Source organism: Lepus europaeus, chromosome 7, assembly GCF_033115175.1.
Source record: "Lepus europaeus isolate LE1 chromosome 7, mLepTim1.pri, whole genome shotgun sequence".
Taxonomy (NCBI): domain Eukaryota; kingdom Metazoa; phylum Chordata; class Mammalia; order Lagomorpha; family Leporidae; genus Lepus; species Lepus europaeus.
The window spans coordinates 126,624,933-126,697,021 of NC_084833.1; the positions used below are offsets into that span (position 1 = coordinate 126,624,933).

Consider the following 72,089-nt stretch of genomic DNA (forward strand, 5'->3'; position numbering starts at 1 on the left):
TCCCAAATGGGTTCAGGGGCCCAAGGACTTGGGCCATCTTTCTACTGATTTCCCAGGCCAGAGCAGAGAGCTGGGTCAGAAGTGGAGCAGCTGGAAATTGAACTGGAGCACATATGAGATGCCAGCACTGAAGGCCAGGGCATTAACCTGCTGCAACATAGTGCCAGCCCCCCAACTGTTTCTTTTTTTTTTAACAGGCAGAGTGGACAGTGAGAGAGAGAGACAGAGAGAAAGGTCTTCCTTTTGCCATTGGTTCACCCACCAATGGCCGCCGTGGCTGGCGTGCTGCGGCTGGCGCACTGCCTGATCCAATGGCAGGAGCCAGGTACTTCTCCTGGTCTCCTATGGGGTGCAGGGCCCAAGCACTTGGGCCATACTCCACTGCACTCCCTGGCCACAGCAGAGAGCTGGCCTGGAAGAGGGGCAACCGGTATAGAATCTGGCGCCCCGACCGGGACTAGAACCCAGTGTGCCAGTGCCACAAGGTGGAGGATTAGCCTACCGAGCCACGGCGCCAGCCCAACTGTTTCTTAAGAGCTTCTAACAGACCCATTAATTTTTTTATTTATTTTTATTTTTTTGACAGGCAGAGTGGATAGTGAGAGAGAGACAGAGAGAAAGGTCTTCCTTTTGCCATTGGTTCACCCTCCAATGGCCGCCGCGGTAGCGCGCTGCGGCCGGCGCACCGCACTGATCCAATGGCAGGAGCCAGGTGCTTCTCCTGGTCTCCCATGGGGTGCAGGGCCCAAGGACTTGGGCCATCCTCCACTGCACTCCCTGGCCACAGCAGAGAGCTGGCCTGGAAGAGGGGCAACCGGGACAGGATCAGTGCCCCAACCGGGACTAGAACCCGGTGTGCCGGCGCCGCAAGGCGGAGGATTAGCCTAGTGAGCCGTGGTGCCGGCCTGACCCATTAATTTTGATAAAAATTTATGACATTCAGTTTTATTATCAATCTTCATTCTAGTTTGTGTGGCATATAAATGACTTTCTTGGTGAAATAAATAATGATCAAACAATGGCTGCCAACAACTTCTCAGAGCAATTCTTGAGCAACTATTCAGTAATTGGCCACCACAGAGTCCTGTTTGTCATGCTCCTGAACCATCAGGTGATGCTGAATGTTCTTAAACTGTGGGGAGAGTGGGGGCAGTGGAGCGAGCTCTGGCATCTCCACTCTAGCATACACCACTTCCTCAAGCCTATACTTTTTTGAAGTATAAATCCTTGCATTCACAGAAAAACAGTTTAAACCAGACTATTGTAAAAATAATTCAATGGTTGTAGATATCTGCTCATACAACATTTAAAATTGTTCAACAAAATACTCTGTGATTTAAAAATGATTTATTTACTTATTTATTTGAAGTGTAGATTTACAGAGAGAGAGAGAGATCTCTTCTGGTTCACTCCCCAAATGACCACAATGGCCAAGGCAGTTCTAGATTGAAGCCAGGAGCCAGGAACTTCTTCCAGGCTAATGAGCCATCCTCCACTGCTTTCTCAGGCTCATTAGCAGAAAGTTGGATCAAAAGTGGAGCAGCCAGGACTCAAACCAGCAGTCATAGGGGATGCCAGTACTGCAGGCAGTGGCTTAACCCACTAAGCCTCAGTGCCTGACCCAAAATGATTTTTGGTTTCTGTATGATAGCCACACTAACTGGGGTGAGGAGAAATCTCATTATGGTGTCTATTAGCATTTCCCTGATGGCTAGTGGCCCTGAACATTTTTTCATGTGTCTGTTGGCCATTTGAATTTCTTCCTTGGAGAAATGCTTAATAAAACTGCCTGTTAATATAACAGGAAAAATGGCTATTGCCCATTTCTTGAACTGGATTGTTTGTTTTGTTGTTGAGTTTGTTCAGCTCAGTAGAGATTTTGGAGATTTTTACAAATAGTTTGTGAATATTTTCTCCCATTCTGTCAGTTGCTTCCTTTGTTGCAGTTCAGAAGCTTCTTAGCTTGATATAATCTCCTTTGACTATTTTTCCTTTTATTGTCTGTGTTTCATGGGGTCTTTTTCCAAAAGTATTTGACTATGACAATGTCTTGCGGAGTTTCCCTGATATTTTGCCCTAGATTTAGATGAATGATCCAATTACAGTTAATTTTTATACAAGTTACAATGTGGGGATCTTGTTTCCTACTACATTGTGAAGAACAAATTTTCTCAGCACTATTTTTGAAGAGATTGTCCTTTCTCCAGAGATTGCTTTAAATTTTTTTGTCACAAACTAACTGGTTTTAGATGTGTGGATTAATTTTCAGAGGTTCTATTGTGTTTCATAGGTCTACATGTCTTTTGGCATGCCAATAACAAGCTATTTTGATTATAACTGCCCTGTAGTAGATCTTGAATTATGCAAGTGTGTTGCCTCCAGCTTTGCTTTTATTAAGATTCCCTTGGCATTTCATCCCAATTTTAACATCATTTTTTCCTAACTCTGAGAAGAATGTTGTTGATATTTTGATTGAGATCACATTGAAGCTGTAAATTGCTATTGGGGGACTGGCACTGTGGAATAGCAAGTTGAGCCACTGTCTGTGGCAATGACATCTCATGGATGCCAGTTTGGGTTCCAGCTGCTCCTCTGATCCAGCTCTCTGCTCATGGCCTGGGAAGGCAGTGGAAGATGGCCCAAGTGCTTGGGCTCCTGTATCCACATAGCCGATGAGGAGGAAGCTTCTAGCTCCTGGGTTCAGATGAGCCCAAAACCAGCCATTACAGCCATTTGGAGAATTAACCAGCAGTTAGAAGACATCACCTTCTGTCTCTCCCTTTCTCTGCCTATAACTTCCCCTCAAATAAATAAATGCTTGTAAAAATAAAATTTAAAAACATTTCTTTAGGTAGTATGAGAATTCTGATATTAGTTCTTTCAATTTATGAACATGTATTTCTTTAATGTTTTGTAATTTTTCTTATAGAGATCTTTCACACCCTTGACTAGATTTATTGCAAGGTAATAAACATTTTTATGGTTATTGTGAATAGCACTGATCTGATAAGTGATTTTTCAGCCATCACATTTTTTTGTATGTAATGGTTATTGATTTTTGTGTGTTGATTTTATATCTTACAACTTTACCAAACTCTCATGAGTTTTAATAATCTCTTGGTGGAGTCTTTTGGTTTCCCAATATATAGGATCATGTCATCTGCAAACAGGTTATTTGGCTTTCTCCTTACTAATTTTTTTTAGTTTCTTTGGCTTGAATTATTTCTATGGCTAAAACTGCTAGTAGTGATGGAAAGCAACTTTGGTTTCAGATCTTAATGGAAATGCTTCCAAGATTTCCCATTCAATATGATGTTGGTTGAAGATTTGTCATTTATTGCCTTGATTGTGATAAGGAACGTTCCTTCTATACCCAACTTGCTTAAGGTTTTTATAATGAAAGCTTGTTTTTTATAAAATACTTTCTCTTCAGCTATTGAGATCATCATGTGGTTTTTATTCTTTTGTTTCTAGTGTCATGTATCACATTTATTGATTTGCATATGTTGAACCATCCCTGCATACCAGGTGTATACATTCCACTTGGTCCAGGTAAATTATATTTATGATCTGTTGTTGGATTTTATTACCTAGTATTTTGCTGAGAATTTTTGCATGGGTGCTTATTGGAGATATTGTTCTTTAATTCTCTTTCTATATTGTATCATTTTCTGGTTTAGAAAATAAGGTGACACTGGCCACATAGAATGGCTTTGCGAATACTCTTCTCTTTCAATTGTTTTGAATAGCTGAAGAAGAATTGGAATTGGTTCTGTTTTGAAAGTCTGGTAGAATTTCGCAGTGAAGCTATCTGGTCTTGGGCTTTTCTTTGTTTGGAGGGTTTTTGTTACTGATTCAATCTCTGTCTTGAGTTTTGGTTTGTTTAGGTTTTCTATATGTCTTCATGACTCAATTTTGTTATCTAGCATGTGTCTTGATTTCTTCTAGGTTTTCTAATTTGTTGGCCATTGCATGTGATGCCCACATTCTATATTGCAGTGCCAATCTAAGTTTTCAGTGCTCCACTTCCAAACCAGTTTCCTGCTTAATATTTGTGGGAATCATGGGGTAGTGGCTCAAATTCTTCAGTTCCTTTCACCTATGTGCAAGATCTAGTACTTATTAGGGGACCTGGGACCCTGGTCCAGCGACAGCTGTTGCAGACATTTAGAGAGTGAACTAACATATGGAAGACCTCCCTGCCTCTCTCTCCCCATCCACTTTTTGTATGTTTTTCTGCCCCTTTTAAAATCATTTTAAAAGTTATTTACTTATTTATTTGAAAGTCACAGTCACCAAGAGAGAGAGAGACATAGAGAAATCTTCCATCATCTGGTTCACTCCCTTGGTGGCTCCAATGGCCAGTGTTGGGCCAGGTTGAAACTGGGAGCTTCTTCTGAGTCACCCATGGGGGTTGCAGGAGCCCAAGTACTTGGGACATCTTCCACTCTTTATCAGACCATTAGCATGAAGCTAAATCAGAAGTCGAACAAGTGGGACTTGAACCGGTGCCTATATGGGATGCCAGTATAACAGATGGCAGCTTTGCATAATGCAGCACAACACCATTGCTTTCTCTACCTTTCAAATAAACAAATATTTAAAAAAGAAAGGAAAATGTCCTTAAGATAGCAAAAGTCATCATGATTGAGCACTGAGGAATCTATTCAAATGATTTACATTTTAAAAGATTTATATATATATATATATATATATATATATATATATATATATATGGAAGTGTTAGAATGAGAAAGGGAGAGACTGATCTTCCTTCTGGGTTGTTCTCCTCCAAAATGGCTACAATGACTAGGGCTTCACCAGGCTGATCTCATAAGATAGGAGCTTCTTCCAGATATCACATGAGTTCAGGGGCCCAAGCATTTGGGCAAGCCTTTGCTGCTTTCCCAGACACATTAGCAGGGAGCTAGATAAGTTTGGAGCATCAATATTTATGACATCTTCCTTGCAGTATAAGAATATAGAACATATCTGGCACAATTAATGTCCTATTTATGGGTGGGCCAAGTATAACAGCTTCCAACTCTCAAGATTTGAACTAGATGGGTTCTGAGAAATTGTGTTATAATAGATATTAATCCATAACTCTTGGTTTAAGCTTTTGTTAGCAGATAATGGTTGTGACAACTTTGGGTCTCTGGATTGTCACCAGTGAAGTCCTCCAGATTAACAGGAACAAAATCAACAGTCAGCAGAATGGTGTCCAGCTGAAGTTAAATGGTTTTTCTTTTTTATTGTTAGAATAGTGACCTCCTGCAGTACCCTGGCATCTGGACATAGACAGTAGACATTGGAAGCCATCCCCTTTGCCAAATGTTGTATGCCAAGTTTTGGGTCCATCATTTATTAAGGAGGCCTTAGTAGCCATTCTCATGTTTTGTTGTTATATATTGATGGCCAAAGTCCTACTAGACAACAAGGTTTGGAGCATCATAGCTCAAGGTGTGTAGATGACTGTTTTTCCAGTATAGCACAGTTAATAGCCACCTAATTTAATTTTACTGGCACATAGCAAGGTTCCAAGAGAGGTTATTTCTTGCATCACAGCCCTTGAGAACTAATGGATATCATAAATGATACAAAGAATTTAGAAGGCATATGAGCTCCACAAGTGAAGAAGTCACTGAGAGCACTAATGATAGTGCTACAGAATTTAATTGGACTGATTTTAGCACTTTTCATTGGAAGGGGGGCCATGTAAGCTGGGCTGATTTGTAGCATCCATGATAATTAATTTTTTAAATGAGACATGCATTGCACCAAAACCCAGGAAGGACTAAAAGGTATTAGCATTGTATGTTCTTCACAAGTGTGTCAAATAGTCTCATTCAGGGAGGTTGTCATCAATGTGATATATTCTGGTGCTCCTGATAATAGCTAGGTACAGTTAAATTCTTTGCAAAAATTATGCTTGATGGCCAAGTGAATGAATTGCTCATGTATACCCTAGAAAAAGTGTCTTTTCAAAGCGAAGGCAAACTAGACTGAGGAGCTGTTGGAAAATATTTGTACAAAACACATTTGCCAATTTTGTAATACTTAAGACAGGTCATTTATCTATTAAGAGTGTTCATATATGTTAATATTAGATATAAAGTGTGGTGGACATAACAGATGGCATATAGCATTAAGATTTTAGTAATCTACCATGAGATTCCGTTTGCTTTTTCCAGATTCAACAGGTAAAATTGGGCTGCCAAGTGGGAAACAGCTGGAATAATCACCTTTTTGTTAATTAAGTTTAATGTAATAAATTTTAATGCATGAAGACATTGAGTTTCCTTTTATTATGTCATCTTAATTATTTTAGTTTGGGACCTGTGGATTATTATTTTCCCTAGTTAAATTGGAGCTTAAAATTTTTATTTTAATAATTACTTGCTGTGTTAGGCCATCTCTTCCACCTGTGGGATTTTTTAGGACATCTGACTAGTGGAAATTTAGGTAATACTATAGTTAAAATGGTGTTGAGTACCCTGTTTAAATTTAGGGGGATACCCTGGGTAAGACTGTTATTTGAGTCACATTATGGATTACACCTATGAAACTCCGTGAATAAGTGCATCTAGAACCTGGAAATGTTGATATCTTATGCTGATGAGACATAAGAATCAATGTCTTTTTATCTTTTTTAATTATATAATTTATAAATAAATTTTAGATGTCTAAAAGGATGAAATTATGTACATTTCAGAAATTTACACCTATATACAACTATACTTTATACATTTTACATTTTCCTTCTTTAGATTTTTAAGATTTGTTGGGCTGGCACTTAGGCCATCATTTGCTGATATTTTCCCAGGTTCAATAGCAAGGAGCTGGATCAGGAGTGGAGAGATTGGGACACACACTGGCACAAATATGGGATGCCATTCCCATCTAGTAAAAGTTGATCAGATAACATTGGTTGTTTCTATTAGTGACATTTCTATTAGTGATAAGTAGCTCAAGCTTGACCTCAAATTTAGTACTTGTAGGATCCTGAATTAGTTTCAGTCTGTGATTATCACTCTCTTTATATTTTAGGGACTATATTTTTCATTATTAATTCAGTAAAATCAAGTGTTACAGTTCCTATTTCGAAGTGCTTGAAATTATAAATGATGGTCAGAAGGTGTATTTAGGGGTCTGTGCTGTGGCTCACTTGGTTAATCCTCCACCTCTGGTGCTAGCATCCCATATGGGCACCGGGTTCTAGTCCCAGTTGCTCCTCTTCCAGTCCAGCTCTCTTCTGTGGCCTGGGAGGGCAGTGGTGGATGGCCCAAGTGCTTGGATCCCTGCACCTGCATGGGAGACCAGGAAGAAGCACTTGGTTTCTGGTTTCAGATTGAAACAGTGCTGGCCATAGCAGCCATTTGGGGAGTGAACCAATGGAAGAAAGACCTTTCTGTCTTTCACTGTCTATGACTTTACTTGTGAAATAAGTGTATTTAAAACCAGTAAGAGGCTGGTGCCATGGCTCACTAGGCTAATCCTACACCATGCGGCACTGGCACACTGGGTTCTAGTCCCGGTCAGGGTGCCAGATTCTGTCCTGGTTGCCCCTCTTCCAGGCCAGCTCTCTGCTGTGGCCCAGGAGTGTAGTGGAGGATGGCCCAAGTGCTTGTGCTCTGCACCTCATGGGAGACCAGGATAAGCACCTGGCTACTGCCTTCGGTTCAGAATGTTGTGCTGGCCATGGTGGTGATTGGAGGGTGAACCAACAGCAAAGTAAGACCTTTCTCTCTGTCTCTCTCTCTCTCACTGTCCACTCTGCCTCTCAAAAAAAAAAGAAAAAAAAACAGTGAGAGAAAATCAGTTGTAAAAGATCAACAACAATTGAGTGTTGTGTGCTGCCTTCCCACTTTCTTCTAAGAAATCCCCACAGTAATTCCAACCATAACTCTAAAATCAGTAACTCCTGCTGTGTGTGGCTACCACTATAGGGAGCAATAATTTTTAGAAATGACAAGGGAATCCACTATTTCATGGTAGTATTCTTGTTTGATGCCTACAACTTCATTTTCTGTTTACATTGTATGATGTTGGGAACTAAGTAATAATTTTCTTCTGGGTCTGAGATGAAGTTATTTAAGATAGAAGTTCAGGACTGAGGTCCATCAATTTGTAGAATGAAGTCACTAAAAGGTAATTACCAGATCAGTGATGATATAGGCATTTGAATAGCACAATTCATACAGTATACATAGATACAATGACCAATAGCTGTGGACCAACAGTCAAGGCCCATTAGATCATCAGTCAAATACTCAAGAGTTTTACTATAATTTCACACCAATTCTCATTTAGACAAGAGGAGGAGTAAAATCAGGAGCTCCATGACACCCTAATATTTGTCTCTTTGCCTTATTTGTGGCAGAAACTGCAAGTTAAGTGCAGTTTTTTTTAATATAGCTTTGTTAAGATCAATTTAGTGTACATTTAGTATATATTAAGTAAAGATTTCAACGGTTCACACCCACACAGAAACACAAAGTGTAAAGTACTGTTTGAGTACTAATTATATTGTTAATTCACATTGAACAACATATTAAGGAAAGAAATCCTGCATCGGGAGTAAGTGCATAATGAATCCTGTTGTTGATTTAACAATTGACACTCTTGTTTATGGCATCAGGAATCACCCTAGGCTCTTGTCATGTGTTGCCAAGGCTATGGAAGCCTTTTGAGTTCACCAACTCTGATCTTATTTAGGCAAGGTCATAGTCAAAGTGTAAGTTCTCTCCTCCCTTCAGAGAAAGGTACCTCCTTCTTTGATGGCCCCGTTCTTTCCACTGGGATCACACTTGCAGACATTTTTCAGTTAGGGATTTTTTTTCTTTTGATCAGAGTGTCTTGGCTTTCCATGCCTAAAATATTCTCATGGGCTCTTCAGCCAGATCCAAATGCCTTAAGGGCTGATTCTGAGGCCAGAGTGTTGTTTAGGACATCTGCCATTCTATGAGTCTGCTGTGTATCCCGCTTCCCATGATGGATAGTTCTCTCCCTTTTTGATTCTATCAGTTAGTATTAGCAGACACTAGTCTTGTTTGTGTGATCCCTTGTGACTCTTATACATATCAGTGTGATAAATTGTTAACTAAAATTGATCACATGGATTAGTGAGATGGCATTGGTACATGCCACCTTGATGGGATTGAATTGCAATATCCCGGCACATTTCTAACTCTACCATTTGGGGAAAGTCAGCTTGAGCATGTCCCAAATTGTACACCTCCTCCCTGTCTTATTCCTATGCTTATATTTAACAAGGACCACTTTTCTGTTAAATTTAAACACCTAAGAATATTTGTGTGTTAATTAAAGAGTTCAACCAATAGTATTAAGTAGAAAAAAATACTAAAAGAGATAAAGTATTAACTTGATCATCAACAGTCAGGACAAGGGCTGATCAAGTCACTGTTTCTCATAGTGTCCATTTCACTTCAACAGGCTTCCTTTTAGGTGCTTGGTTAGTTGTCACCGATCAGGGAGAACATATGATATTTTTCCCTTGCGAATGGCTTATTTCACTCAGCATGATGATTTCCAGATTCCTCCATTTTGTTGCTAATGGACGGATTTCATTATTTTTGACTGCTTTATAGTATTCTATAGAGTATGTATCCCATAATTTCTTTATCCAGTCTACTGTGGATGGGCATTTAAGTTGATTCTAGGTCTTAGCTATTGTGAAGTGAGCTGCAATAAACTTTAAGCTGCGACAGCATTATTATTTGCCAATTTAATTTCCTTTGGGTAAATCCCAAGGAGTGGGATGGCTGAGTTATATGGTATGGTTATATTCAGGTTTCTGAGGAATCTCCAAACTGACTTCCATAGTGGCTTTATCAGTTTGCATTCTCACCAACAGTGGGTTAGTGTCCCTTTTTCCCCACATCCTCACCAGCATCTGTTGTTGGTAGATTTCTGTATGTGAGCCATTCTAAGCAGGGTGAGGTGAAAAGTCATTGTGGTTTTGATTTGCATTTCGCTGATTGCTAGCACTCCTGAACATTTTTTCTTGTTTCTGTTTGCCATTTGGATTTCCTCTTTTTAATAATGTCTATTGAAGTTCAGGCCACCGAAGATTAGAGATGGGACTTGGGCACTCCCTTGACTTGCATCCTCTGGTCTGCTTTAACACAAACCAGGAGGAAAAGAAAGCTTGGCATCAGAAGCAAGGGGTGGCAGGCCTATTACTGGCTGATCTGTACAGTGATCTGCCCTCAAGGAGACCCAACAGGCCAGTCCACTGCAGTGGCTTTCAATGTGGTAAGCCTGGGCTTCAGCAGAAGTCAGCTTGTGAAGAGCCCTGGCAGCTCTGCCAAGAGTTGGATCACTGGAAATGGACCTGCCCTGGAGTCGAAGGATGCCCAGGTCAGAGCCACAGATCTTACTGGCTCTAAGCTGAAAAGCCCTTCACTCAGCCCAACTTCCAAAGTGACCACTGCAGCTGAGGGGATGGTCAAGTAGGGTCAGCAACATTGCAGGCAGAACTGTAAATTTCTTGTTAGAGATGCCACCTGCCTTTACCAGGCCAGCTCTCCTCCCAGGCCAGCCAAGTAATGAAAGTCAACAGAGTGCCTTCCCCTAGGAGGTTCACACCTCCCTTAGGATATACCCCATGTGAAGAGATAGATAGGTCTGGGCCTCTGAATTTACAAGGCCTAAAGCCCACCAGATTATTATCAAGCCCCTTCTATCAGGTTCTATTTGCCTCTCAATCAGAAAACTTAATTGTAGCTTAGACAGCACCTTTCTTAGCTCCTTTAATAATGACGCTGTCCTTGTCCTAGGCCCTGTCTAGTGCACTTGGGCCTCATTCCTTTGTAATCATAACCTCTACTCTACAACCAATGGCTCTACTCCCAACCTGTGTGTACTGATGGTCCTCTTCCCCACTTAATGCTGTATAATTGTTCAAACCTGGTAAATGCCACTCTTAGGATCATTGGTTACTATCCTCACCCTGTCTTTTATGACCTTGTCTAAATATGATCAGAGTCGGGGAACTTGGAAGGCTTCCATAGCCTTGGCAACTCATGACGACAGCCTAGGATGGTTACTGGCGCCATAAACTAGAGTGTCAATTTGTTGGGTCAACAACAGGAGCCACTGTGCACTTGCTCCTCATGTGGGATCTCTGTCCTTAATGTGCTGTATATTGTGATTTAATGCTATAACTAGTACTCAAACAGTATGTTTCACTTTGTGTTTCTATGTGGGTGCAAACTGTTGAAATCTTTATACTAAATTGATCTTCTGTATATAAAGAGAATTGACAATGAATCTTGATGCAAATGGAAGGGGAGAGGGAGCGGGAGAGGGGAGGGTTGCGGGTGAGAGGGAAGTTATGGGAGGGGGAAGCCATTGTAATCCATAAGCTGTACACTGGAAATTTATATTCATTAAATAAAAGTTAAAAAAAATGTCTATTGAGGTCCTTGGCCCATCTCTTGAGTGGGTTGTTGTTTTTGTTGTTTCGGAGAATCGTAATCTCTTTGTAGATTCTGGTTATCAGCCCTTTATGTGTTGCATAGTTTGCAAATATTTTTTATGATTCTGTCAGTTGCCTCTTCACTTTCCTGACTGTTTCTTTTGTATTACAGAAACCTCTCTATTTGATGCAATCCCAATAGTTTATTTTGGCTTTGACTGCCTGTGCCTCTGAGGTATTTTCCAAGAAGTCCTTGCTTGTGCTTTTATCTTTCAGGTTTTCTCCAAAGTTCCCTAACAATTTGAAGGTATTAGGTCATAGATTTTTATCTTTAATCCAGGTTGAGTGAATTTTTGTGTAAGGTGTATAGTAGTTGCCTTCCTTCATGCTTCTGAATGTGGAAATCCAATTTTCCCAGAACTATTTATTGAATAGACTGTTCTTACTCCAGGAATTGGTTTCAGATCCTTGATCAAATATATGTTGGCTGTAGATGTTTGGATTGATTTCTGGTGTTTCTATTGTGTTCCATTGGTCTATCCATCTGTATCTGTACCAGTACCATGCTGTTTTGATTACAACTGCCCTGTAGTTTGTCATGAAATCTGGTATTGTGATGCCTCCGGCTTTGTTTTGGTGGTACAAGGTTGTTTTAGCTATTTGAGGTCTCCTGTGCCTCCAAAAGAATTTCAGCATCATTTTTTCCAGATCTGAGAAGAATGTCTTTGGTATTTTGATTGGTATCACATTGAATCATAAATTGCTTTTGGGAGAATGGACATTTTGATGATGTTGATTCTTCCAATCCATGAGCATGGAAGATTTTTCCATTTATTGGTATCCTATTTCTTTCCTTAAGATTTTGTAATTCTCATCTTAGAGATCTTAAATGTCCTTGGTTAAGTTTATTCCAAGGCATTTGATTGTTTTAGGGCTATTGCAAATGGGATTGATCTTAGAAATTCCTTCTCAGCACTGGCATTGCCTGTGTATACAAAGGCTGTTGATTTTTGTGCATTGATTTATATCCTGCTGCTTTGCCAAACTCCTCTATGAGTACCAATAGTCTCTCAGTAGAGTTCTTTGGATCCTCAAAATAAAGAATCATATCATCTGTAAAGAGGGATAGTTTGACTTCTTCCTTCCTAATTTGTATCCATTACTTTCTTTTTCTTGCCTAATGGCTCTGGCTAAAACTTCCAGAACTATATTGAATAGCAGTGGTGAAAGTGTGTTCATTAATTTGGTGCCTTTCCAATGTCTTGATGTAGGCACCTATTACTATAAACTTGACTCTTAACTCTGCTTTTGCTGTATCCCACAATTTTTAGTATATTGTGTTGTTATTCTCATTTACTTCCAGAAAGTTTTTGATTTCTCTTTTGATTTCTTCTATGACCCATTGTTCATTCAGGAGCATGTATTTCAGTCTCCATGTGTTTGCATATGCTCTAGGAATTCCTGAGTTGCTAATTTCCAACTTCATTCTTCTGTGCTCTGAGAAGTTGTATGGTATGATTCTAATTCTTTTTAATTTGCTGAGACTTGCTTTATGGCCTACTATGTGGCCAATTCTGTAGTAGGTTCCATGCACTGCTTAGAAGAATGTAAATTCTATAAGTGTAGGATTGAAAGTTCTGTAGATATCTGTTAGATCCATTTGGGGAATAGTGTCATTTAAACCTGCTGTTTCCTTGTTGATCTTCTGTCCGGTTGATCTATTTCTGAGAGTGGAATATTGAAGTCCTCCAGTACTATTGTCTTGGAGCTTATGTCTCCCTGTTAGGTCCCTTAACATATATGTTAAATAAACTGGTGCCCTGTAATTAGGTGCATATACATTGATAATAGTTACATCTTCCTGTTGAATTGATCCCTTAGTCATTATATAGTGCCCCTCTCTGTCTGTCTTAACAGTTTTTGTGTTAAAGTTTATTTTGTCTGATATTAAGATGGCTACACCAGCTCTTTTTCATTTCTGATGGCATGGAATATATTTTTCCAACCTTTCACATTCAGTCGCTTGCATCTTTGTTGGAAAGATGTGTTTCTTATAAGCAAAAAATAGATGGGTTTTGTTCCTTAATCCATCCTTTTAACTGCCTTTTAACTGGAGATTTGAGGCCATTAACATTCAATGTGGCTATTGGTACATAGTAAGTTTGCCATGCCATTTCCCAAAGATATTTTCTAATATATGCTTTGAACTTCCTGTGATCTATTGCTGTGAGGTTTCCTTCCTTTACCTTCTTTCATACTGATGGCCGTGTTTCTGTGTTTCTGTGTGTAACACATCTTTAAGCATCTTTTGCAGGGCTGGATGAGTGGCGACAAATTCTTTCAATTTCTGTTTGCTATGAAAGGTCTTTATTTCACCTTCATTCACAAATGAGAGCTTTGCAGGACATAATATTCTGGACTGGCAGTTTTTCTCTCTTAGTACCTGGGCTATGTCTCACCATTCCCTCCTAGCCTGTAGGGTTTCTGATGAGAAGTCAGCTATGAGTCTAATTGGAGATCCTCTGAGAGTAATCTGACATTTCTCTCTTGCACATTTTAAGATCTTTTCTTTATGTTTCACAGTAGTGACTTTGTTTATAGCATGTCATGGTGAGGATCTCTTTTGGTCATGTTTACTAGGGATTCTGCTAGTGTCTCATTAAAAAGACCTTTCTCTCTATCCATGCCTTCAAGAATTTCTAGATCCCGAATGTTGGGGTTTTTAATAGTATCCTGTAGATTCTCAACAATATTTTTTAGATTTTTAATTTTCTTTTCTTTGGTTTGTATAATTTCCTGTGCTCTGTCTTCTAAGTCCATTATTCTCTCTTCTGCTTCACTGATTATGTTTTTAAGGCTCTCAAATGCATTTGTCATGTGATCTATTGAATTCTTCATTTCTTTTTTATTTCTCTTCACTATCAAAATTTCATGTCCTACTAGTTTCTTCATATAATTTTGATGCCTCCTTAAGAATTCATATTCATGAGAGAGATTTTCTACCCTGCCCAGTAAGGATTTTGTAGTTCAAGAATTTGTTTTTGAGGACTTCTAACTGTTCTCATAAATTTTTTGAAATCCATATCTTGCATTTCTTTTATCTCATCACCTTTATAATCTTGAATTGGGGTGTCTTGTTCATTTAGGGGCATCATAATGTCTCCCTTTTTCTTGTTTCCTCAGTTTCTGCATTTGTTGCTTGGCATTGTAGAGATATTCTTTGGATTCTTTTTTTTTTTGCTGTAGTGGTTTTTCTTGTTATACTATGACTCTATTAAGTGGACTGTCTGCTTTTGGTGGATCCTTAGAGGCTTGTGATGGGTGTGGTCAGAGAGCTCTGTTTGATTCTTCAGGGGTAAGGGTGACATACCCAGGTTACACATATTAAATTTTCTCTTTCTCTCTTTTTTTTGTTTTTTTGATTCAGAAGGCAGTGGGCCAGCACCGTGGCTTGATGCGGGCCAGCCGCACCTGTCGAACAGAACCTGAAGGAGGGAGTGGGAATGAAAAGAGGGACAAGGGCGCAGAGAATGGAGCCAAGACAAAAGTCTGATCAAGGCTCACTTTATTGGAGAAGGAAGCAGCTTATATAATACAAGGCAAGGATTGTAACAGTCGAGGGCAAGCAGGTGTCATCTCACAACATAGTTCAAAGGAATAATTTCACAGGAATCAGTATCAATTTGAGAAAGGGAGTTACAGCGAGGTCTCACAGCTAGCAGACATGCTTATCAAGGTACAAGAAAGAGAGCACTGAAGCCAGATGGCCAGGCGCTAACCATATCAGTGAGCTGTACACATGGACTTTCTAGTGACTCCTCCTTACAGGAACACAGTTGAAGATTAGTCTAAACAAAGGCCTACACAGGGAACCCAGCACAGTGGCTCCCAACAGTGGCTCAATAGGCTAATTCTCAATCTTGCAGCACTGGCACATCAGGTTCTAGTCCCAGTCAGGTTGCCGGATTCTGTCCTGGTTGCCCCTCTTTCAGGCCAGCTCTCTGCTATGGCCTGGGAAGGCAGTGGAGGATGGCCCAAGTGCTTGGGCCCTGCACCCCATGGGAGACCAGGATAAGCACCTGGCTCCTGACTTTGGATCAGCATGGTGCGCCAGCTGCAGCACACCGGCCACAGTGGCCATTGGAGGGTGAACCAATGGCAAAAAGGAAGACCTTTCTCTCTGTTTCTCTCTCTCACTTTCCACTCTGCCTGTCAAAAATAAAAAAAAGAAGGAAAGCAATTCCACACAGCTAAGCAGAATTGAAGGCAGTCAGTGTCTGAGCTCTGGCCCGTGTGGGTATAATATTTGTCTACTCTGTCCCAAGTACCACAAAGGATCTGTACAGTCCTCAGTGTAAGCTCAGATTCCCTGCAATCTCCCAATGGGTTGCCAAGATTACCAAGCTTGAGGCATCTCCCCAGAGTACTCACATCTCAGGCACTCCATGAGTTCTCCTACACACCCTCAGTTTTTTTTCAGTCACAGTTCATAAGCTCCACACATTCACTAGGTCCTATGCTCCTGTTATCTCTACCCACCATAGTTAGGTTCTTCTGCATAGCTGAGGGCAGGCACAGCCCTGAGGTGGCGCAGCTTTTACGTATGTCCAAAATGGTTCCTACTCTTTGTCTTGCTCACCTTTGTAAGGTGAGTGGAGAGAATTATGTCCATACTGGTCCCTTTTATTTTATTTTATTTTTTTCTCTCTTTTAGAGTGCCTGGTGGACTTTCCCCCACAGGCCTTCAAGTCTGGTTCCCTCTAGGCTCTTCCTGCCACTTTCCCACCAGTGTCTTGGGCTACTGAGGGTTTGCCTCACTTCCCTTTCGAGTGCTGGTGTGTAGACTCGGCAGCTGGGTTCTCGATCCGTGGGCACCTGTGCCCTCCACGTAGATCCACCATATCCCACTAGAGGCAGAAGAGTTTCCTCTGCAGTTTTTTTCCCTAACTCTTCCCTGAAACTACAGTATCTCCACTTTTATTAAACTATCTTTTCCCAGACTATCAGTGAGCTCCCTACCTATTCCGCCATCTTGGAGGACTCTTGTCCCCTGTATTCTAGTAGATCTTCATGGTAGCTCAAGGAAGTTTTACCAGGATCTTTGTAAAAAAAAGATGAAACAAATTGTATTTCAGGAGAAAAGTGCTTTGTGTAGTGTCGCATGATTTGTAAATACCCAGCACCCTAACTTCTGTCTAATGTTCTCTATTTTGCCACACTTAATTAAAAAACATTTATTTTTCCGATCCATTTCAGAAATTGTCAACAGTTCCAATAGTACTGCTTTAGAAAACTTTCATGAGCATGTCTTCCCTTTTGCTACTAATGCTATGTTTGGAGTGTGTGACTTTAAAAAGCATATCATGAGGCTAGTGCTGTGGCACAGCGGGTTAATGCCTTGGCCTGAAGCACCCACATCTCATATCAGCATGGGTTCAAAACTCGGCTGCTCCACTTCTGATCCAGCTCTCTGCTATGACCTGGGAAAGCAGTAGAAGATGGCTGAAGCCCTTGGGTCCCTGCACTCATGTGAGAGACCTGGAAGAAGCTCCTGGGTCCTGGTTTTGGTTGGTGCAGCTCTGGCCATTGCAGCCATTTGCAGAGTGGGCCATCAGCTGGAGACCTCTCTCTCTCTATCTCTGCCTCTCCTCTCTCTGTGTAACTTTGACTTTCAAATAAATAAATAAATCATTAAAATAAACTAAAAGCATATCATAAAAATTTCCCCCTTTCAGTAATTTCTTCTTGAACAATATGCAGTACACATGCAGCTACAGAAAATTACTGTGAATGTTTATCCTGCTTTCTGAGATAGTAAAATTACATTAAATTAGATTTCATGTGATAATAAGCTTCTTAAAATATAAACCAAAAGAACACAATGACTGTATATAAGCCGGAATGTGAAGAACAACCTTATGGTCTCCAGATAATTTATTTGTTTGAATCCCAGGACTTTTTTTTTTAGTATCAGCAGCATTTCTAAGGTCTAATTGATAGGCAAAGATTGTGTTTGTAGGAGCCTTTTTCTAAGTTTTTAAAAAATTTATTTCAAAATATTGTATATAGAGGAGAGACCCAGAGAGATCTTCCTTCTGCTTGTTCACATCACAGATGGCTGCATTGAGCAGGGCCAGGACAGAATGAGGCCAGGAACCAAGACCTTCATCTGGATCTCCCACATTGATAGCATTTGCCCAAGTATTTGGATCATCTTCCATTGCTTTTCTCAGGCCCTCAGCAGGAAGCTGGATCAAAAACAGAACAGCCAGAACATGAACCAGTGCTTGTATGGGGTGCTTGTGTTGCAGACGGCAGGTTTACTTGCTATGTGACAATGCTGGCCTATTTTATCGGAACTTCTAAATGAAATTTTGAAGTTGTATGCATTGTAGTTTGCATGTAATTCAACTTTCTGCCATACTTACTGATATACATCTGCCTTTGAAGTAGGACAACTCAGAAAACACAATGGCTTAACAAATAGCCATTTGATTTGCAGCTCTGACTCTGTGTTATGGGCTGCACTCAGCTGGGCAGTTCCTATGATCAGTCCAGGAGCAGAAATGAGAGTTTTGTCATTTGGGGAACTGATTGAGGCTTCACTTTAGTGCCTGGGGTTTGTGGTGAATCTTGGCTACATAATATCCTTTTTTTTTTTGACAGGCAGAGTTAGTGAGAGAGAGAGAGAGACCGAGAAAGGTCTTCCTTCCATTGGTTCACCTCCTAAATGGTTGCTATGGCCGGCATGCTGTGCTGATCCAAAGCTAGGAGCCAGACGCTTCCTCCTGGTCTCCCATGTGGGAGCAGGGCCCAAGCTCTTGGGCCATCCTCCACTGCCTTCCCAGGCCACAGCCGAGAGCTGAACTGGAATATGAGCAACTGGGTCAGAACCAGTCCCCAACCAGGACTAGAACCTGGGGTACCAGCATTGCAGGTGGAGAATTAGCCTAGTGAGCCATGGCGCCTGCCTACATACTGCTTCTTCAACAGGCAGGCCCCAGGATTTTTCAGAAGATAACTGTCAGAAAAAGAAAATCTGAGAAGGCAAATACTTTACAAATTGTCTATTTCTAGGGCTGGTTTTGTGGCATAGCAGGTAAAGACACCACCTGCAGTGCCAGCATCCCATATGGGTGTTAGCTTACGACTCGGCTGCTCCACTTCTGCTCCAGCTCTTTGCTATGGCCTGGGAAAACAGTAGAAGATGGCCCAAGTCCTTTGGCCCCTGATCCCTTGTGGGAGACCTGGAAGAAGCTCCTGGCTCATATCTTTGGATCTACACAGCTCCAGCTATTGCAGCCATCTGGGGAGTGAACCTGCAGTTTGAAGACCTCTCTTTCTCCCTCCCTCATTCCCTCCCTCTCTCTCTTTTTCTCTGCCTCTCCTTCTCTCTTTGTGTAACTCTTTCAAATAAATAAATATTTTAACAAATTGTCTATTTCTATCACATTTACTGGTATCTCATGGAGTAAATCAAGTGAAATGGTGAAATTCAGGGTCTTTTAAAAAATATTTATTTATTTATTTGAAAGTGTTACACACAGAGAGGGAGAGGCAGAGAGAGAGAGAGCTCTTTCATCTGCTGGTTCACTTCCCAGTTGGCTGCAATGGCTAGAGTTGTGCCAATCCAAAGCCAGGTCCAGGAGCTTCTTCTCGGTCTCCTACATGGGTACAGGGGCCCAAGGACTTGGGCCATCTTCTACTACTTTCCCAGGCAATAGCAGAAAGCTGGATCAGAAGTGGAGCATCTGGTAATCAATCCAGTGCCCATATGGGATGTTAGTCTGCAGGCAGCAATTTTACCCGCTAGGCCACAGTGCCAGCCCCAATCCAGGGTTTTGTGAAGGGATGAATACAGGGAAAGGGTCTATTTAGAATCATTACTGGTAAAGTGCACTGCATTAAATATACATTATGTGTATGTGTTAACTTTCTTTAGTATAAACTTTAATAACAACATAATGTTTATCTCTGACAACCTCAATTATTTGAACACTGTTAACATTTCTTTTTACTTTTACACTATTATTTTACAAAATTTGTAGATAATGCTTTCATTAAACAAATGATAACGTCTGTTTAATCTCTGCCATTTAATATAGGTGGGTGCATTTTCCTAGGTGTTTCCATTTTTAGAGGCTTATTCCTCCACAGTGAAGCTGATGTTTTCTTGGTTAATGTATTTATTATTCTTTATTAATTCTATCATATTCTTTTTTTCCATTGTTCAGTGCAGAAGGAAACTAGAGGTTTTTTTTTAAGATTTCTTTTTTTTCTTTTTTTTTATTAAACTTTTATTTAATGAATATAAATTTCCAAAGTATAGCTTATGGGTTACAATGGCTTCCCCCCTCCCATAACTTCCCTCCCGCCCGCAACCCTCCCCTTTCCCGCTCCCTTTCCCCTTCCATTCATGTAAAGATTCATTTTCAATTCTCTTTGTATACAGAAGATCAGTTTAGTATACATTAGGTAAAGATTTCAACATTTTGCCCATATAGCAACATCAAGTGAAAAAACTACCATTGGATTACTAATTATAGCATTAAATAGCAATGTACAGCACATTAAAGACAGAGATCCTACATAATTTTTTTTTCAAATTAATTAATTTTCTATGCCATTTCCATTTTAACACCAGGTTGTTTTTTTTTTTTTTCATTTCCAATTCTCTTTATATACAGAAGATCACTTCAGTATATAATTAGCAAAGACCTCATCAGTCTGCGCCCACACAGAAACGCAAAGTATAAAAATACTGTTTCAGTACCAGTCATAGCATCACTTGGCTTTAGATGACACATTAGGGACAGATCCCACATGGGGTGTAAGTACACAGTGACTCCTGTTGCTGACTTAACAATTTGACACTCCTGTTCATGGCGTCAGTAATCTCCCTAGGCTCTAGTCATGAGTTGCCAGGGCTATGGAAGCCTTTAGAGACCTTCTTCTCAGATCTAGAAAAAATGATGCTGAAATTCATATGGAGACACAGAAGACCTCGAATAGCCAAAGCAATCCTGTACAACAAAAACAAAGCCGGAGGCATCACAATACCAGATTTCAGGGCATACTACAGGGCAGTTGTTATCAAAACAGCATGGTACTGGTACAGAAACAGATGGATAGACCAGTGGAACAGAATAGAAACACCAGAAATCAATCCAAACATCTACAGCCAACTTATATTTGACCAAAGATCCAAATCTAATCCCTGGAATAAGGACAGTCTATTCAATAAATGGTGCTGGGAAAATTGGATTTCCACATGCAGAAGCTTGAAGCAAGACCCATACCTATCACCTTACACAAAAATTCACTCAACATGGATTAAAGACTTAAATCTACGACCCGAAACCATCAAATTATTAGAGAGCATTGGAGAAACCCTGCAAGATATAGGCACAGGCAAAGACTTTTTAAGATTTCATTTATTTATTGAAAGAGTTTCAGAGAGAGAGAGAGAGAAAGTCTTCTATCTGCTGGCTCACCCTCCAAATTACTGCAAAGGCCAGAGCTGAGCTGAACCAAAGCCAAGACCCAAGAGCTTCTGGGTCTCCCATGCAGGTGCAGTGGCCCAAGGACTTGGACCATGTTCCACTGCTTTCTCCGGACATAGCAGAAAGCTAGATTGTACGTTGAGTAGGCAGTATTCGAGCTAGCACCCATATGGAATGCTGGAACTGAAGGCAGCAGCTTTACCCATTATGCCACAGCATTGGCCTCTGGAGTTTTCTTTGAACTCCTGCCATTCACCTTCTCTCCCAGGTATGATTCTCAGTCCTCCGCATGTTTCTAAGAGGAAAAAAAATTAATATATCACCGCTAAGTGGTTTTTTTTTTTAAATTATTCTCCAGCTTTTCAGTACTTATTTTAGGTGTTTAATGCTAGTTTATTTATTTACTTTTTTTTTGACAGGCAGAGTGGACAGTGAAAGAGAGAGACAGAGAGAAAGGTCTTCCTTTTTGCTGTTGGTTCACCCTCCAATGGCTGCTGCAGCTGGTGCACTGCAGCCGGCGCACCACGCTGATCCAATGGCAGGAGCCAGGTGCTTATCCTGGTCTCCCATGGGGTGCAGGGCCCAAGCACTTGGACCATCCTCCACTGCCTTCCCGGGCCACAGCAGAGAGCTGGCCTGGAAGAGGGGCAACCGGGACAGACTCTGGCACCCCGACCGGGACTAGAACCCAGTGTGCCGGTGCTGCAAGGTGGAGGATTAGCCTGTTGAGCCACGGTGCTGGCTTTATTTCCTTTTTTAGATTTTTAAAATTTATTTGAAAGTCAGAGTTACAGAGAGGCAGAGGGAGGGAGAGACAGTCTTCCATCTGCTGGTTCACTCCCCAGTTTGCCACAATGGCCGGAGTTGCATTGATCCAAAGCTAGAAGTGAAGAGCTTCCTCTGGGTCTCCCACATGGGTTCAGGAGGCCAAGGACTTAGGCCTTCTTCTACTGAATTCCCAGGCCATAGCAGAGAACTGGATTGGAAGCGAAGCCACTGGGACTTGAACTAGCACCAACATGGGACGCCAGCACTGAAGGCAGTGGCTTTATCTGCTATGCCACAGTGCCAGTCCCAGTATACTAGTTAATTAAATGGAAAATATGGGGCCGGCTCTTTGGCTCAGTGGGTTAATGTCCTGGTCTAAAGCATCAGCATTCCATATGGGCACCGGTTTGAGAACTGGCTGCTCTACTTCTACTCCAGCTCTCTACTATGGCCTGGGAAAGCAGTGGAAGAAGGCCTAGGTCCTTGGGCCCCTTCACCCATGTGGGAGACCCAGAACTCCTGGTTCCTGGATTCAGATTGGTGCAGTTCCAGCCATTGCAGCCAATTGGGGACTGGACCAGCAGATGGAAAATTCTCTCTGTCTCTCTGCCTCTCCTCTCTCTGTGTAACTCTGACTTTCAAATAAATAAATAAATCATTAAAAATTTTAAAATAGAAAAATAAACATAAAATTTGTTCTCATGGAATATACAGAAATGAATTATGAATTTGACATGATTATGAAACATTACTGTCATCTATAATAATGCACTTTGGTCTCTTGTCTTTCTGTTGCTATAGCACAATATATATTTGTTACATGAATTGAGTTGAAACTAAGCACAATATGCTACATTTTTGGGCTCATGTTGTCTGAAACAGTCTACACATAGATGAGCAGTGTTTTAGTGCTACCTATGAAGTAAACACTTAGCATTCTGCAAGAGGAAGAGTTGCTTAGTGCTAATTCACAAATCAGTTAAGTTTGTTTTTGAATTGTTAGAGTAATGGAGGCATTAATACATTTGAGAAGCTGAATTGGATTCTGGAATAGGATAAGGAATGTGTGGAGAAAAGAATCTATTGGAGACTCATTTATTTTTTAAGATTATTTATCTGAAAGACTTACAGAGATTGGGAGAGACAGGGAGACAAAAGGAGATATCTTCATATATATATATATATATATATATATATATATATATATATATTCAGAAGATCAATTCAGTATACATTAAGTAAAGATTTCAACAGTTTGCACCCACATAGAAACACAAAGTGAAACATACTGTTTGAGTATTAGTTATAGCATTAAATCAAAATGTACAGCACATTAAGGACAGAGATCCCACATGAGGAGCAAATGCACAGTGACTCCTGTTCTTGACCCAACAAATTGACACTCTAGTTTATGGTGCCAGTAACCACCCAAGGCTCTCATCATGAGTTGCCAAGGCTAAGCAAGCCTTCCCAGTCCACCGATTCTGATCATATTTAGACAAGTTCATAAAAGACAGGGTGAGGATAGTAACCAATGATCCTAAGAGTGGCATTAACCAGGTCTAAACAATTATACAGCATTAAGTGGGGAAGAGGACCATCAGTACACACAGGTTGGGAGAAGAGCCATTGGTGGTAGAGGTTATGATTACAAAGGAATGAGGCCCAAGTGCACTAGACAGGGCCTAGGACAAAGGACAGAGTCATTATTAGAGGAGCTAAGAGAGGTGCTGTGTAAGCTACAATTAAGTTTTCTGATTGAGAGGCAAATAGAACCTGGCAGAAGGGGCTTGATAATAATCTGGTGGGCTTTAGGCCTTGTAAGTTAAGAGGCCCAGACCTATCTATCTCTTCACATGAGGTACATCCTAAGGGAGGTGTGAACCTCCTAGGGGAAGGCACTCTGTTGACTTTCATTACTTGGCTGGCCTGGTAGGAGAGCTGGCCAGGTAAAGGCAGGGGGCATCTCTAACAAGAAATTTACAGTTCTGCCTGCAGTGTTGCTGACCATACTTGGCCATCCCCTCAGCTGCAGTGGTCACTTTGGAAGTTGGGCTGAGTGAAGGGCTTTTCAGCTTAGAGCCAATAAGATCTGTGGCTCTGACCTGGGCATCCTTCGACTCCAGGGCAGGTCCATTTCCAGTGATCCAACTCTTGGCAGGGCTGCCACGGCTCTTCACAAGCTGACTGAAGCCCAGGCTTACCACATCGAAAGCCACTGCAGTGGACTTGCCTGTTGGGTCTCCTTGAGGGCAGATCACTGTACAGATCAGCCAGTAATAGGCCAGCCACCCCTTGCTTCTGATGCCTAGCTTTCTTTTCCTCCTTGTTTTTGTTCAAGCAGACCAGAGGATGCAAGTCAAGGGAGTGCCCAAGTCCCATCTCTAAACTTCGGTGGCCTGAACTACAAGTCTATAGTCACAGGCATGTTCTGTAGTAGTTTTTCTAAGGTAGACAATGCCCATGAGGAAAATTATACTCCCACTTAAAAACTTTCTTTCCCTTTGGTCTGAAAGGGAGGTTTTTTCTACTTACTGTTTACTTCGCTAATGGCAAAGTAAATCCAGCTATGAGATTATTATTTAAGCTCTTATTTTTGCTATGCTATTACAGAAAAATGTTAGTCATCTCTTTTATAAGGTTTAAAGATTAAATTGTAGGCCGGTGCCTTAGCTCAGTAGGCTAATCCTCCGCCTTGCGGAGTGAACCAGAAGATGGAAGATCTCTCTCCCTTCTGTGTCCCTCCTTTCCCACCCCTGTGTAACCTTTCAACTAAATAAATAAATCTTTTTTAAAAACTGTATCTCATGTCAAATTATAAACTGTGATTTTTTTTACCATTAGTGTTATTAAAAAGGATGCGAAAGTCCTTAGCCACCACCTTAAGATGATAGTACCTACCCTCAGATGAATGGGTTCTTACATCATACATACCTGTGGCAATATTCGGGATTAAAAGCAGTGTCTAGCAGACTTGTTTTTACTTCACTGCATTTTCTTCAGTTCAAGAAAATCTTGGTCCGGTGCCGCGGCTCACTTGGCTAATCCTCTGCCTGCGGCGCCGGCACCCCGGGTTCTAGTCCCAGTCGGGGCGCTGGATTCTGTCCCGGTTGCCCCTCTTCCAGGCCAGCTCTCTTCTGTGGCCCAGGAGTGCAGTGGTGGATGGCCCAAGTGCTTGGGCCCTGCACCCGCATAGGTGACCAGGAGAAGCACCTGGCTTCTGGCTTCGGATCAGCATGGTGGCCATTTGGGGAGTGAACCAAAGGATAAAGGAAGACCTTTGTCTCTCTCACTCTCTCTCACTGTCTAACTCTGCCTGTCCAAAAAAAAAAAAAGAAAGAAAGAAAGAAAATTTTACAAAAAAAGAAATGAATGCAACATGTAAAATATTGACTCTTCTCTAGGTTACCAAAAACAGAAAAACAAAGTAAAGCATTTTGAGGTCATTGACACTTCAGTAGTTGGTAATAAAGTTTTAGCTACACACCTCAAAACTGATGCCACCTCCATACAGATGTGTTCAAAGCTATTGCTGTAGAGACTGCACATGATGAATCCAGCCTTTGAGACTATGCCTGCTCTTAATAAGTTTTATTTTTAGGGAACAAGTAGATAGAGTGATATGGGTAAGGCCAGATGGATATGAATTCATTTTTCAATCCTTATAAAGTAAAAGATATTTACAGTTCTCTTTTGTTTTTTATTTGACAGAGTTAGACAGTGAGAGAGACAGAGAAAGGTCTTGCTTCTGTTGGTTCATCCCAAAAATGGCCACTACAGCCAGAGCTATGCCAATCCGAAGCCAGGAGCCAGGTGCTTCCTCCTGGTCTCCCATGCAGGTGCAGGGCCCAAGGACCTGGGCCATCCTCCACTGCCTTCCAGGCCACAGCAGAGAGCTGGACTGGAAGAGGAGCAGCCAGGACTAGAACCAGGTGCCTATATGAGATGCTGGCACCACAGGCAGAGAATTAACCACGTGAGCCATGTCGGTGGCCCCTACAGTTGTCTTTTTGAGTCTGTATTTGCCAGTTTCAAGAACACAATTCGGGAACCTTCGCTGTTACATAGTAGGTTAAGCCTCCCCCTGTAGCACCAGCATTCCATATGGATGCCGGTTCTAGTCCTGGCTGCTCCACTTCCAGTCCAGCTTCCTGATAATAGCCTCGGAAAGCAATGGAAATGGCCTAAGTCCTTGGTCCTTGGACCCCTGTACCCACATGGGAGACACAGAAGAAGCTCCTGGTTCCTGGCTTTGGATCAGCCCAGCTCCAGCCATTGTGGCCATTTAGGGAGTGAACCAGAGGAAGACATTCTCTCTCTCTCTCTCTCCCCTCCCCCATCTGTAACTCTGCCTCTATAATAAATAAATAAATCTTAAAACATGCACACACACACACAGAGTTCATGAGGAAATAAAGGAGTTTTATTTTTGTTTATGTTGACAGTCTATACTAATGTAAAAATATGTACATATATAAAAATGTGGACACGGGCATATTTGCATATGTAGGAATGTATTTGTCATTTATATACCATGTCATCAGATCCAACAGCCAGCTGACGAGGTACATCTGACTATGAAATATAATCAAAACCATTTGGTTATCACACACACACACACACACACACAAAGTGTTTCCATGCACTGCCTAATGTACTCTGTGGAGCAGAATCACACCCAATTATTTGATAATATATCAGTGAGGAAGAAAAATACAATACAAACTGTAAGGATAATAAGCCATTAAAATTTCTTGTAATTTATTGCACACATTAGTAAATTCTTAGTGGTTTAAAACTGAACTAATATTGTATGTATATTCTATTCTGAAATTTGTTCCTTCTTCTTCCTTTAATTTTAGCTAACTTAATTCCTCTGTGACTTTTATGCCTATACTCATGTTTGTATTTTTTTAATCATCATTTCTTTTTAATTTTCTTTTAGGAAGAAGAAGAATGCAATTTGTATGTGGATGATTCTTATACTTGCTTTTTGTGGTATTTTAGAGTTAGGTAAGTAATGCAGGATTGAATACAAAGTTAATTAATGCTTTTAAAGAGTATTTAGCTTAGATTATCTACATAAAGGTTCCCATACAAGCTTTCATTTCCCAGCCAAGAAATTCTCAAATATACTGCAATATATATCAATAATAATAATTAATATAATAGCAACATAAACAAAATTATTAATATTGGTGATTATTAGTAAATTAATATTAATAATTATTAATATTGGTAATAATAAATATATAGTACTGAACATAGACTGGATAAAGAAATTATGGGACATGTACTCTATAGAATACTATACAGCAGTAAAAAGCAATGAAAACTGGTCATTTACAACAAAATGGAGGAATCTGGAGGAATCACATCATGCTGAGTGAAATAAGCCAGTCCCAAAGGGATAAATATCATATGGTCTCCCTGATCGGTGACAACTGACCAAGCACCAAAAAGGAAACCTGTTGAAGTGAAATGGACAATATGAGAAACAGTGACTTGATCAGCCCTTGTCCTGACTGTTGATGAACAACTTAATACTTTATTCGTTTTAGTATTTTTTGGTCCTACTTAGTACTATTGGTTGAACTCTGTAATTAACACACAATTATTCTTAAGTATTTAAATTTAACTGAAAAGTGATCTCTGTTAAATAAAAGAGTGGGAGGCCGGTGCTATGGCTCACTAGGCTAATCTTCCGCCGGCACCCCAGGTTCTAGTCCTAGTCAGGGCGCCGGATTATGTCTTGGTTGCTCCTCTTCCAGTCCAGCTCTCTGTTGTGGCCCAGGGAAGGCAGTGGAGGATGGCCCAGGTCCTTGGGCCCTGCACCCACATGGGAGACCAGGAGAAGCACCTGGCTCCTGGCTTTGGATCAGCGTGGTGCTCTGGCTGCAGTGCGCCGGCCGCAGCGGCCATTGTGGGGGTGAACCAACGGAAGGAAGACCTTTCTCTCTGTCTCTCTCTCTCTCACTGTCCACTCTGCCTGTCAAAAAAAATATAAGAGTGGGAATAAGAGAGGGCGGAGATATACAATTTGGGACATGCTCAATCTGACTTCCCCAAACGGTAGAGTTAGAAACGTGCCAGGGGATTACAATTCAATCCCATCAAGGAGGCATGTACCAATGCCATCTCACTAGTCCAAGTGAGATTTTCAGTTCACAATTTCAGTTCACAATTGATCATAATGATAGGTCTAAGAGTCAAAGAGATCACATAAACAAGACTAATGTATGCTAATACTATCTGATAGAATTAAGAAGGAGAGATCCAACATGGGAAGCAGGATACACAGCAGACTCATAGAAGGACAGATGTCCTAAATGCACTCTGGCCTCAGAATCAGCCCTTAAGGCATTTGGATCTGGCTTAAGAGCCCATGAGAGTATGTTAGGCATAGAAAACTAAGACACTCTGGAAAAAAAAAACTAAATGAAAGATCTCTGTGAGTGAGATCCCAGTGGAAAGAACAGGCCATCAAAGAAGGAGGTACCTTTCTCTGAAGGGAGGAGAGAACGCCCACTTTGACTAGGACCTCGCTTAAATAAGATCAGAGTTGGTGAACTCAAAATGCTTCCATAGCCTTGGCAACTCATGACAAGAGTCTAGGGTGATTACTGATGCCATAAACAAGAGTGTCAGTTTGCTAAGTCAGCAACAGGAGTCACTGTGCACTTACTCCTATTAGGATCTCTGTTCTTAATGTGTTTTTCAATGTGACTGATATAACTAATACTCAAACAGTATTAGTTTGTGTTTTGGTGTGGGTGCAAACTGTTGAAATCTTTACTTAATATATACTAAATTGATCTTCTGTATATAAAGATAATTGAAAATGAATCCTGATGTGAATGGAATGGGAGAGGGAGCGGGAGATGGGAGGGTTGCGGGTGGGAGGGAAGTTATGGTGCAGAAAAAGCCACTGTAATCCATAAACTATACTTTGGAAATTTATATTTATTAAATGAAAGTTAAAAAAGTAATACTGAACAACAAATAATAATAACAACCACTTTTTGAACACATATTATGTCTATATATTCATATTATATATATGTTGTCTTTCTCAATTTTTATGATAACCAGATAAGTATTAAATTATTTTAGAGAAAAAGAAACATAAGCTTGCATGGGTTAAATCATTTGGATAAATATACAAAGCCACTACAAGATAGCATTGGCATTGAACTCTGGCTTTTCGGACAGTGGAGCTCTTCCACTTCCATTATCTGTGTTCCTAAGCAACTCTTCCTCTTGCCGCCCTCTTCAAACCTACTTTAACATGAGAACTAATGAATATAAATAAGAAGGGAAAACAAATGCAAGAATACATAATCAACTGCATAGTAAAAGTATTCAGTAAGCTTAAAAAGTGTGAGTGACTCAGAAAATGCTTTAATATCCTAGTCCAGGCAATATTCCAAGCACTGTGTAGGATATAAAGAAATGTATTATGACTGGAATGTATATTTCTTTTTATCTACTTAATGCTCATACTCTTGCGAGGACCGTTCCTCCCTATTCTATGATAGCATTTCTAATTACATGTGACTTGTGTGGTACTAACTCCACAAACCCGCACTTCACTGGATGCAGTTATTAGTTGAAGATTGGCACATGACTCAGGCAGAACCAACCAGAATACTCAGGTTTTCAGTAAAGAGTGATTGTTGCTGACAGCTTCATTGTCCAGGCCCACGGGGACCCTTAAAGTCAGATGATTCTGCAGTTTATATGAAAGTTTTGGACTGTAAATCATCGGCCAGACTGTAAGTCCTGATAATGTTCCAGCAAGCATCATCAGAAGCACCATGGAGCCATTCCTCTCTAAAATACTGCCACACCTTCCCAGACTCTCACTGAGAAGCAAGGGCTGACTCTGTACTACTCGTGGAACTGGCAGATTTCACTCGTTGATAGTTTCCCTGGTGCAAATCACCAATATTCCATATATGGGTTCTGAATCAGTTAAGAAACAGATGAAAGTATCTCTTGAAATCAGGTACTGTGATGCCTCTAGCTTTGTTTTTGTTGTATAAGATTGTGTTAGCTATTCGAGGTCTCTTGTGTTTCCATATGAATTTTAGCATCATTTTTTCTAGATCTGCAAAGTATGCTGTTGGTATTTTGATTGGGATTACATAAAATCTGTAAATTGCTTGTGGTAGTATAGACATTTTGTTGATGTTGATTCTTCCAATCCATGAACATGGAAGATTTTTCTATTTTTTAGTGTTGTCTTCTATTTATTTCTTTAGTGTTTTGTAATTTTCATCATAGAGATCTTTGACACCCTTAATTAAATTTATTCCAAGGTATTTAATTCTTTTGGGAGCTATTGTTAATGGGACAGATCTTAAAAGTTATTTCTTGGGGGCTAAGCACTGTGGTGCAGCAGGTTAATGCCCTGGCCTGAAGTGCTGGCATCCCATATGGGCGCTGGTTCGAGACCCGGCTGTGAGTTTCTTTAAAAAAAAGTTATTTCTCAGCCATGACATTGTCTATATGTACAAAGGCTATTGATTTTTCCTTGTTGTGTTTATATCCTGCCACTTTACCAAACTCTTATGAGTTCCAATAGTCTCCTCAGTGGAGTCTTTCAGTCTCCTATATATAGAACCCTGTCATTTGCAAATAGAGGTAATTTGACTTCTTCCTTCCCAATTTGCATCCTTTTGATTTCTTTTTCCTTTCCTAATGGTTCTGGCTAAAATTTTCAGGACTATATTAAGTACTAATGGTGAGAGTGGGCATATTTGTCTGGTTCTAGATCTCTGTGGGAATGCTTCCAACTTTCCCCACTCAATAGGACTCTGGCAATGGGCATGTCATAAATTGCCTTGATTGTGGTGAGAAATGCTCTATGCTCCATTTGCTTAAGGTTTACTTTAAAAATTTTTTTATTTGATAGATAGTGACAGAGCAAGACAGAGAGAAAGATCTTCCTTCCATTGGTTCACCTCCCAAATGCCCGCTATGGCCGGAACTATGCCAATCTGAAGCCAGGAGCCAGGTGCTTCTTCCTGGTCTCCCATGCAGGTGCAAGGACCCAAGTGCTTGGGCCATCCTCCACTGGCCACAGCAGAGAGCTGGACTGGAAGAGGAGCAACCAGGACTAAAACCCAGTGCCCATATGGGGTGCCAGTGCTGCAGGCGGAGGATTAACCAAGTGAGCCACTGCACCAGCCCCTGCTTAAGGTTTTCATCATAAAAGGTTGTTGTATTTTTTAAAAGACTTATTCATGGCCGGTGCCCCAGCTCACTAGGCTAATCCTCTGCCTTGCAGCACCGGCACACTGGGTTCTAGTCCCGGTCGGGACACCGGATTCTGTCCCGGTTGCCCCTCTTCCAGGCCAGCTCTTTGCTGTGGCCAGGGAGTGCAGTGGAGGATGGTCCAAGTGCTTGGGCCCTGCACCCGCATGGGATACCAGGATAAGCACCTGGCTCCTGCCATCGGAACAGCGCAGTGTGCCGGCCACAGCGTGCCTACTGCGGCGACCATTGGAGGGTGAATGAACGGCAAAAAGGAAGACCTTTCTCTCTGTCTCCCTCTACTGTCCACTCTGCCTGTCAAAAATTTAAAAAATAAAATAAAAGCTTTAAAAAAAGATTAAATTGTGCATCCTACAGATTCCTTTATAATAGAATTAGTTCCCTACCTTGAAGAGAATAGAGAAATGAAAGCACAAGTTGGGCTTATAATAGAGAAATGAGGGAGCAAGTCCTAGATCGCTTGCTGACAATAGCAATATTACATGAATACTTAGCAAACAGTTTCAACCATTAGATAACAACTTAAGAAAACATTTACCAGAAGGTCCAATGCCTTCTATAAATTTTAAGAATCATGTATTTGAAAACAACTCTTAAATATCTAACATGGTGTAGTTTGTTTAACCACTAAATTTAAGCACAACCATATGAAAGGTTTTTTTAGTTTCTTTCTACCAACAAGTTTAAAACATATGATGCAGAGATTCAGGTCACATGAATTAAAATGTATCTTTGATTAATTTTAGCAGCTTAAATTTATGGACAATCTTATCTATAAGCCAATTAAAATAAAACTCTTAGTAAAATGTTCCCATGTGGACATACAATATGTACACACATAAAACATAACATAATAAAACAATGTAGCAATTTTAATAATAGCTTTTAAAATCTTTAACTCTTTTTGTAGATTGCCAATTGATTTGAATTGCTTTTGTTTTTAGTAACCTCAGTTAACCATACTTTCTCTCAGTTGGTACTGTTAATACATTATTGGCTTCATCTGTTTACAGAGCCATCCCAAAGTACTGAATACAATAGAAGTGGCTGGAAAAAGTCCATAGGAACCTATAGGAAGACAGCTAAACACAGAACCAACAACACTTTAGTTTTATGAGCAGCACATCATACATAACTGTGGATGACAAAAGACTTTAAGTCGCCATGTTTAAAATTATAAACTCATCAACCAACAAGAGGCACTTGCTTACTCCACAGTATTTTTGAAAGCACCTGTAGGATTTTACAAGTATTTAACCCTTTAGGCCTCTGGGGCTTTCTCATTAAGATAACTATCATGTCTAGTAACACAAGATCATTAGATTTTTTAATTCTCAAACATTTGTATTAATAGCATTTTCCATTATAGAAACTTAAAATTTGGTACCACGTCACATCTTGACAGTACTTCTAATATAATCCAAATAGCCTGATTAGTTGGTGTCTCTATAAGATGAGAGACATAGGTCCTTCGATTTTTTCAGTTGGGCCCAAACTGGAAAAACCAAAGTCCAGGATTTACTGGAAATTTTAGAGACCAGATTGTTTGAAACTTTGATTTTTTGAATGCCTGTCAAGAATGCAAAGAAGGCTCAAAATCCAAAATATCTGGTTGAAATAAGATTCCTTAAAATCATGACATAACATAGACCAAATTTGATCATTGTTACAAGGTGATTATTCAGATCTTTAAAAAAAAAGCACATATTTAAATAACCCATAGCTCTTAATAAAAATTCAGCTGTTTTTGAACAATTAGAATTTAACAGACATCAACAGAACATAATAGATTACTTTAACACATTGCTTTAACAGAGAATCAGATTTTAATTCTATGTCAAAGAGAAACTGAGCTTCCTGTGATCTTTTGCTGTGAGGTTTCCTTCCTTTACCTTCTTTCATATTGATGCCCATGTTTCTGTGTTTCTGTGTGTAACACATCTTTAAGCGTCTTTTGCAGTGCAGGATGAGTAGCGACAAATTCTTTTAATTTCTGTTTGCTATGAAAAGTCTTTATTTCACCTTCATTCACAATTGAGAGCTTTACAGGACATAATATTCTGGGCTGGCAGTTTTTCTCTCTTAGTACCTGGGCTATGCCTTGCCATTCCCTTCTAGCTTGTAGGGTTTCTGATGAGAAGTCAGCTGTGAGTCTAATTGGAGATCCTCTGAGAGTAATCTGACGTTTCTCTCTTTCACATTTTAGAATCTCTTGTTTGTGTTTCACTGTGGTGAGTTTGATTACAACATGTTGTGGTGAGGATCTCTTTTGGTCATGTTTACTTGGGGTTCTATGAGCTTCCTGTACGAAGATGTTTCTGTCCTTCTCCAAACCTGGGAAGTTCTCTGCTAGTATCTCACTAAAAAGGCCTTCTAGTCATTTCTCCCTCTCCATGCCTTCAGGAACTCCTAGAACCTGAATGTTGGGTTTTTTAATAGTATCCTGTAGATTCATGACAATATTTTTTTTAGATTTCTAATTTCTTCTTCTTTTCTTTGGTTTGCCTGTTTCCTTTCCTGTTCTCTGTCTTCTAAGTCTGATATTCTCTCTTCTGTTTCACTGGCTCTGTTTTTAAGGCTCTCTAATGTGTTTGTCATTTGATGTATTGAATTCTTCATTTCATTATAATTTCTCATCACTATCACAGTTTCTTGTTCTAGTTGTTTCATTTCATTTTGATTCCTCCTTAATATTTCATTTTCACAAGAGAGATTTTCTATCTTGTCCATTAAGGATTTCTGTAATTCAAGAATTCGTTTTTGAGAACTTCTTAATGTTTTTTTATCAATTTTTTGAGATCTGCTTCTTGCATTTCTTCTATCTCATCATCTTCATAATCTTGAATTGGGGTGTCTTTCATTTGGGGGTGTCATAGTTCTTCCTTGTTCTTATTACCTTGGTTTTTGCGTTTGATGGCATGTTGGAGATATTTGGTTTCTTCACTGTGGTGTTTTTTCTTGTTATACTATGGCTCTATATTAAGTGGACTGTCTGCTTTCGATGGAGCCTTAGAGGCTTGAGATGAGTAGGAGATATCTTCTATCTACTATTTCATTCCCCAAATGCCCACAATGGCTGGGACTGGGCCAGGCCAAAGCCACGAGCCTGAAACTCCATGGGTCTCCCAATTTGATGGAAGGGTCCTAATACTCAGGCCATTTTCACTGCTCTTTCAGTCAGATTATCAGGGAACTGGATTGGAAGTAGAGCAGCAAGGACTCAAATCATCTGTTTACATGGGATGCCAGCATTGATGGTAGCTATTTCAGGCTCTTAAACAAATGTCTAAGCATTTTTCTCAGTGAGTCACAAATGCAGATTCTACTGCAGACATTCCCAGGTTCTCTTTTTGCGCAAATAATCCCATTGCTTTCACTTTAATTATGTATAATGTTATTTCAAATGTTTATCATTTGAATATTTTGGTAAGTATTTCCATTGCTTTCACTTTAATTAGGTATAATGTTACTTCGATTGTTTATCAGTAGAATAGTCATAGACAAGGGCAAAAGCTAACTTGTATTCTTACTTAAAAATATTTATTAGCTTGATAGAGAAAAAAGTTGACGGACTGAAAGATGAGAGAGGTTTGACACATTAATTTACCATACTAAACGGAGTAGGGGCAGGACTGAAGCCAGAATTGAGGAATGGAATCTAGGCCTCCTTCATTGGTGACATCACCACTGCTTCCCCAGGTCTGCATTATCTGGGAGCTAAAAACTAGAGCTGGCATTGGAAGTCAAACATAGACACTGTGAGGTGGCATCATAAACACTAAGCTAAAAGTCTACCCTGTCTTTTAATATATTTTTCTCTGACATATCGGAAATGATATGCATAGTGTTTTCCTGGAAATTATTTTCTGTTCATTCCCATCAAAGTTTCACTGATGGTTTCTTGCCTTTTTTTCTCAATGCTTCTACATACTTCTCCTTAGCATTGCCCATTTAAGAGTCAATATTGCACCTCTTTTGGCCTGCTGTGCAATTCCCCTTGACAGATGTGGCCTTTGTGATTTGAACCTCCTGTTTCCCTCCATCTTGGGCATTTCTCACAGCCTGCAGATCATGGGTTTGACTCTATTGAATGCTCTGTGTGCCTTTCTTAACACTCAACAAGTCCAATGTGAAACCATATCCTTCCTTTTTTCCTTCATATCCACACAACTGTCAGTGTTTATTTTGTGACAAGTTAACATGTTGACTGGAAGTGTAATATTATAGGTGATGATAGCATTTGAAGACCTTGCTGTGTGCTTTACATGGGAGAGGAATGGCAGAAAATGAACAATGCTCAGAAAATCCTGTACAGAGATGTGATGCTGGAGACCTACAACAGCCTGTTCTCCTTGGGTGAGTGACACCCCTCACATGCCGAGAGATAACATTTTATTGCTATTTGAAAAATAAGGGAACACTTTACAATGTTTAATATTGGGCAGGTATAGAATTTGAGTCCATGAATAATCTGATATCTACCATCTTACAAAAGATTCAAATTGGAACATTTGTTGCATAGCTCCTGGACCAAGCTGTAATCCTTTAAATAACCCAAGATAGTGATTTCATAGTCTTATATTGTTTCCATTAATAGGGTACTGCACTACCAAACCTGACTTGATCTTCAAGTTGGAGCGAGGAGCAGAACCATGGATGGTGGAAGAATGCCTGAATCAGAGCCTTTCAGGTCAGTCTGCACATAAGGGACAGGGAGGCCAAGGCAGAACGTATGCAGATGTGGACTGGTGTTCTTTTCATGAATTTTTCTCAAGCCTTACTCCTGAAGAACTGGTTTTGTGCATCAGACACAGGCTTTTAGAGATACCAGTATCTTTGTAACTTTTGTTCTTAGTGAAGATGTTCTTTGATTAAAAAAAAAATCCAGTCATTTTCTGATGTTACTAAGGCTTTTATCTAGGTTTGATACATTCCCCCAATTCTAACTTGTCCATCTCTACACTTTCATACCTTTTCCTTCATGCATTTATTAGTTCCTTCAGTCCTTATTAATTAGGCAACATACAGAAACTTATTTTTTAAGATTAATATTTATGTTTTTTAATATTTATTTATTTATTTGAAAGAAGAGAGAAGAAAGAGAGGCAGAGAGAGAAAGAGAGAGAGAGGTGTTCCATCCACTGGTTCACTTCCCAATTGACTGTCATGGCTGGAACTGCACTGATCTCTGCTATGGCCTGGGAAAGCAGTAGAAGATCATCCAAGTCCTTGGACCCCTGCATTGTAGGAGACCCACAAGAAGCTCCTGATTCCTGGCATCTGATTGGTGCAGTTCCAGCCATTGCAGCCAACTGGGGACTGAACCAGTAGATGGAAGACCTCTCTCTCTCTCTCTCTCTGCCTCTCCTCTCTCTGTGTAACTCTGACTTTTAAATAAATAAATGAATAAACCTTAAAAAAGATAGTCATGAGTAAGCCTCTGTGCTGTAACACCAGAAATTATGAAGCTAGGAATAACACTGTGGTGCAGTGTGTTAAAGCTCCAGCCTGCAGCACTAGCATTGCATATGGGTGCCAGTTCAAATCTCAGCTAGTCCTCTTCTAATTCAGCTCTCTGCTAATGCACCTGAGAAAGGAGCAGAGGTTGGCCCAAGTCCTTGGCACCCTGTACCCATGTGGGAGACAAGAAAGAAACTCCTGGCTGCTAACTTCATCTTGGCCCAATACTGGTTGTTGTGCCCATATGGGGAGTGAACCAGCAGATGGAAGACCTCTCTCTCTCTCTCTCTCTCTCTCTCTCTCTCTCTCTCTCTCTCCCTCTCTTATTCTAGCTTTCAAATAAATAATGTAAATCTTTGAAGAAATCAAAAACTAAGCATGAACTTATATAAAAGATGAAAATAAGTGATCTTAGACTCACCACGAAAGTAGTAAGATTTTGAGACCCAAGATCAAGTAGCCTCATGGGTTTATACTGAGTGCCTCAGATTTTTTAAGGGTGGAGTTTGAAGTATGATTTCTCTCTTATTTTTCAGTATCATTGAAAAATAAGCAAATAAAATGATAACAAAAATATAGCAAACGAAGCTTTCATGGAAAATAGGAGGAAACTGATCAAAAGCCTCCAGAAATTCAAATTATCACACAGGAATGTTTATAGAAAGAATTGAGAGTAGTTAACCAGCACTGATGATTTCAGAATCAGCTAGAAAACACTTTTCAAAGAATATGAGCACATCCCAGTTTTCAGAAACAAATTCTTCAAACTGATTGTGAGTGTTTTGGTATATTGGGACTTTTCTATACCTGTTGTACTTCTGAGAAGCTGAAGGTGTTGGGTGTCCTTAGGAATCTGAGGACGCTGTCATAGAGTGGAAACAAAGTAGTTTTTCATTTGAAAAATCACACAAATTATGTTTACCTAGGAAGACTGAACATGAGACAATCATAGATTCAAATCATACTCCTTAAATATTGTCCTACTTAAAGTACAGGCACATTTCACTGTTCTCCACCTTCAAGTAAATGATCAGTAAAACTTTTCATGTTTAGGGTTGAAATATCAGAGAAGCAAAAAACACACAATTTTTATAAAAATAAACTGGAGAAAAAGGACAGGCAGAAAATGGTTGCTAGATAATGGGTGAATATTTTTATTAAATATTTGTCCATTCTTTAAAATATTTTATAGTCATTTCATCTTTGTGAAAGGCAGAGTGATAGTGAGAGGAGAGAGAGAGAGAAAGAGGTCCTCTATTAGCTCACTTCCCAGATGCCTGCAATACTTAGGTCTAACTAGTCTGAAGCCAAAACTCTAGAATACATCTAGTCTTCCCTGCTGTCTCACAGGTTCCCAGGCACATGAACCATTATCTACTTCCTTCCGGTTTACATAGGCAGAGAGCAGTACTGAAAGCAGAATAGCCAGGGCTCAAACTGACACTGTTTTGAGATGCAGGCATCCCACACACCATAGCACAAATGTCATTCCACCATCCTTGACAAATTCCCGTAGTAAAAATGATCATGTTTGAACATTGGGAAACTTCATGGTATATTAATGTATTAAAGAGAAAAACGAAATAGTAGTTATAAAAAGTACCTCATACTGATTTTGTGAAAATCTTATGCCACTTGGATAACAAGTAACTTCATTCCCTTTACATGAGTATGCCAAGAGAAACAGTTACTTGTGATTCAGTGACATGATTGCTTTTTTCTCATTTCAGTGGTCATGAAAAGGGATGATCTGATTAGGATCAACCAGGAAAGCCAGGACAAAATTCTGAATCAGGATTCTGTGAAAAATAACAAGACACCAGCTCTCAAGAGAGTTGAATTAAGAAAATCACTTAGTTTAAATTCAAGCCATATTCCAACACTGATTATTGAAAAGGGAACCTATTCAGGATTGAAGCCTGAGGAATGCAATAAATGTCACACTGTGTATCCCCCCAGTGGGCCTGATCAACTACAGGCTGGAGAGAAATTTCATAACACTAAGATACCTGGAAAATCTCTCCAGTTCTGTGAGCTTCTTGGTCAGCATGACAATATCCACATCACGAAACAGCCATTTGGACCCACTGGACAAGCAAAAGTCTTCACAGGAAAGATGTTCTGTAAATTTGAGAGGGTTCATATGGCAGAAAACTGTAATAAATCAAGTGTCACTTTTGGAAAAGCAACTCAAATAGAAAAAGCTATCAATGAAAATTCTAGCCTCAATATGCATCAACAAACTCACACAAGAAAGAAATTTTATAAGTACCTTAGCTATGTTGAACCTGTCATTCACCAGTCACATCTTCCAACAAATGAGAGACTAAATGCAAGGGAAAAACTCTTCACATGTAAACCTTGTGGAAAATCACTCAGTTTTAATTCACCTTATGAATGTAATGACTGTGGAAAAGCCTTTGGACAAAAGTCAGTCCTCAGGAACCTTCAACAAATTCACACAGGGGAGAAACCTCATGAATGTAGTGACTGTGGAAAAGCCTTTACACAAAAGTCACACCTCATAAACCATCAGCGAATTCACACGGGAGAGAAACTTTATAAATGTCTTCATTGTGGAAAAGGCTTTCTGTGGAAATCAGTCCTCATAATACATGAGAGAATTCACACAGGGGAGAAACCCTATGAATGTAATGACTGTGGAAAAGCCTTTGGATAAAAGTCAAACCTTGTAATGCACCAGATAATTCACACAGGGCAGAAACCTCATAAATGTAATGACTGTGGAAAAGCCTTTGGACAAAAGTTACACCTCATGAAACATCAGCAAATTCACAGAGGGGAGAAACCTCATAAATGTAATGACTGTGGAAAAGCCTTTGGAAGAAAGTCATATCTCACTGTTCACCAGAGAATCCACACAGGGCAGAAACTTCATGGATGTAATGACTGTGGAAAAGCCTTTGGAAAAAAGTCAGACCTTCTCATACACCAGCAAATTCATACAGGGGAGAAACCTCATAAATGTAATGACTGTGGAAAAGCCTTTGCAAGAAAGTCATACCTCATCATACACCAGCAAATTCACACAGGGCAGAAACCTCATAAATGTAATGACTGTGGAAAAGCCTTTGGACAAAAGTCACACCTCATCATACACCAGCGAATTCACACAGGGGAGAAACCTCATAAATGTAATGACTGTGGAAAAGCCTTTGGACAAAAGTCACACCTCATCATACACCAGCGAATTCACACAGGGGAGAAACCTCATAAATGTAATGACTGTGGAAAAGCCTTTGGACAAAAGGCATGCCTCATATTACACCAGAGAATTCACACAGGGCAGAAACCTCATGAATGTAATAACTGCGGAAAAACCTTTACACAAAAGTCACACCTCATTGTACACCAGAGAATTCACACAGGGCAGAAACCTCATGAATGTAATGACTGTGGAAAAGCCTTTGGAAGAAAGTCATACCTCATCATACACCAGCAAATTCACACAGGGGAGAAACCTCATAAATGTAATGACTGTGGAAAAGCCTTTGGATGAAAGTCATGTATCCTATTACACCAGAGAATTCACACAGGGGAGAAACCTCTTGAATGTAATAACTGTGGAAAAACCTTTACACAAAAGTCACACCTCATCGTATACCACAGAATTCACATGGGGCAGAAACCTCATAAATGTAATGACTGTGGAAAAGCCTTTGGACAAAAATCACACCTCATCATACATCAGCGAATTCACACAAGGGAGAAACCTCATAAATGTAATAACCGTGGAAAAGCCTTTGGAAAAAGTCAGACCTCATCATACACCAGTGAATTCACACAGGGGAGAAACCTCATAAATGTAACGACTGTGGAAAAGCCTTTGGATGAAAATCACACCTCATCGTAGTCCAGAGAAATCACACAAGAGATAAACCTCTTAAGTATAATGAGTGTGGAAAAGCCTTTGGCCATAAGTTAGGCCTCATGATACATCAGCGAAATCACACAGGGCAGAAACCTCATAAATGTAATGACTGTGGAAAAGCCTTTGTATAAAAGTCTAACCTCATATCACACTGGAGGATTCACACAGGAAGAAACCGCATGAATGTAATGACTTTGGAAAAGACTTTGGACAAAAGACAAACCTCTTATCACAGCAGAAAATTCACAAGTGTAGAAAACTCATGATTGTAGTAACTGTGGAAAGCATTTAGCTGTACGTCAACCTTCATTGTGCATCAGAGAATTCACACAGGGCAGAAACCTTATGAATGTAATGATTGGAAAATCCTTTGGACAAAAGTCAAACCTCATAATATCCCCGAGATTGCACACAGTGTTGAAACTTTATGAGTGTAATGACTGTGGAAAAACTTTTGATTTTAAGTTCCAACTCAAAATGCATCAGAGGATTCACACAGGGAAATAACATTATAAATGTAATGATTACAGAAAAGCCTTTTTCTCTAAGTTATACCTTATATCAAAACAGAATTCACACAGGGCAGAAACCTTATGAATCTAATGATTGTGGAAAAGCCCTTATAAATCATATGTTATAAATCCTAGCTCATATCACACCAGAGAATTCACACCAGGGAGAAACTTCATGAATGACAATGACTGTAGAAAAGCCCTTGGCAATAAGTCACATCTCAGAATGCATCAGAAAATTCACATGAAGAGAACCCTTTTGAACATAATGACTTCGAAAGTTTTTTCCCATAATTTAGCCCTCATTGCACATCATCCTATTCATATGCGGGAAAACTCTTTAGATATAATGCATATGGAAAAGCCTTTATCCATAACTAACAACTCATAAAACATCAGAATTCACATGGGGGAGAAACCTTATGAATGGAATGAGTGTTGGAAAACTCTGCCAAAATCACACAATATAACATCAGAGAATTTGTTACATGGTAGAAATCTTGTAATAAATGTGAGAAAGCCTTTTGTCAAAAGGAATACCTCATAACACATGCAGTTCAAACAAGGGAGAGAATTTAAGAATATAATGAATGTGAAGGACTTTTTCCAAAATAAACATTACCATGTGACAGAGCCTTTTGCTGGAAATTACATCCCATACAATAGGCACTCCCATAAGAGAAAGGTTGGGACCAGCACTGTGTCACAATAGGTTAAAGCCCAGGCCTGATGCGCAGGCATACCATGTGGACACTGGTTCTAGTCCCGGCTGTTCCTCTTCTGAACTTCTCTGCTATGGACTGGGAAAGCAGTAGAAGATGGCCCTGCACCCACGTGGGAGACCCAGAAGAAGCTCCTGACTCCTGGCTTTGGATCGTTGGAGCTCCAGCCATTGCATCCATCCGGGGAGTGAACCAGTGGATGGAAGACCTCTTTCTGCTTCTCTGTCTCTCTGTAACTCTGTCTTTCAAATAAATAAAGTAAATCATTAAAAAAAAGTACAAGATTATTATTAGTGTGACAAAAAGCCATTTGTCAGAAATCAATCATTATACTTCAGAGAATTCACACAAGGGGTTTCTCAGGAGTGTAATCAATGTGGAAGTATATTTTCATGGAATTCAGGCTTGCATAAATATGCAACTCAAAAAAAGTGATATCCTTCAAGTGCAGTAGATCTGAAAAAAAAAACATAGCCAGAAATTAAGCATCAGGCCGGCACTGTGGAACAGTAGGGTAATTCTCCTCCTGTGAAGCTGGCATCCTATATGGGTGCCAGTTCTAGTCCCAGCTGCCCCCTTCCAATTCAGCTCTCTACTGTGGCCTGGGAAAGCAGGAGAAGACAGCCCATGTGCTTGGGCCCCTGCACACACATGGGAGACCAGGAAGCAGCACCTGGCTCCTGGCTTCAGATCAGTGCAGCTCTGGCTATTGCGGCCATTTGAGGAGTGAACCAACAGAAGGAAGACCTTTCTCTCTGTCTCTCTCACTGTAACTCTATGTGTCAAATAAATAAATAAAAATCTTAAAAAAAAGAAAAACATCAACAAACACCAGAGATTTCATACAGTAAAATGTCAATTTAATGAATGTGAAAAAATTCTTCTGCCATTAATCAATTCACATGGAGAGACTCAGAAATGAGAAAACATACATGCATAGAAAAGTCATGTACCATATATCACCTCTCAGTGGTTACCTGACAACTCACAATAAGAAAAAAATCCTATGACTGTATTTAATGGGAAATAATTTTATTATTAGGCAAAGTTCCACAAAACATAGCAAGATTACAGAGAGTAATCCCTGAAATATAATTTGTTTGGAAGAATTCTTTGGTGGAATCACACCTTAGTAAGTATTGGGCAGTTTTCATGATGAATTATGACAGAGTGTGTTTAACCATTCTTCAGAAATTTTTCTCTTATACAACCTGAAGTTTTGGTTTCTCATTATTGTGAGTGGGTTCAAGTATATGAAGTGAACAGTGCTCTTATGTAAATTTTGTTAATAAATATTTAAAAGTTGAGTGACAGTTTTTTCAACAGTTATTTGGAATACCATCTTCATCAATTACAAAGTTATTTATTTTATATCTGCTTTGTTGGCCACCCAGGATTCTTTCCCCACATTATTGTAGTGCAAACCAGTGATGTGAGCATAGCCATATCAAGTGACACATGTTCCAGTGATAAGTTGCAGCACTCATCTGAATTTTCCTGTATTACTGAGTGCATAATGCCTTTTTCATCCATGATCCCCCTTTTCTACATTTCTTCATTCTATTCCTAATTTCCTTGAGACCAGAACATGGAATGAAGTCTATCCAGGTGGTACCCACTGCAACAGAGAAGCAGGAGCATAAATGTAGTATTCTTTGTAAAAAAAAGATTTATTTATTTGAAAGTCAGAGTTACACAGAAAGAGGAGGGACAGGAGAATCTTCCATCCAATGGTTCACTCCCTAATTGGCCACAACAGCCAGAACTGTGCTGATCCAAAGCCAGGAGCTTCCTCCAGATCTCCCATGTAGGTGCAGGGCCCAAGCACTTGGGCCTTTTTCTATTATTTCACAGGCCATAGCAGAGAGCTAGATTGGAAGTGGAGCAGCTGGGTCTTGAACCAGCACCCATATGGGGTGCCGGTACTTCAGGTCAGGGCATTAACCTGCTGTGACACAGCACTGGCCCTTGTATTACACTTTTGTATTAATTTAACTTTACTGTAATTTTTATAACTTTTTTGTATTATTCCCTGTTCCTGCAGGTGGCCCTCATTTTTATTGAAAATCTGTGTTTTTATCCCTTCCAATTTACAAAGTCATTTCTGGGTTTATATAAATCTGATTTACATTCAGTTAATTCCTCAGGACACCCTCAGGAGGAACACTTTTCCTAGATATCCCATGATAACAGGGCTGCAAATGCTATGATGCCTCTAGCTGCAGTAGCTCTTTTGTTTCCCATCTAGATAATAGCTGTGCAAGTAATCCGTTCCACCTCCACTACTACCCATGAGAAATAGATCTTCATCCCTGTTTAAGTCCCCACAGCTTCTTACAAGTGTTCATCAAATTAAATCTTATTATAAACAGATTTAATAGAAAATGAATGATGTAGCTGCTGGTAGTTTCAGTGAGGTTGAATGATTTGCTGGACTGCTGTTTTGTCTGGGTTATCTTTCATATTACTTAGAACTAATTTTTCACAATATTGCTTGCCTGAGCACTTTTCCCTAGGCTCCCAGCTAAACAGGTGTTTGAAGACTAGATTTACTGTTAACTCTCACTAAGGACAGAGGTCCCACATGGAGAGCACAGATGCTTATGTGGTCCTTGGGACAGAGTAAATATTATACTCATTTGATTTAGTACTCAGAAACTGGGCTCCATTGAAGAGAAGAACTCAACTGAACAGGATATAACTCCCTTTTGATTAAAAAAGATTTACCATGTCAAACCTGGCTGTGTCACCTTAGGCATACCCTTTACCCTTGAAAACTGAACTGAACTCTCTGGCCACACCTACTACAAGCCTCTAGGGATTCATTGAAAGCAGAAATTCCATTAATCTACAGTCATAATACAATGATAAAAACCGCCACAGCAGAAAAAAAAAAGATGAGTATCTCCACAAATGACAAACAAATGCAAGAATCCAAGAAGCAAGAATAAGGAAAACATCATCATGCTCCCAAAAGAACGTGACAGTTCAATACTAGATCATGAAGACAATGAGATAGATTAAATGCAAGAAATAGAACTCAAAAATTTGGTCATAAAATTACATAGAAGTAATCAAAAGCAAATGAACCAACTACTGAAATATATGAAGAAGGACATAAAAAAATCTCTCCCATGAAATTTAAATTATCAGGTGGAATCAAGATGAAATGAAGAATTTAACAGAATAAAAAATGCAGTGGAGAGCCTTAAATATAGAATCAGTGAGGTAGAAGAGAGAACATCAGACTTAGTAGACAGAGCACAGGAAAGTATACAGTCAAACCAAACACAAGAATAGGCAATTAGAAATCTAAAATAGACTGTTGGAAATCTACAGGACACTATAAAGAAATAAAACCAATATTCTGGTTCTAGGAGTTCCTGTACACATGGAGAGAGAGAAAGGATTAGAAGGCATTTTTAGTGAAACACTAGCAGAAAACTTTCTGGGTTTGGGAAAAAAAAGAGACATCCATGTACAGGAAGCACACAGAACTTTGAATAGACATGACCAGAAAACATCCTTGCCATGACACATTGTCATCAAACTGCCACAGTGAAACAAAAAGAGAAGATTCTAAAATGCGTAAGAGAAACATCAGATTACTTTTAGAGGATCTCCAATTAGACTCACAGCAGACTTCTCATCAGAAACCCTGTAGGCCAAGAGAAAATGGCAAAATCTAGCCCAAGTCCTAAGAGAATACAACTGTCATCGCAGATTATTATACCCTGCAAAGCTCTCATTTGTGAATGAAGGTGAAATAAAGACTTTGCATAACAAACAGAAATTGAACGAATTTGCCACCACTTGTCCAGACCAGTAAGATCTCTTCTTTTTTATTTTTTTTTCACTGTGGTGGATTTTATCTTTGTACTATGACTCTGTAGATAAGCGGACTTTCTGCTCTCACTGAATCTCTGGAGGCTTATAGTGGGTGTGGCCAGAGAGCTCTGTTCAGTCTCCAAGGTTAAGGGTGTGCCTCAGGTGAAACACCCAAGTTTGGCAAGTTAAGTCTTCTCTCTCCTTTTTTTAATCAGAAGGGAAGTATATTCTGTTCAGTTGGGCTCTTCTCCTCAATGGAGACCAGTTCCTGAGTACTAGCCCCAGGAACCCCCAAGTTTGTGGCATCTCCCATTGAGAGTGCTCAAAGTCCCAGTCACACTGCAAGTCTTCCCACACACCCTCAGTTTTTTATTTTTTCACAGTCCTGCTTCAGAAGCTTCACACAGTCACAAGTTCCTAGTTTCCTGTTATTTCTCCCCACCAGAGTCAGGAGTCGGCTGCTTGCCTGGTGCAGACACAAGCTGGCACAGCTGTTATATATGTCCAAAATGGCTCCTGCTCTATCAGCTTGCATGCCTTTGTGAGGTGATTAGAGAGAAATGTGTCTGTACTGTCCCTTTTTTTCTCTCCTCTAGTTTGGCTGACACACTTTCCCTCCGAGATTTAAGCCTCATTCCCTTTAGGTTCCTGCCACATTTTTGCCAGTGGCTTGGGCTACTGTGCTCTTTTCTCATCTCACTTTACAGTTCTGGTGCATAGGCTCTCAGCTGTTGGAGGTGTGAGCTGTGGGCTACACGCCCTCCAGGTGTCCACCTCCACCGTGTCCCTCTAATGTCGGTAGAATTTCCTCTGTCATTTTTTCCCTAACTCTTCCCTGAGACTACTCTATTTCCACTTTTTTAAAACTATCTTCTCCTGGGTTAGAGCAGTAAGCTCCCTCCCTACTCCACCATCCAATTATTAGCCCATATGTATATGATTATGACTGTTTCTGCCAAATTACTAATTTATACACCATATAATCAAAATTAAATGCCTTCCATGGAATGCATATTTATGTTGTCATTTACTACTGTCACCTGCATGTGTAATGAATAATCTGATTTGTGACATTCCTAACACAGGGAAATGATGGGTACCATGGTTTGGTTTATAATTGTGTGGTCATCAACTCACTCTAAATGCTGGAAGTTGTCCTAGCAACTGTCATGTGTATAGGATTTGAGTACATTGCAGTGCCAGCACCATCATGGTCATCAGCATAGGATACATTCTTAATGTTTCTAGATGCTCCTGGAACTTTAAATTATTTTTTGATTGTGGAAATTTTTCAAACTACAAGTCTGTATCATACTGTAATTTTTCCAGTTTATTCCAGACTGTTTTTTCACCAAATATTCATCCACATATTTGTTTATTAATTATGGCTTACATTAAAATACACATTGTTACTAAGGGCAAGGCAAAGTTTTAACTTCAATATGCATCAGGTTTCTAATTTTTATTTTGTCTTTCATTTTATTAATTTCTTTATTTTTTCATTTATTGAATGTTTATTTAATGAATATAAATTTCCAAAGTACAGCTTATGGATTACAATGGCTTCCCCCTCCCATAACTTCCCTCCCACCCGCAACCCTCCCCTTTCCCACTCCCTCTCCCCTTCCAATCATATCATGATCCATTTTCAATTCTCTTTATATACAGAAGATCAGTTTAGTATATATTAAGTAAAGATTTCAACAGTTTGCCCCATATAGCAACACAAAGTGAAAAAAAATACTGTTGGAGTACTAGTTATAGCATCAAATAAGAGTGTACAGCACATTAAAGACAGAGATCCTACATAATATTTTTAAAAATTAATTAATTTTCTATGCCATTTCTAATTTAACACCAGGGTTTTTTTTTTTCATTTCCAATTATCTTTATATACAGAAGAGCGATTCAGTATATAATTAGTAAAGATTTCATCAGTTTGCACCCACACAGAAACACAAAGTGTAAAAATACTGTTTCAGTACTAGTTATAGCATCACACAGGGCCATCAAAGAAGGAGGTACCTTTCTCTGAAGGGAGGAGAAAACTTCCAATTTGACTATGACCCTATCGGAATATTGAATTCTTCATTTCATTATGGTTTCTCATCACTATCACAGTTCTTGTTCTAGTAGTTGTTTCATTTCATTTTGATTCCTTCTTAATATTTCATTTTCGCGAGAGAGATTTTCTATCTTGTCCATTAGGGATTTCTGTAGTTCAAGAATTTGTTTTTGAGAACTTCTTAATGTTCTTATCATTTTTTTGAGATCTGCTTCTTGCATTTCCTCTATCTCTTCTCCTTCATAATCTTGAATTGGGGTGTCTTTTTCATTTGGGGGCATTATAGTGTCTTCCTTGCTCTTGTTACCTTGGTTTCTACGTTTGTTTGGCATCTTGGAGAGTGCAGAGAGAGGCTAGTGTCCCAGCTTCTTCCCCCCCTTTTTTTTTCTTCCAGTCATCCTGGTATAGTTCCCCCTCTACCCTGCGTGAGCTCGGACCATGGTCTAACCTTCGCGGCCAATGTCTCTGGTTACCTTTGCTTCCAGCGCCAGGGCTCAAATTCTGTGGGTGGGCTTCTGTAGCTGGGCTTGCTGTTTTCCGAACTCTAATGGCCCCCGTGTCTGTGGCGTGGCTCAGTACGGGTCATGTCGGCACGGCGTGGTGAAGCTGGGCGCTGCTAGGTGCGGCTCAGTGTGGCTCCATGAGACTCGGCAGGGCTCAGCGAGGCACAGCAGTGGGCCCCCTTACTCTCCCAGCAGGTCCTCCGCGTCACATCCACTAGATCCGGAAGAGTTTCCTCTGCAGTTTTTTCCTCTGAGTCTCTTCTTAAGGGTGCAGTAACTCCACCCTTGTTAAAATTTCTTTTCCCAAACTGTTGTGTGTGCTCTCACCCTTCCGCCATATTGGTTCCCCCCCCATTAGGTTCTATATGACTCTCAATCAGAAAACTTATTTGTAGCTTAGACAGCACCTTTCTTAGCTCCTCTAATAATGACCCTGTCCTTTGTTCTAGAACCTGTCTAGCACACTTGGGCCTCATTCCTTTGTAATCATAACCTCTACTCTACCACCAATGGCTCTACTCCCAACCTGTGTGTACTGATGGTCCTCTGCCCCACTTCATGCTGTATAATTGTTCAAACCTGGTAAAGGCCACTCTTAGGATCATTGGTTACTATCCTCACTCTGTCTTTTATGACCTTGTCTAAATATGATCAGAGTCGGCAAACTTGGAAGGCTTCCATAGCCATGGCAACTCATGACGACAGCCTAGGGTGGTAACTGGCATCATAAACTAGATTATCAATTTGTTGGGTCAACAACAGGAGCCACTTTGTACTTGCTCCTCATGTGGGATCTCTGTCCTTAATGTGCTGTACATTTTGATTTAATGCTATAACAAGTACTCAAACAGTATGTTTCACTTTGTTTTTCTATGTGGGTGCAAACTGTTGAAATCTTTATACTAAATTGATCTTCTGTATATAAAGAGAATTGAAAATCAATCTTGATGTGAATGGAAAGGGAAAGGGAGCGGGAGAGTGGAGGGTTGTGGGTGGGAGGGAAGTTATGGGAGGGGGAAGCCATTGTAATCCATAAGCTGTACATTGGAAATTTATATTCATTAAATAAAAGTTAAAAATAAAAAAATAAATGTAGGCTTCAAAGGCACTGAAGAAAATCCGTGATAATAAATGAAACAATCATGCACGATGAGTTCCAGTAGTCTCTTAGTAGAGTTCTTTGGGTCCCCTAAATAAAGAATCATATCATCTGCAAAGAGGGATACTTTGAGTTCTTCCTTCTCAATTTGTATCCCTTAATTTCTTTTGCTTGCCTAATAGCTCTGGATAAAACTTCCAGAACTATATTGAATAGCATTGGTGAGAGTGGGCACCCCTATCTGGTACCAGATCTCAGCGGAAATGCTTCCAACTTTTCCCCATTCAATAGGATGTTGGCCGTGGGTTTTTCATAAATTGCTTTCATTGTATTGAGGAATGTTCCTTCCATACCCAGCTTGCTTAGAGTTTTCATCATGAAAGGGTGTTGTATTTTATCAAATGCCTTCTCTGCTTCTATTGAGAGAATCATGGTTTTTCTTCTGCAGTCTGTTAATGTAGTGTATTATGTTGAATGTTTTGCGAACATTGAACCATCCCTGCATACCAGGGATAAAATCCCACTTGGTCTGGGTGGATGATCTTTCTGATGTGTTGTTGCATTCTATTGGCCAGAATTTTGTTGAGTATTTTTGCATCTATGTTCATCAGGGATATTGGTCTGTAATTCTCTTTCAATGTTGCATCTTTTTCTGGCTTAGAAATTAAGGTGATGGTGGCTTCATAGAAAGAGTTTGGGAGGATTCCCTCTTTTTCGATTGCTCTGAATAGTTTGAGAAGAATTGGAGTTAGTTCTTCTCTAAATGTCTGGTAGAACTCAGCAGTGAATCCATCTGGCCCTGGGCTTTTCTTTGTTGGGAGGGCCTTTATCACTGTTTCAATTTCTGTGTCAGTTATGGGTCTGTTTAGGTTTTCTATGTCTTCCTTGCTCAATTTAGGTAGGTTGTATGTGTCCAAGAATCTGTCCATTTCTGATAGATTCCCTGTTTGCTGGCATACAAGTCCTTGTAGTAATTTCTGATGATTCTTTTTATTTCTGTGGTGTCTGTTGTTATGTTTCCCTTTTCATTTCTGATCCTATTGATTTGGGTCTTTTCTTTTTTTAGTTAGTTGTGCCAATGGGGTGTCAATTTTGTTTATTTTTTCAAAAAAACAGCTCCTCGTTTGGCTGATTTTTGTCATTTTTTTTTGGATTCAATCCTGTTGATTTCTTCTTTGATTTTAATTATTTCTCTTCTCCTACTGGGTTTGGGTTTGGTTTGCTGCAGATTTTCTAGATCCTTGAGATGACTTGAAAGTTCATCTATTTGGTGCCTTTCCAATTTCTTGATGTAGGCACCTATTGATATAAACTTTCCTCTTAACACTGCTTTTGTTGTATCCCAGAGGTTTTAGTAATGATGTGCTGTTTGCCTCATTTACTTCCAGGAAATTTTTGATTTCTCTTTTAATTTCTTCTATGACCCATTGTTCATTCTGGAGCATGCTATTCAATCTCCATGTGTTTGCACGTGCTCTGGGGATTCCCGAGTTGCTAATTTCCAACTTCATTCCTTTGTGGTCTGAGAAGCTGCATGGTATGATTCTAAACTTTTGAATTTGCTGAGACTTGCTTTATGGCCTAGTATGTGGTCAATCCTAGAGAAGGTTCCATGTACTGCTGAGTAGAATGTAAATTCTTTAGATGTAGGATGAAATGTTCTGTAGATATCTGTTAGATCCATTTGGGCTATAGTGTCATTTAAATCTACTGTCTCCTTGTTGATCTTCTGTCCTGTTGATCTGTCTATCTCTGAAAGTGGAGTATTGAAGTCCCCCAGTACTATTGTATTGGGGTCTAAGTCTCCCTTTAAGTCCCTTAACAAGTCTTTTAAATAAACTGGTGCCCTGTAATTAAGTGCATATACATTGATAATCGTTATATCTTCTTGTTGAATGGATCCCTTAATCATTATATAGTGCCCCTCTTTGTCTCCTAATAGTTTTTGTGGTAATGTTTCTGTTGTCCGATATTAAGATAGCTAGGCCTGCTCTTTTTTCATTTTTGTTGGCATGGTATATATTTTTCCAGCCTTTCGCTTTCAGTCTGTCTGCATCATTGTTGGAAAGATGAGTTTCTTGTAAGCAGCAAAAGATGGGTTTTGTTCTTTAACCCAATCAGCCAATCGGTGTCTTTTAACTGGACAGTTAAAGCCATTAACATTCAGTTTGACTATTGAAAAGGAGTAACTTCACCCTGTCATTTGCCAAAGATATTTTCTAGTATATGGTTTGAGATTCCTGTGATCTTTTGCTGTGAGGTTTAATTCGTTTACCTTCTTTCATATTGGTGACCGTTTTTCTCTGTTTCTGTATGTAATACATCTTTAAGCATCTTTTGCAGGGCTGGACGAGTGGCGACAAATTCTTTCAATTTCTGTTTGCTTCATTCACAAATGAGAGCTTTGCAGGATATAATATTCTGGGCTGGCAGTTTTTCTCTCTTAGTACCTGGGCTATATCTCGCCATTCTCTCCTAGCTTGTAGGGTTTCTGAAGAGAAGTCAGCTGTGAGTCTAATTGGAGATCCTCTGAGAGTAATTTGTAGTTTCTCTCTTGCACATTTTAGGATCTTTTCTTTATGTTTCACTGTGGTGAGTTTGATTACAATGTGTCGTGGTGAGGATCTCTTTTGGTCATGTTTATTAGGGATTCTATAAGCTTCCTGTACTAGGATGTCTCTGTCCTTCTCCAAACCTGGGAAAGTTTCTGCTAGGATCTCACTAAAAAGGCCTTCTAATCCTTTCTCCCTCTCCATGCCTTCAGGAACTCCTAGAACCCAAATGTTGGGTTTTTTGATAGTATCCTGTAGATTCCTGACAGTATTTTTTAGATTTCTGATTTCTTCTTCTTTTCTTTGATTTGACTGTCTTCTTTCCTCTTCTCTGTCTTCTAATTCCGATATTCTCTCTTCTGCTTCACCCATTCTGTTTTTAAGGCTCTCTAGTGTGTTTGTCATTTGATCTATTGAGTTCTTCACTTCATTATGGTTTCTTGTCACTATCACAGTTTCCTGTTCTACTAGTTGTTTCATTTCATTTTGATTCCTCCTTAATATTTCATTTTCACGAGAGAGATTTTCTATCTTGTCCATTAAAGATTTCTGTAGTTCAAGAATTTGTTTTTGAGAACTTCTTAATGTTCTTATCAATTTTTTGAGATCTGCTTCTTGCATTTCCTCTATCTCTTCATCTTCATAATCTTGCATTGGGGTGTCTTGTTCATTTGGGGGCATCATAGTGTCTTCCTTGCTCCTGTTACCACAGTTTTTGTGTTTTTTGTTTGGCATGTTGGAGATAATTTATGTTTTTTTGCTATGTTTTTTTTTTCTCGTTATACTATGCCTTTAAGTGGGCTGTCTGCTTTGATGGATCCTTAGAGGCTGTGATGTGTGTGGCCAGAGAGCTCTGCTTGATTCTTCAGGTTTAAGGTTGTGCAAAAAGTGACTCACCCAGGTTGTGCTCTCCCTTACTCCTTGCTGGATCTTTCTCTCTCTCTCTCTCTCTCTCTCTCTCTCTCTCTCTCTCTCTCTCTCTCCCTTTCTTTTTTTTTTTGACTCAGTTGTGAAGTAATTCCGCACAGCTGAGTGGAATTGAGGGTAGTTGAAATCTGGCCTCTGTGAGTATTCCTTTGATCTATCCCTGGGACCACACAAAGAGTTTATGTAGCCCTTTATGTGTTCTCAAGTTTCACCATAGACCCAAAGTTACTCAGTTTGTGTACTCGTTGCCGCTTTTCATATGTAAAATGGTGCTTGCTGTTTGTTTTGCTCAAGTCGAGAGAAAAGCCTCTGCCTTTCCCCACCAAGGTCTCGGGTTTCTGAGGCTTTTGTCTTACCTCCAGTTCCTGTGATGGCGAGATTCTGCGGCTCCGCTCCCGCAGGTGGGCTTCCACGCGGTGGGCTCCCTGCAGGTCCTCTGTGTCACATCCTCTAGATGCGGAAGCGTTTCCACTGCAGTTTTTTTCTTGAGTCTTTTCCTGAGGCTACAGTAATTCCACTTTTATCAAACTATATTTTCCCAACTATCCGCTGAGTGGATTTTTATGTAAGGTGTAAGCTAGGGGTCTTGCTTCATGCTTATGCACATGGAAATCCAGTTTTCATAGCACCAATTATTGAATAGATTGTCCTTACTCCAGGGATTGGTTTTAGATCCTTGATCAAATATAAGTTGGCTGTAGATGTTTGGGTTGATTTCTGGTGTTTCTATTCTGTCCATTGTTCCATCAAACTGTTTCTGTACCAGTACCATGCTGTTTTGATTACAACTGCCCTGTAGTATGTCCTGAAAGCTGGTATGGTGATGCCTCCAACTTTCTTTTTGTTGTACAAAAATACGTTAGATATTCAAGGTCTCCTGCATCTCCATATGAATTTCAGCATTATTTTTTCCTACATCTGAGAGGAATGTATTTGGAATCTTGATTGGTATTGCATTAAATGTATAAAATGCTTTTGGGAGAATGGACATTTTGATATTGATTCTTCTAATCCATGAGCATTGAAGATTTTTCCATTTTTTTGTATCCTCTTCTATTTCTTTGTTTAAGATTTTGTGATTCACATCTTACAGGTATTTAACGTCCTTAGTTAAGTTTATTCCAAGGTATTTGATTGTTTTTGTATCTATTGTGAATGGGATTGATTTTAGCAGTTCTTCCTCACCCGTGCCATTGCCTGTGTATACAAAAGCTGTTGATTTTTGTGGATTGATTTTATATCCTGCTACTTTGCCAAACACTTCTATGAGTTCCAATAGTCTCTTAGTAGAGTTTTTTGGGTCCCCTAAATAAAGAATCATATCGTCTGCTAAGAGGGATACTTTGAGTTCTTCCTTCCCATTTGTATCCCTTTAATTTCTTTTTGTTGCCTAATAGCTCTGGCTAAGACTTCCAGAATTATATTGAAGAGCAGTGGTGAGAGTGGGCATCCCTGTCTGGTACCAGATCTCAGCGGAAATGCTTCCAACTTTTCCCCATTCAATAGGATGTTGGCCATGGGTTTTTCACATATTGTTTTGATTATATTAAGGAATCTTCCTTCTATAACCAGTTTGCTTAGAGTTTTCATCATGAAATGGTGTTGAATTTTATCAATTGCTTTTTCTGCATCTATCGAGATAATCATATGGCTTTTCTTCTGCAGTTTGTTAATGTGGTGTATCACATTGATTTGCGAATATTGAACCATCCCTGAATACCAGGGATAAATCCCACTTGGTCTGAGTGGATGATTTTTTTATGTGTTGCTGTACTGTGTTGGCCAGAATTTTATTGAGGATTTTTGCGTCTATGTACATAAGGGATATTGGTCTGTAATTTTCTTTCAATGCTGCATCTTTCTCAGTCTTAGCGATTAAGGAAATGCTGGCTTCATAGAAAGAATTTAGGAGGACTCCATCTTTTTCTATTGTTCTGAATAGTTTGAGAAGAATTGGAGTTAATTCTTCTTTCAATGTCTGGTAGAATTCAGCCATGAATCCATCTGGTCCTGGACTTTTCTTTGTTGGGAGGGCCTTTATACTGATTCAATTTCTGACTCAGTTATGGGTCTTTTTAGGTATTCTGTGTCTTCATGGTTCAATTTAGGTAGATTGCATGTGTCCAGTAACTATCCATTTCTGATAGATTTCCCTGTTTGCTGGCATACAAGTCCTTGTAGTAATTTCTGATGATTCTTTTTATTTCTGTGGTGTCTGTTGTTACATTTCCTTTTTCATCTCTGATTTTATTGATTTGGGTCTTTTTTATTTAGTTGAGCCAATTGTGTGTGAATTTTATTCATTTTTTTCAAAAAACCATCTCTTCACTTGGCTGATTTTTTGTAATTTTTTTTATACAACCCTGTTGATTTCTTCTCTGATTTTAATTACTTCTCTTCTACCACTAGATTTGGGTCTGGTTTGCTGCAGTTTTTCTAGATCCTTGAGATGCTTTGAAAGCTCATTTATTTGGTGCCTTTCCAATTTCTTGATGTAGGCACCTATTGCTATAAACTTTCCTCTCGACACTGCTTTTGCCATATCCCACAAGTTGTGATATGTTGTGTTGTTATCTTCATTTACTTCCAGAAAATTTTTTATTTCTCTTTTGATTTCTTCTGTGACTCAATGTTCATTCAGCAGCATGTTGTTTAGTCTCCATGTGTTTGCATACTCTCTGGGGATTGATGAGTTGCTAATTTCTACCTTCATTCTGCTGTTGTCTGAGAAGCTACATGGTATGATTCTAATTCTTCTGAATTTGCTGAGACTTGCTTTATGGCCTAGTATGTGGTCAATCCCAGAGAATGTTCAATGCACTGCTGAGAAGAAAGTAAAATGTTTAGATGTAGACTTGAAAGTTTTGTAGATATCTGTTAGATCCATTTCAGCAATAGTGTCGATTGAATCTGCTCTTTCCTTGTTGATCTTCTGTCTGGATGATCTATTTCTGAGAGTGCAGTATTGAAGTCCGCCAGTACTATTGTATTGGAATCTAAGTCTCCCTTTAAGTCCTTTAACATACCTTTTAAATAAACTAGTGCCCTGTAATCAGGTGCGTATACATTGATGATAGTTACATCCTCCTTTTGAATTGAAACATTAATCATTATATAGTGTGCCTCATTGTCTCTCAATAGTTTTTGTATTGAGGTTTATTTTGTCTGATATTAATATGGCTACACCTCCTTTTTTTGGTTTCTGTTGGCATGGAATATCTTTTTCCAGCCTTTCCCCTCAGTCTGTATGCATCTTTGTTGGAAAGATGTGTTTCTCGTAGGCAGCAAATAGATGAGTTTTGCTCCTTAATCCATTCAGCCAGTCTGTACCTTTTAACTGGAGAGTTGAGGCCATTAACATGCAATGTGACTATGATAAGTAGTGATTTTGCCCTTCCATTTTCCCAAAGATATTTTCTAGTATATGCTTTTAGCTTCCTATGATCTTTTACTGGTAGGTTTCCTTCCTTTACCTTCTTTCATATTGATTACCATGTTTCTGTGTTTCTGTGTGTACCACCTCTTTAAGCATTTTTTGCAGGGCTGAATGAGTGGTGACAAATTCTTTCAATTTCTGTTTGCTGTGAAAGGTCTTTATTTCACCTTCATTCACAAATGAGAGCTTTGCAGGATATAATATTCTGGGCTGGCAGGTTTTCTCTCTTAGTACCTGGGCTATGTCTTGGCATTTCCTCCTCGCTTGTAGGGTTTCTGATGAGAAGTCTGCTGTGAGTCTAATTGGAATTTCTCTGAATGTAATCTGATGTTTCTCTCTTGCACATTTTAGGATCTTTTCTTTATGTTTCACTGTGGTGAGTTTGATTACAATGTGGTGTTCTGAGGATCTCTTTTGGTCATGTTTATTAGGGGTTCTATGAGCTTCCTGTACTAGGATGTCTCTGTCCTTCTCCAAACCCGGGATAATTTCTGCTAGTATCTCACTAAAAAGGCCTTCTAATCCTTTTTACTTCTCCATTCCTTCAGGAACTCCTAGAACCCGAATATTGGGTTTTTTAATAGTATCCTGTAGATTCCCGACAATATTTTTTAGATTTCTAATTTCCTCTTCTTTTCTTTAGTTTGATTGTATACTTTCCTGTTCTCTGTCTTCTAATTCCGATATTCTCTCTTCTGCTTCACTTATTTGGTTTTTAAGGCTCTCTAGTGTGTTTCTCATTTGATCTATTGAATTCTTCATTTCATTATGGTTTCTCATCACTATCACAGTTTCATGTTCTACTAGTTGCTTAATTTCATTTTGATTCCTCCTTAATATTTCATTTTCACGACAGAGATTTTCTATTCTGTCTAATAATGATTTCTCTAGTTCAAGAATTCGTTTTTGAGAATTTGTTAATGTTCTTATCAATTTTTTGAGATCTGCTTTTTGCATTTCTTCTATCTCATCATCTTCATAATCTTGAATTAGGATGTCTTTTTTGTTTGGGGGTCATAGTGTCTTCCTTGTTCTTGTTACCTCAGTTTTTGCATTTGTTGTTTGGTATTGTGGAGATATTCTTTGGTTTCTTCTCTGTGGTGCTTTTTCTAGTTATATCATGACTTTAGATTAAGTGGACTGTCTGCTCTTGGTGGATCCTTGGAGGCTAGATGGGTGTGGCCAGGGAGCTCTATTTGGTTCTTCATGGTTAAGGATGTGCTAAATGTGACTCACCCAGATTGTTCTCTCTCTTACTTGCTCTCTTTTTTTGACTCAGAAGGGGAGTAATTCCACACAGCTGAGTTCAATTGAGGGTAGTTGATGTATGAAATCTGGCCCCCATGGGTATTCATCTGCTCTCTCTACCCCATGGACCACACAAAGTCTTTATGCAGCCCTCAGTGTGGTCTCAAATTTCTCTGCCATCTCTCACCGGGTTGCCAAGGTTACCGAGTTTGTGTACTCAGTGAGTTTTCTCGCCCTCCCTCATATTTTCAGTCTCAGTTTTTTATCCCCACACTTTCACTAGGTCCTAACCTCCTGTTATTTCTCCCCACAAGAGTCAGGTTTTTCTACTTGGCTGATATCAGGCATTACTTTACATATGTTCAAAATGGTGCCTGCTCTTTGTATTGCCTGGCTTTGTAAGGTAAGTGGAGAGAGAGGCTAGTGTCCTTGCAGATTCCCCTTATTATTTTTATTAAAAAATTTTATTTAATGAATATAAATTTCCAAAGTACAGCTTATGAATTACATTGGCTTCCCCCCCATAACTTCCCTCCCAACCACAACGCTCCCCTTTCCCACTCCCTCTTCCCTTCCATTCACAAAGAGATTCATTTTCAATTCTCTTTATATACAGATCAGTTCAGTATATATTAAGTAAAGATTTCAACAGTTTTCCCCCACATAGCAACACAAAGTGACAAAATACTGTTGGAATACTAGTGATAGCATTAAATAACAGTGTACAGCACATTACAGACAGAGATCCTACATGATATTTTTAAAAAAATAATTAATTTTCTATGCCATTTCTAATTTAACACCAGGTTTTTTTTTCATTTCCAATTATCTTGATATACAGATCGATCCTGCATATACTTAGATTTCATCAGTTTGCACCCACACAGAAACACAAAGTGTAAAAATACTGTTTCAGTACTAGTTATAGCATCACTTTATATTAGACAACACATTAATGACAGATCCCACATGAGATGTAAGTACACAGTGACTCCTGTTGTTGACTTAACAATTTGACACTCTTGTTTATGGCGTCAGTAATCTTCCTAGGCTCTAGTCATGAGTTGCCAAGACTATGGAAACCTTTTGCGTTCGCCAACTTTGATCTTATTCTGATAGTGTCATAGTTAAAGTGGAAGTTCTCCCCTCCCTTCAGAGAAAGGTACCTCCTGCTTTGATGGCCCTGTTCTTTCCACTGGGATCTCACTCACAGAGATCTTTCATTTAGGTCTTCTTTTTTTTCTTTTCCCTGGTATCTTGGCTTTCCATGCCTACAATACTATCATGGGCTCTTCAGCCAGATCCGAATGCCTTAAGGGCTGATTCTGAGGCCAGAGTGTTGTTTAGGACATCTGCCATTCTATGAGTCTGCTGTGTATCCCGCTTCCCATGTTGGATACTTCTCTCCCTTTTTGATTCTATCAGTTAGTATTAGCAGACACTTGTCTTGTTTGTGTGATCCCTTTGACTCTTAGACCTATCAGAGTCATCAACTGTGAAATGAAATTGATCACTTGGACTAGTGAGATGGCATTGATACATGCCACCTTGATGGGATTGTATTGGAATCCCCTGGCACATTTCTAACTCCACCATTTGGGGCAAGTCCAATTGAGCATGTCCCAAATTGTACATCTCCTCCCTCTCTTTTTCCCACTGTTATATTTAACAGCGATCACTTTTCAGTTAAATTTAAACACCTAAGAATAATTGTGTGTTAATTACAGAGTTCAGCCACTAGTACTAGAACAACGACAACAACAAATACTAAAAAGGATAAAGTATTACATTGTACATCAATATCATTTATTCTCCCTGATTGGCGACAACTAACTTAGCACCAAAGTGGAAACCTGTTGAAGTGAAATGGACACTATCAGAAACAATGACCTGATCAGCTCTTGTCCTGACTCTGGATGTACAATGTAATACTTTATCCTTTTTAGTATTTTTGTTGTTGTTGTTTTGATTCCTCTTATTTCTTCATGTTTTTCTCTCTCCTCTAGTCAGCCTGGTGAGCTTTCCCCAGTGGGGCTTTCAGCCTCATTCCCTCTAGGCTCTTTCTGCCTTTCCCCACCAATGTCTCTGGTTACCGAGATTTTTGTCTCACCTCCCCTTCCAGTGCTGGTGTGCAGACTCCGTGGCTGTCCTCTGTACCATGGGCATCCTTGCTCTCCCTGTAGGTCCTCTGTGTCATATCCACTAGATCTCGGAGTGTTTCCTCTGCAATTTTTTCCCAAGCCTTTTCCTTAGACTACAGTAACTCCACTTTTATTAAACTATCTTTTCCCAAACTATCAGTATGCACCCTCACTGTTCCGCCATCTTGGCTCCACCACAGTGATTTTTTTTAAATTTATTTTTTTTCTTCATACTATTTGCTGACATGTTGAACTCTTTCTTAGTGTAGGGTTAACTATACAATCATTAAGTAAACTGAAAACAGATTTTGGAAAAGTTAAGTGGGAATGTGAGAAGGAAGATGAGAAAGGGTTGGAGTGTATATGGGAGGAAGGGTATTGGGGGAAGTGTCACTTACATTCATTAATCTGTATATATGGGCTATATCAAACTTACATTACTTTAATAAAATTTCAAAAAGAAGTAAATATTTAAAATTCAAAAAATTTATACCAGTAACCAGGAGAATTTTAATGTTGTATATATATATATATATATATATATATATATATACACATATATATATATATTTAATTTTTTAAAACTTTTATTTAATGAATATAAATTTCCAGTGTACAGCTTATGGATTACAATGGCTTCCCCCTCCCATAACTTCCCTCCCACCCACAACCCTCCCCTCTCCCGCTCCCTCTCTCCTTCCATTCACATCAAGATTCATTTTCAATTCTCTTTATATACAGAAGATCAATTTAGTATAAAGATTTCAACAGTTTGCACCCACATAGAAACACAAAGTGAAACATACTGTTTGAGTACTAGTTATAGCATTAAATCACAATGTACAGCACATTAAGGACAGAGATCCCACATGAGGAGCAAGTGCACAGTGGCTCTTGTTGTTGACCCAACAAATTGACACTCTAGTTTATGGCGCCAGTAACCACCCTAGGCTGTCATCATGAGTTGCCAAGGCTATGGAAGCCTTCCAAGTTCCCCGACTCTGATCATATTTAGACAAGGTCATAAAAGACAGGGTGAGGATAGTAACCAATGATCCTAAGAGTGGCATTTACCAGGTTTGAACAATTATACAGCATTAAGTGGGGAAGAGGACCATCAGTACACACAGGTTGGGAGTAGAGTCATTGGTGGTAGAGCAGAGGTTATGATTACAAAGGAATGAGGCCCAAGTGCACTAGACAGGGCCTAGAACAAAGGACAGAGTCATTATTAGATGTGCTAAGAAAGGTGCTGTCTAAGCTACAATTAAGTTTTCTGATTGAGAGGCAAATAGAACCTGGTAGAAGGGGCTTGATAATAATCTGGTGGGCTTTAGGCCTTGTAAGTTAAGAGGCCCAGACCTATCTATCTCTTCACATGGGGTATATCCTAAGGGAGGTGTGAACCTCCTAGGGGAAGGCACTCTGTTGACTTTCATTACTTGGCTGGCCTGGTAGGAGAGCTGGCCAGGTAAAGGCAGGTGGCATCTCTAACAAGAAATTTACAGTTCTGCCTGCAATGTTGCTGACCCTACTTGACCATACCCTCAGCTGCAGTGGTCACTTTGGAAGTTGGGCTGAGTGAAGGGCTTTTCAGCTTAGAGCCAATAAGATCTGTGGCTCTGACCTGGGCATCCTTCGACTCCAAGGCAGGTCCATTTCCAGTGATCCAACTATTGGCAGAGCTGCCAGGGCTCTTCACAAGCTGACTTCTGCTGAAGCCCAGGCTTACCACTTTGAAAGGCACTGCAGTGGACTGGCCTGTTGGGTCTCCTTGAGGGCAGATCACTGTACAGATCAGCCAGTAATAGGCCTGCCACCCATTGCTTCTGATGCCTAGCTTTCTTTTCCTCCTGGTTTGTGTTCAAGCAGACCAGAGGATGCAAGTCAAGGGAGTGCCCGTGTCCCATCTCTAATCTTCGGTGGCCTGAACTACAAGTCTATAGTCACAGGCATGTTCTGTAGTAGTTTTTCTAAGGTAGACAATGCCCATGAGGAAAATTATATTCTCACTTTAAAACTTTCTTTCCCTTTGGTCTGAAAGGGAGGTTTTTCTACTTACTGTATACTTGGCTGATGGCGAAGTGAATCTAGCTATGAGATTATTATTTAAGTTCTTATTTTGGCTATGCTATTACAGAAAAATGTTAGCCATCTCTTTTATAAGGTCTAAAGATTAAATTGTGCGTCCTACAGATTCCTTCGTAATAGAATTAGTTTCTTACCTTGAAGAGAATAGAGAAATGAAAGAACAAGTTGGGCTTAGAATAGAGAAATGAGGGAGCAAGTCCTAGATCGCTTGCTGACAATAGCAATGTCACATGAATACTTAGCAAACCGTTTCAACCATTAGATAACAACTTAAGAAAAGATTTACCAGAAGGTCCAATGCCTTCTCTAAATTTTAAGAATCATGTATTTGAAAACACCTCTTAAATATCTAACATGGTGTAGTTTGTTTAGCCAGTAAACTTAAGCACAACCATCTAAAATGTTTTTAGTTTCTTTCTACCAACAAGTTTAAAACATGATACACACATTCAGGTCACACAAATTAAAATGTATCTTTGATTGATTTTAGCAGCTTAAATTTATGGACAATCTTATCTATAAGCCATTTAAAATAAAATTCTTAATAAAATTTCCCCATGTGGACATACAATATGTACACACATATAACAAAGCATAATAGAACAATATAGCAATTTTATAATAGGTTTTAATACTTTAACTCTTTTTGTAGATTGCCAATTGATTTGAATTGCTTTTTATTTTTAGATTACTTTAAAACATTGCTTTAACAGAGCATCAGAGTTTAATTCTATGTCAAAGAGAAATTGAGCTTCCTGTGATCTTTTGCTGTGAGGTTTCCTTCCTTTACCTTCCTTCATAATGGTGACCATGTTTCTGTGTTTCTGTGTGTAACACATCTTTAAGCATCTTTTGCAGGGCTGAATGAGTGGCAACAAATTCTTTCAGTTTCTGTTTGCTATGAAAAGTCTTCATTTCACCTTCATTCACAAATGAGAGCTTTGCAGGATATAATATTCTGGGCTGGCAGTTTTTCTCTCTTAGTACCTGGGCTATATCTCGCCATTCCCTTCTAGCTTGTAGAGTTTCTGATGAGAAGTCTGCTGTGAGTCTAATTGGAGATCCTCTGAGAGTAATCTGACGTTTCTCTCTTGCACATTTTAGGATCTTTTCTTTATGTTTCACTGTGGTGAGTTTAATTACAACGTGTCGTGGTGAGGATCTCTTTTGATCATGTTTATTAGGGGTTCTATAAGCTTCCTGTACTAAGATGCCTCTGTCCTTCTCCAAACCTGGGAAATTTTCTGCTAGTATCTCACTGAAAATGCCTTCTAATCCTTTCTTCCTCTCCATGCCTTCAGGAACTCCTAGAACCCGAATATTAGGTTTTTTAATAGTATCCTGTAGATTCCCGACAATATTTTTTAGATTTCTAATTTCTTCTTCTTTTCTTTGGTTTGCCTGTTTCCTTTCCTGTTCTCTGTCTTCTAAGTCTGATATTCTCTCTTCTGCTTCGCCCATTCTGTTTTTAAGGCTCTCTAATGTGTTTGTCATTTGATCTATTGAATTCTTCATTTCATTGTGGTTTTTTGTCACTATCATAGTTTCATGTTCTACTAGTTGATTCATTTCATTTTGATTCCTCCTTAATATTTCATTTTCACGAGAGAGATTTTCTATCTTGTCCATTAAGGATTTCTGTAGTTCAAGAATTTGTTTTTGAGAACTTCTTAATGTTCTTATCAATTTTTTGAGATCAGCTCCTTGCAATTCTTCTATCTCATCATCTTCATAATCTTGAATTGGCATGTCTTTTTCATTTGGGGGCGTCATAGTGTCTTCCTTGCTCCTGTTACCACAGTTTTTGTGTTTTTTGTTTGGCATGTTGGAGATATTTGGTTTCTTCACTGTGGTGTTTTTTCTTGTTACACTATGGCTCTATATTAAGTGGACTCTCTGCTTTTGGTGGTGCCTTAGAGGCTTGAGATGAGTGTGGCCTGAGAGCTGTGTTTGGTTCCTCAGGGTTGAGGGTGTGTCAAAGATGACACTCCCAGGTTAGGTGTGGTAAATCTCTCTCTCTTTTTTTTTTGATTCAAAACGGAAGTAATTCTGCACAGCTGAACGTAATTGGAGGTAGTTAGCAGGCAAATGATATACCCACAGAGCCAGAGATCGGAAGCTCTTTCCCAAGGACCACACAGGGAATCTGTGCTGCCCTCAGTGTGGGCTCCAATTCTCCTGCAGTCTCCCACTGGATTGCCAAGTTAGATCCTAATCTCCTGTTATTTCACCCCTCCCCCCAGAGTCAGGTTTTTCTGCTAGGCTCAGGGCCGGTGCAGACCTGAGGTCACCCTGCTTATGACGTATGTCCAAAATGGCGCCTGCTCTGTCTTGCTCGCCTTTGAGAGGTGAGCAGAGAGAGAGAAACTTGTGTCCGTATAGGTCACTTTTTTTTTTTTCCTCTGTCTCTTCTAGTTAGCCTGGTGAACTTTTCCCCACACAGTTTCAAGCCTCGTTCCCTCTAGTCTCCTCTTTCTGCTTGCCCGCTGGTGTCTCGGGCTATTGAGGTTCAGCTCACCTCACGTTCCAGCGCTGGTGTGTTGAGTCTGCCGCTGGTGTCCCGAACTTGGGCTCCCACGCTCTCCACGCAGGTCCACTGTGAATCACTAGTTCCGGAAGAGTTTCCGCTGCTGTTTCTTCCCCTACTCTTCCTTGACCCTGCAGTATCTCCACTTTTATTAACCTGTGTGTCTTGCTGAACTATCAATGTGCTCCCTTCCTATTCCGCCATCTTGCCCCGATATATACATGTATATATATATATGTGTGTGTTTATGACATTACAATGTAAATGTACATATATATAACTCATAATGTAAATGTATATAAACATTTTGAAATTTTTATGATGTATTTCTCATCAGAAAATAATAGCTCTGATTTCTGTAATAATTCAGTTTCTCATCATTACAAGAATGAAGAGTAAGCCACCAAGTTGTAGCTCATAATCTCTGTTTCTCTGTGTCTCCAAGTCTACCAGCCTCTAAAATTAAATAAACATACATAATTCTGAGATAAAAATAACATTAAGAACCCACTATTTTCTCACATAATTTTCAGAAAATATACTAGTATCTAGACACACAGTGGCAAATTTATATACGTATAAAATATATGTTATATGTTACATATATTCATATATATATATATATATATATATATATTACATTGAGGAGAAAAAATTATTACCCTTGGCTAAAATGGCCCTGAGACACTGTGTACCTGATAGTTTCCAGGGCAACTTACAGAATGTTGGGGGTGATGATGATCTTACAATAAAAGTGAAATCATGGCCGGTGCCGTGGCTCAACAGGCTAATCCTCCGCCTAGCAGCACTGGCACACTGGGTACTAGTCCCGGTCGGGGCACCGGATTCTGTCCCGGTTGCCCCTCTTCCAGGCCAGCTCTCTGCTATGGCCTGGGAAAGCAGTGGAGGATGGCCCAAGTCCTTGGGCCCTGTATCTGCAAGGGAGACCAGGAGAAGCACCTGGTTCCTGGCTTTGGATCAGTGCAGTGCACTGGCTGCAGCGGCCATTGGAGGGTGAACCAATGGCAAAAGAAACACCTTTCTATCTGTTTCTCTCTCTCACTGTCCACCCTGCCTGTCAAAAATGAAAATTATAAAAAAAAGTGAAATTACCATGGCCACAGATTCACAGAGCTAGAATTGGCCTAGACTAAAATATTTGTGTAAAAGAGTGACTCCAGTGATTTTTTTATGAGAGTATAACTGTCTGCTTGCTTTACTGATGGATGTCCAGCCTAGTGGACTAAATAAATTGCTCTTGAATGAGTGAATGAACAATGACTTTTTTTAAAAACTTTAATTTAATGAATATAAATTTCCAAGTACAGCTTATAGATTACAATGGCTTTTTCTCCCCCCATAACTTCCCTCCCACCCACAACCCTCCTCTCTCCTGCTCCCTCTCCCCTTTGATTCGCATCAAGATTCATTTTCAATTCTCTTTATATACAGATCAGTTTAGTATATATAGTTTGCAGCCACGTAGAAACACAAAATGTAAAGTACTGTTTGAGTACTAGTTATTGAAGAACCGAAGTGACTCCATTTTAAAACAATTTAAAAAAGCAGCCTCCATTTCCCATAGCAGACCTGGATCCTTGTAAAATCAGGCATTCAGGCATTCTGGAGATATCAAAGCTTACAAGGAACAGCTAGCTTGGTAGACCAAGGACAGCACAGTAGAGATTGCTAAGCAGAGTAACTCCCTGTGCCCAAAGCTTCCGTGCTGTATGTAACTCTTTTTTCCTGCTGATGTAGCCCTTTTTTTCTTTAAAAACTCTCCCAAACAAAGACTGGGGCCTCACTCCTTCCTCTGCTGTGCCAGTTGCTTGGATGGGGTGCCTGTCACGGCTTGTACTCCTGAATAAACCTTGCTTTTGCAGTTCGTGTGATCAACTCTCTGGGGGTCTCTGTGGGGATCTAACGATCTGGGCACAACATATTTTTGGTGCCCAACAGTTATAGCATTAAATCACAATGTACAGCACATTAAGGACAGAGATCCTACATAAGGAATAAGTGCACAGTGACTCCTGTTGTTGATTTAACAAATTGACACTCTTGTTTATGGCGTCAGTAATCTCTCTAGGCTTTTGTCATGAGTTGCCAAGGCTATGGAAGCCTTTTTAGTTCACCGACTCTGATCATATTTCCACAAGGCCTTAGTCAAAGTGGAAGTTCTCTCCTCTCTTCAGAGAAAGGTACCTCCTTCTTTGATGACCTGTTCTTTCCACTGGGATCTCACTCATGGAGATCTTCCATTTAGAAATTTTAAAATTTGAAAATTAAATTATATTTTCATAATTAAAGGTTAATTTCAAGTTCCATGAATGTAATCTAAGGCTAAGAATGAAATCTCCCACTAATGAGTGATGAAACTGGCCCTAAATTCTCATATACTGTGAAAATAAAATTTGGACATCTTCCAGAATTTAGATAGTTGATAGCCTTACAATGATAAAGTAAATCATGGTAGCCTGAAGTTTCCTGCACTAGAATTGGCACAAGTTAGGTTATTGACCATTTATCGAGGTGGTAATAATAAATTTGAATCAACATGAAAAAGAGAAATATATTTATTTCAATATATGTTGCATATTGACAGTTTTGTGTAAAAATGGTAAATTTAGTAGAAGCTGGAATAAGGTTGCAAGGAGATGTAACAGATATTAATAAAAATAGCCCTAAATATATATTTAAATACAGAAAATTTGTGCTCTCTTAAATCAAAGAAAACTTATGCCATTGAATTCAGTAATTTTAAAACCAAGATAAAATTGTCTCGATCTAATGCATGGAAATTTTAAAGAGAATGACAATTTTGATTCTCTAAATATAAAGAAGCTATAAAAAGTGTCCTTGAAAGTGTAAAAGAATGTAATGTTCTAAAATTATTTGATAGTTCATAAAGATGAAGATTGCTAAGACAACTTGAACATTATTTAGTGCATTCATGACATGAAAATTTAAGTGCCCAAAAGAATCATCATATCTTGGCAGTGCTAAGATTGGTTTCCATGTGGATAATGACATACTCAGATGAAATTAATAAAATGAAAGACAAAATAAAAAATAGAAACCTGATGCATATTGAAGTTAAAACTTTGCCTTGCCCTTAGTAACAATGTGTATTTTAATGTAAGCCATAATTAAAAAAACAAATACGTGGATGAATATTTGGTGAAAAAACAGTCCGGAATAAGCTGGAAAAATTACACTATGATACAGACTTGTAGTTTGAAAAATTTCCACAATCAGAAAATAATTTAAAGTTCCAAGAGCATCTAGAAACATTAAGAATGTTTCCTATGCTGATCACCATGATGGTGCTGGCACTGCGATGCACTCAAATCCTATACACATGACAGTTGCTGGGACAACTTCCAGCATTTAGAGTGAGTTGATGACCACACAATTATAAACCAAACCATGGTACCCATCATTTCCCTGTGTTAGGAATGTCACAAATCACATTATTCGTTACACATGTGGGTGACAGTAGCAAATGAAAAAATAAATATGCATTCCATAGGAGGCATTTAATTTTGATTATATGGTGTATAAATTAGTAATTTGGCAGAAACAGTCATAATCATATACATATGGGCTAATAATCGGATGGTGGAGTAGGGAGGGAGCTTACTGCTCTAACCCAGGAGAAGATAGTTTTAAAAAAGTGGAAATAGCCTCAGGGAAGAGTTAGGGAAAAAATGACACAGGAAATTCTACTGACATTAGAGAGACACAGTGGACACACATGGAGTGCGTGGGGCCCACAGCTCATAACTCCAACAGGATAGAGCCTATGCACCAACACTTGGAAAGTGAGGTGAGACAATACTGCAGTATCCCAAGCCACCAGCAAAAAGTGGCAGGAACCTAGAGGGAATGAGGCTTAAATCTCTGAGGGAAAGTGTGTCAGCCAAACTAGAGGAGAGAAAAAAAAGGGGGACAGCACAGACACATTTCTCTCTCTAAAATCACCTCACAAAGGCATGCAAGCTGATAGAGCAGGAGCCATTTTGGGCATACATAACAGCTCTGCCATCTTGTGTCTGCACCTGGCAAGAAGCTGAGTGGAGCCTCTTGACTCTGGTGGGGAGAAATAACAGGAAACTAGGAACTTGTGACTGTGTAGCTTCTGAAGCAGAACTGTGAAAAAATTAAAAAAAAATGAGGGTGGGTGGGAAGACTCACAGTGTGACTGGGACTTTGAGCACTCTCAGTGGGAGATGCCACAAACTTGGGGGTTCCTGGTTACCTGATGAGAGACATTTCTGGAGAATCTGAACTTATACTGACCTACAGAGATCCTTTGTGTGGTTCTTTGGACAGAGCAGACAAATATTATTCCCACTAGGGCTAGTAATCAGGCACTGGGCTCCATTGAAGAGAAGAACTTAGCTGAACAGAATATAACTCGCTTCTGATTGAAAAAAGGAGATGATTTACCATGACAAACCTGGATGAGTCACCTTAGGCATATCCTTTACTCTTAAAAAGTGAACAGAGCTCTCTGGCCTTACCCACTACAAGCCTCCAGAGTTTCAGTGAAAGCAGAAAGCCCACTTATCTACAGAGTCATAGTACAAAGATAAAATCTACCACAGTGTAAAAAAATAGAAGAAATCAACAAGTATCTCAAAAATGCTCAACAATAAATGCAACAATAGAAACAACAATAAGTAGGGCGGAGCCAAGATGGCGGATAGTGAGGACGTGCGCCTTAGCTTGGGAAAATAAAATTTCATAAAAGTGGAATTACTGTAGCCTCAGGAAAAGACTCAAGAAAAAAACTGCAGAGGAAACGCTTCCGGATCTAGTGGATGTGAAACAGAGGACTTACAGGGAGCCCACCGCGTGGAAAACCAACCGAGATGAGCCGAGTGAGCAGCGGGAGAGGAGCCAGAGCCACAGATTCTCGCCAGCGTGGGAACCCAGGAGGGTAAGACAAAGACCTCAGAAACCCAAGACATTGGGGAGGGGGGGAACAGAGGCCTCTCCCTTCACTCACCAAGCAAAACAAAGAGCACCGTGATTTTACATATGTAAAGCGCAGCCAAATGCAGTAACTTTAGCGAAACTGGAGAACACAGTGAGGGCTGCATAAACTCTTTGTGTGGTCCCAGGGGTAGATCAAACAAATACTCACAGAGGCCAAATTTCAACTACCCTCAACTCCACTCCCAATTGAGTCAAAAAAAAAAAAAAAAAGAGAGCGAGCGAGCCAGCAAGGAGCAAGTGAATGAGCAATCTGGGAGAGTCACTCTTTACACAGCCTTAAACCTGAAAAATCAAGCATAGCTCTCTGGCCACACCCATCACAGCCCCTAAGGCTCCAACAAAGCAGACAGCTCACATAGAGGCATAGTATAACGAGAAAAAAAAAAAAAACACCACAGCAAAAACAAAACAGAACAAAAACACCATAAATTATCTCCAACATGCCAAACAACAAACATAGAAGCCGAGGTAACAAGAGCAAGGAATACACTATGACGCCCCCAAGTGAACAGGACACGCCAATGCAAGATTAGGAAGATGAAGAGATAGAGGAAATGCAAGAAGCAGATCTCAAAAAATTGATAAGAACATTAAGAAGTTCTCAAAAACAAATTCTTGAACTAAAGAAATCCTTAATGGACAAGATAGAAAATCTCTCCCGTGAAAAAGAAATATTAAGGAGGAATCAAAATGAAATGAAACAAGTAGTAGAACAGGAAACTGAGATAGTGACAAAAAACCACAATGAAATGAAGAACTCAATAGATCAAATGGCAAACACATTAGAGAGCCTTAAAAACAGAATGGGTGAAGCAGAAGAGAGAATATAGGAATTAGAAGACAGAGAACAGGAAAGGAAACAGTCAAATCAAAGAAAAGAAGAAGAAATCAAAAATCTAAAAAATACTGTCAGAAATCTAGAGGATAATTTTAAAAAACCCAACATTCGGGTTCTACAAGTTGCTGAAGACATGAAAAGGGAGAAAGGATTAGAAGGCCTTTTTAGTGAGATCCTAGCAGAAAATTTCCCAGGTTTGGAGAAGGACAGAGACATCCTAGTACAGGAAGCTCATAGAACCCCTAATAAACATGATCAAAAGAGATCCTCACCACGACACATCGTAATCAAACTCACCACAGTGAAAAATAAAGAAAAGATCCTAAAATGTGCAAGAGAGAAACGCCAGATTACTCTCAGAGGATCTCCAATTAGACTTACAGCTGACTTCTCATCAGAAACCCTACAAGCCAGGAGAGAATGGCGAGATATAGCCCAGGTACTAAGAGAGAAAAATTGCCAGCCCAGAATATTATACCCTGCAAAGCTCTCATTTGTGAATGAAGGTGAAATAAAGACCTTTCACAGCAAACAGAAATTGAAAGAATTTGTCGCCACTCGTCCAGCCCTGCAAAAGATGCTTAAAGATGTATTACATACAGAAACACAGAAACACGGTCACCAATATGAAAGAAGGTAAAGGAAGGAAACCTCACAGCAAAAGACCACAAGAATCTCAAACCATATACTAGAAAATATCTTTGGCAAATGACAGGGCAAAGTTACTCCTTCTCAATAGTCACATTGAATGTTAATGGCTTGAACTGTCCAGTTAAAAGACACCGATTGGCTGATGGGGTTAAGGAACAAAACCCATCTTTTTGCTGCTTACAAGAAACTCATCGTTCCAACAATGATCCATACAGACTGAAAGTGAAAGGCTGGAAAAATATATACCATGCCAACAGAAATGAAAAAAGAGCGAGTGTAGCCAATTTAATATCGGACAACATAAACTTTACCACAAAAACTGTCAGGAGAGACAAAGAGGGGCACTATTTAATGATTAAGGGATCCATTCAACAGGAAGATATAACAATTATCAATGTATATGCACCTAATCACAGGGCACCAGCTTATTTAAAAGACTTGTTAAGGGACTTAAAGGGAGACTTAGACCCCAATACAATAGTACTGGGGGACTTTAATACTCCACTTTCAGAGATAGACAGATCAACAGGACAGAAGATCAACAAGGAGACAGCAGATTTAGATGACACTATAGCCCAAATGGATCTAACAGATATCTACAGAACATTTCATCCTACATCTAAGGACTTTACATTCTTCTCAGCAGTACAAGGAACCTTCTCTAGGACTGACCACATATTAGGCCATAAAGCAAGTCTCAGCAAATTCAAAAGAATTAGAATCATACCATGCAGCTTCTCAGACCACAAAGGAATGAAGTTGGAAATTAGCAACTCGGGAATCCCCAGAGAACGTTCAAACACAGAGAGATTGAACAACATGCTCCTGAATGAACAATGGGTCATAGAAGAAATTAAAAGATAAATCAAAAATTTCCTGGAAGTAAATGAGGATAACAGCACAACATACCAAAACCAATGGGATACAACAAAAGCAGTGTTAAGAGGAAAATTTATATCAATAGGTGCCTACATCAAGAAATTGGAGAGACACCAAATAGATGAGCTTTCAAGTCATCTCAAGGATCTAGAAAATATTTGCAAACTATACTACATATAAAGGGTTGATAACCAGAATATACAAAGAAATCAAGAAAATCCACAAAAACAGAACAAACAACCTACTGAAGAGATGTGCCAAGGAACTCAATAGACATTTTTCAAAAGAAAAATCCAAATGGCCAACAGACACATGAAAAAATGTTCAAGATCACTAGCAATCAGAGAAATGCAAATCAAAACCACAATGAGGTTTCACCTCACCCCTGTGAGAATGGCTCACATCCAGAAATCTACCAACAATAGATTTTGGAGAGGATGTGGGGAAAAAGGGACACTAACCCACTGTTGGTGGGAATGCAAACTGGTTAAGCCACTATGGAAGTCAGTCTGGAGATTCCTCAGAAACCTGAACATAACCCTACCATACAACCCAGCCATCCCACTCCTTGGAATTTACCCAAAGGAAATTAATTTGGCTAATAAAAAAGCCATCTGCACATTAATGTTTATTGCAGCCCAATTCACAATAGCTAAGACCTGGAACCAACCCAAATGCCCATCAACAGTAGACTGGATAAACAAATTATGGGACATGTACT

At 39.6% G+C, this 72,089-nt stretch overlaps 1 protein-coding gene and 1 pseudogene across 1 annotated transcript; one reads left to right on the top strand and one right to left on the bottom strand.

The window, feature by feature from the left end:
* The window catches only part of LOC133764799 (vacuolar protein sorting-associated protein VTA1 homolog), a 2,250-nt pseudogene extending 1,079 nt beyond the window's left edge, over positions 1-1,171 (bottom strand).
* A 34,108-nt stretch (positions 1,172-35,279) lies between these two features.
* LOC133764003 (zinc finger protein OZF-like) lies at positions 35,280-39,973 on the top strand. The gene is made up of 4 exons (XM_062197662.1): positions 35,280-35,349; positions 35,591-35,683; positions 38,184-38,785; positions 39,242-39,973. Exons 1-4 carry the CDS (start codon positions 35,280-35,282, stop codon positions 39,971-39,973), a joined length of 1,497 nt encoding a protein of 498 aa, XP_062053646.1.
* Positions 39,974-72,089: the final 32,116 nt, after the last annotated feature.

Excerpts from the sequence above, each read along its gene's own strand:
- LOC133764003 (XM_062197662.1), top strand. The coding sequence starts at position 35,280 with ATGAACAATGCTCAGAAAATCCTGTACAGAGATGTGATGCTGGAGACC. Across the intron at positions 35,350-35,590 it reads CAACAGCCTGTTCTCCTTGG|GGTACTGCACTACCAAACCT; the intron begins GTGAGTGACACC and ends TTCCATTAATAG. Across the intron at positions 38,786-39,241 it reads CAACAAATGAGAGACTAAAT|CAAATTCACAGAGGGGAGAA; the intron begins GCAAGGGAAAAA and ends ATGAAACATCAG.